This window comes from Neophocaena asiaeorientalis, unplaced genomic scaffold (genome assembly GCF_003031525.2).
Source record: "Neophocaena asiaeorientalis asiaeorientalis breed wild unplaced genomic scaffold, Neophocaena_asiaeorientalis_V1.1 scaffold251, whole genome shotgun sequence".
Classification (NCBI taxonomy): domain Eukaryota; kingdom Metazoa; phylum Chordata; class Mammalia; order Artiodactyla; family Phocoenidae; genus Neophocaena; species Neophocaena asiaeorientalis.
The window spans coordinates 1,675,003-1,746,561 of NW_020173377.1; the positions used below are offsets into that span (position 1 = coordinate 1,675,003).

Consider the following 71,559-nt stretch of genomic DNA (forward strand, 5'->3'; position numbering starts at 1 on the left):
GGGCACACACACATTCATGTCATGGGAGGGTGTCTCTGCATGTGTGATGGCAACGCTGCGTGGTAGCTCAAACACAGGCTCTGCCGTCCCTCTGCCTGGGCTGGAATCCCTGTACCACCATTGCTGGTGTACCTCGGGCAGACAAAAGCCCCTCTGAGCCTCAGTTTCCTTATCTGCCAAAGCAGCATGATCCCAACAACTCTGACCCCACGGAGTCTTTGTGAGTGCCTGGGTCACGGTCAGCCCTTGGTCTACTCCAAGCCAACGCATGGGGTGTGGCCAGCTGAGTTCCTACCTGCCTCAGTGTCCTCAGTGTCCCCAGAGGAGGCTGAAGAGCCAGTACTAATTGCTCCTCTGCCGCTGATATTCTAAGAAGGGAGGTGAGGTGCTGAGGCTCAGGAGGGGAAAGCCTAAAGGCTCAGCAAGGGTTTGTGGGGTGTAGGGCCCAGGTGGACTTCTGGTCAGTGCCCCAGCCTCTGCTGGACCTGACTAGCAGCCATTCAGCATTTGGCAACTGTGTCTAGGGCCTGCCTTGCCATTGTCTCCCATCACCCTGCTCGCCAGCCCTTTGGAAGAAACACACGGGAGGGTCCTGCCCTCTAGTGGCCGCCGGCGGTCAGGCCTCTCCTTTTGGATCCCAGGCCTCAGAGGAACCCACTGCCCACTCTGCCTTTTCCAGTGCGGCTTCACAGGAACAAGTCTGTTTTACAGTGGCTAAAACTGAGGCTGGTCCTAGGAGCCGGCTCAGCTATCTTAATCTCTGAGCACCTTTGAGCCCTGAGGGCCCTGCTTCCGGGCTCTTGGTGGTCCTAGGGTCCTAGGGTCACAGGGTCTGGGTCCACTAAGAGGGAGGCCTGACTGTGCCCAGGATGAGGGTACTCACGGACCACGGTCAACACAAGCAATACAGGAAGCAGGGAAAGCCTTAGCTCTGGAATGGGGCACATGCTTCTGCCCAGGTTCCCCACACGCCCGCACCCCTGCTTCCCCCATTGCAGCCTATCATCTGGCTATGACCAGTGCCTATGGATGTGGGGAGCACCACAGGAGTTGAGAACTTAGCCTAGGGCTTGACACAAAAGCTGCTTTGCTTCTGGACACCCCCATCTGTGCCCCAAGTGAAAGGAGGCGGGGACCTGGGGAAGGAGGGAAAACTAAGGGGAAGTCACACCTCTCTAGGGAGGGCCTCTGCATCCTCTGTCCCTCAAGGGAGGCACAAGTGTGAACCCATCAGATAAACAAGTCTTTCCTTGCCTTTACTGAACCATGAGCTGAGCCTGGGACTGGGTCGTTCCCCCAGGCCCTCCATGTCTCTCCTGCCAGCCCTGGAGGCCTCTTCCCTTCATTCCTGGAGTCTGAAATGCAAAGAGTTGTGGCTCTGTGCCAGGCGCTGAGGATTCACATGAACAAAGTGGGCCTGCCTGGCCCTGGGGCAGCTGGCACCTAGGGTAGGAGGTGGCCAGTGAGAGCACAGGCCTCAGCAGAGAAGCACTCAGCGCACACGATGCCCAGTCAGCCCCACCCAGGCCCCACAGAGACCCCGTGGCTCTGGGCAAGGGCCCGTCCCAAGAAGCCTCTATGTTCTGACAAGGACATACGAGCTCCAGGCACACACACCCCCATGAATCCCCACTCACGCACACACTTCCTGCTCCCAATTAGCACTAATTAGACAGCAGGAGAACCCACAGACCGTGTAGCAAAAGCAGTCAGGTCTGTGGGGTCCCAGGGAGGCAGTCCCCATCAGGCACCAGGTGAGAAGGGCCTTGGGGGAAGGGCCCTGGGGTCCCTGCTTCTCTGAAGGGGGATCAAGTGACAGGGCCACATCTGCCAGGGACCTCAGTGGTCCCTCTGGAAGATGGGAGCTGCCCCAGAGCTGGGGCAGACTGGAGGATGGGGAGCCTGACAAACACCTCCTTTGAGGCCTTCCCCCAAGCTCCTCATCCCAACCTGGCCTCTCCAGTTCCTCTGCTCCCAGTCCTCACTCCATACGTCATCCACTCATTCATTCATTTATTCACTCATTCATTCATGCATTAAGTGTCCATGGACCTCCTAGGACCAGGCCCTGGGACCACAGAGATAGACATGAAGCTGATCAGCAGGGCCGTGCAGGTGGGTATGAGGGCAGGCGAAGCTCCTAGTGCTTAACTCCCCCACTTGAGCAGCCCCTTCCTCTACCACTCACCCCCACCCAGGCCTGGGCCCAGCTTGGCATAGATTACAGGGGGAAACCATCAGATGGCTTCTTCCCATTCCTTATGGAGAGAAGGAGGCCAGGCTGGCAGTGTGGTGTGCTTGTGAGTGGAAGGATCAGCCCCACACCCTCCTTCGTGTGGCTCTGGTTGGCACTCTCTGGGTGAGGCTGTTGTTCCCTTGGTCATTCAGACTGGACTCAGAGGATAGGCCAGCAAGGCCAGCTGTGCACATGCCCGTGACCAAGCCTGCGGGCACAGCACCGCTAGGAAGTCATAGGATTTGGGGGGTAAGAGGAAAAGGGGGGTCCAAGTCCCAGTTGCTCTAAGGTGGGGCTGGAACACGCATGGCTGAACAACCTGGGCCCCAGACCCCAGGGTGAGGGCCCTGAGCCAGCCAGCCCCCTTTACACCACACCACACGGCTCAGGCCCTCAGCCGCAAGCTGGGGTGGTGGGAAGAAAGCAGGTGTGTCCAGCCTGGCCCCTGTTCCCCAGAACATCCCCATCAGGTAAACAGAGGCTGGGCTCTGCTCCCCTCCCTTTCCTACCTGGGAGACCAACAGTCCTGGGCAATTTGGTGTTGCCACAACAACCACACACTTTCTTCTTCCCTACTTAGCAGATTGAATTTGAGCTGCCAATTAAATCGTGGTGAGTTGTCTGTTTAGAAGGCATGTGGCTGCTTGGAGACATCTATGCATCTTCCGTTTCCCAAGTATCTCTGACGCTCACTCCTTGCTTCCTGATGGCTGAGGCCAGCAAGACATGTCCTGTACCAGCTCCTGTGTCCCAGGGGCAGTCCTGGCCCAGTGGCAGCATCCCCTGCCGGTCTGGCCTCCATCTGACAACACTCTGGTGTGCAGCTTCAGGGGCGGGTGGATGGTGGTCATCAGAGGCCCCAGACCATGCACAGTCCTCTTCCGTGTGAGGCACAGGGCTTTCCAGCAAGAGCTCTGGACTCAGAAGGCTCTTTGTCCCCTTCAGGGGTGTGCGCTGCCTTTAGGGGCTCAGCGGCCTTGGCTGGGAATTGCCTGTGTGTGAACAACTGGATGACCAGGCCCCCTGGGGCCCTCGGAACCACGCTTTCCCAGGAGCTCACCTTAGCTGACTGTGACCAGCAAAGGAAAGGAGCCGCCTCCAGTGCAGAGCATGGTGGCTGGGGTCAGAGCTCAGTCCGCCAGTGAAGGAGACCTGGGGTGGCCTGTAATAAGGGGGTTGCCAGTGGCCCTGGGAGGCACGTGTCAGCATGGCAGTTGCGTGAGGGCTGGTTCAGCCTGTTCAATGGGAGGTAGCCAATGGGCAGTCAGAGAAACGCGTGGACCTGGCTGTCAGGCAGACTTGTGGCTCAGCCTGTTCTCAAATCTGCCTGGGACAGGGATGGACGTGGATGCGGGGGAACTTACCAGGAAGGGTCACTCAAGATGAGCAGGGAGACCCGCCTCTGCCCTCTGCAGTCAGGGCTGAGGTCTCTGCCCCACGTTCAATCCTTTTTTTTCTTTTTTTTTGCTGCACTGCTCAGGTTGTGTGATCTTAGTTCCCCGACCAGGGATTGAACCAGGGCCAATGGAAGTGAAAGTGCCATGAGCGTCCTAACCACTGGACTGCCAGGGAGTTCCCACACGTGCAATCCTGCTGCAGGTTAAACCCACCACGTGGTCCTGTTTACATGGTCGCTACCCCACAGGGCTGCAGCATCCTCCGGTGAGGGGGTGGTGGCTCTTGACTGTAACTCTATCTCCTGGGCTAGGTCCACATCTCTGCCCCCATTTACTACTGCTGTGATGTTGGGCAAAGTTCCTTAACTTCTCTGAGCCTTTTCCCTCTGGGGAAGGGAGGGGCCCACAGATGGGACCGTGAAAGTGGAGGGGCGGGGGTGAGCGGCTCCCTGAGCAAAGTCTCCAGGGAAAACACAGACTCCGTGATACTTGCTGAGGTTAGTCATGTTGCCAAGAGCTTTATAGTGTTTGCTCAGAGTTTTATAATTTTGTAGGGGACAGCATAAAGTATTTTTTAAAAAGCAAATGAAATAACGAGACCATTAATAGCTTGAGGATTGTAGTAGAAAGGAAATAGGATACTACTTGGTTTAGCAGAGAACAATGTTTCTATAGTTTTAACCATGTGAACATGAATATCAATTTACCCCAAATCATAACACTGGGAGGATGGGAAGGTAAGTGTGCAGGGAGGTGGCCATCAGAGCTCATTTTTCCATACGAGGAGGTCAATATTCTAAAGCAGAAACAATCAAGAAATAGCATTATAGGCAAACTACTTAGAAATATGAAGGGAAACAGAAGAAGGAATGATGAAAAGAACTAAAACAATGGGCCAAGGAGAAGGAAGCTTGGAGGGGGGCAGAACCTGCCCTTTGGGGGTTATCTTTTAAAACTATGTACATGTGTTTTTTTGATCAAAAGAAAAACTGAAAATAAAAATAGGTAGAGTTTAGATAGAAAGCAGGCTGAGGCTGGAGAGGTAGAGTAACTCATCCAGGGTGGCAGAGTTGGGAGACAGCCTAGCAGGGATCCACATGCAGCTCTGAGAGCTTGGAGTGACCTTGTCAAGACCATGGACTCCACCTATGGGCCGGTGGCTCACCAAGCACCCAGGAAGGCTGCACAAATAAGGCCTGGAGCCTAACCGGCTGCACCCTATGCCTCTGGGCAGGGAAATAAGGCCCAAAGCCACTTCCCTGAGGAGATCACGTCACCCCGTGGGAGGAGCAGGAGCAGGGGGTGGTTTCACTTCCTTTCTGTTTACTGGTAACTTTAGTTCCCAAGTTCCCCATCCAGCCAGGCTGATTAGTTAGATTCTCCAGGGGGAGGCCTGGGGTATCAATGACTTGCCTGACACCTTGGGAAGCAGTTCCCTGTGCCAGACACACTCCACCTGCAGCCAAGGAGGCAGTGGAGCCTGGAAGGTCAGGTCCTCCTTGCTGGCTTGTGCTAACCAGAGGCACCAAAGTCCACTGCTCCTCCAGGAGTTTCCTGGCTTCTGCAGTGGGAAAGACAGTCGGCTGAATGACCCAGTGACAGGTTGCCATGATCTCACAGTTACCGCTGAGCATGGCTTGGGTGCCTGGCATTGTGCAAAGCCTCTTTCATGTGAAAGGAGGGGTATGGCCCACTGGCTAGCAGGTCCTGGGCCTGGGCTCCAGGCTGGCTGGTCATTAACACAGTGTGACCTGGAGAGTCTTCCTTCCATCCCGGGGCTTCCTCTGAGTGTCCTCACAGCCACCATGGCCCATTAACACAGTGTGACCTGGAGAGTCTTCCTTCCATCCCGGGGCTTCCTCTGAGTGTCCTCACAGCCACCATGGCCCATTAACACAGTGTGACCTGGAGAGTCTTCCTTCCATCCCGGGGCTTCCTCTGGGGTGAAGCTGGGGCCGAGAGGCAGGGCCCTGCTCTGATACAGCAAGAGTGGTCTCAGGCTCCATCAGCGGGCAAAATGCAGAACAGGTCTCTGTGTCAAGATATTCTCTACCACGTGGTTTACAATGTAGGGAAAACTGGGGACAACTTAACTGGTACACCGTGTAGTAAAAAAGAACAATGTAGAGGGCAGTGTGTACATGGCAAGATGTGTGCACCACATGCAAAGTAAAAAGAGGCCATGGACAGGATGGGGTGTTCCTAACTGTCTACAGGGCACTGGCTGCCCAGGATACTTTATAATTTACAACTTATAAGTTAATATAAGAAATACCTAAAATACATAATGCTGTCAGAGATAAGATAATTTGCTACCAGGAAGAACAATACCCGGAGATATTTTAGACTCTGTGATGATTTCTGCTCTGGTCTAGCTCCCCTGTCTGAACGCAGGCCCAGGCTCCAGCCTCGGAGCACATAGGCCCACCTGCTTTCCCACTCTCCACTCAGCCCCAAATAGTGCTGCATGGTGACTTTTTCTTGGCCCCCACCATGGTCCTAGAGCAACAGTTGAGTAGGGATTAGAACCTTTTGTAGATGGAGAAGAGGATCTTATGAACAGACAGCGGCAGGCCTGGAATTAGAGCGTGATTTTCAGGCTCCCTAGCTCTGTTGATTATCTGTATCAACAGCTGGTCCCTGGAGCCAAAACATCATCTCCCAAGCTGCGAATACAACCAGAAAGCTTGCAGAGTTGGGGGAGAGGCCCACAGAAGCTGATGGGAGTGGGGAGGCCTAGAGCACTGACTGGGCTCTGTGGCACACCCAGGTCACAGGCTTTTGAAGAGAGCAGGAGGAGGAGGAGGAGCAAGAGGCAGGCCTGACGGACCCCCACCATGCAGACCCCAAAGGCCAACAGCCTTACTCCTCCCCCAAGGAGCGGTGCCAGACCCAGACGTGCCTGGTGTCTCCCTGCTCTCCCTGAGTCCTAACTGTGGGCAGAACACGCTTCCCTTCTTAGGAAAATCCCACCTTAATAGTAGCACTCAATACAGAGCCCTCTCGGCACCCTAAGTTCTGGCCTTTCTCTTCTTCCCAGCTGCTTCTGGAAGGGGAAAGCTGGTTGGTCTGAACCTGGCATCCTTTATCCCAGTCCAGAGAAGGAAAAACAACAAACGAAATAGAAGTTTATAGAGGTTACGTCTGAGAGGCTGATGGCAGAGGCAATGGTTGTTTTTTGTTGTCTTTTTTAGGGTGAGGAGGAAGAACTCAACAAGTTTCAGATCAGCTTTGATGAGTGGGTTCAAGGTGAGGACACTGGCAAACTGGAGATCGAGGCTGGCGGCGGGTGGAGTTTCGGGAGTGTCCTCACAGCCACCATGGCCCAGGCCTAAAGCTGAGGTCAGGGGAGCCAGTGCCCATGGCTGCCCACCCACATGGTGGGACCAACGCAGACCCTTCCATTTTCTTCAGAAGCTGCCGACAGCAGCTGGCCCTCCTTGGACAAAGCCACATTCTCTTCTGTCACCTTTTTTCTTTCTGCTTTAATCTAAGGCTACAGGGAAATTTAAACTACCAGCTGAGGTAATTTCTGAAATGGCTGAAAATCATTTAACAAGCTTTGGAAGCATCCCCTCTTGCTCTGGGGGGGCCACTCAGGCTGAGCCTGAAAGAGGTCATTTGCTGGCTCTCCCTGGAAGCTGTGGCTTTGCTTCCCCAGGCTTGCCTACCTGAGTTGGCCAAGAGTCAGAAGGCCTCCGGCAGTCTCCGTTACCCATGTCCTCACTTTCTAAGCTCCTCCGGGCAAGCTGGGCTGAGAAGGATCTTTCGTTTCCTCTTCACCTCCAGCGCTGCCTCCAAGAAAAGGGGAAAGAAATGTTGCCACTGAAGGGAAAAAGACTCAACCACATGCATGTCTGTGGACTGGGTTTAGGTGGGAAGGAGGGAGCAGGTAGGCGTGAAACAAATGTTCCCAGGGTCCACAGTTCCTCTCTGTTCAGCAGATTTATAATTCCACTCACAGAGCAAACAGGCTGGTGCAGGGCACCCCCTGCTCAGTGCCCCTCCATCCTCTCATGGAATCCTTGCCACATCCTATGAGGCAATTGCTCTAATGCCCAGTTTTAGATGCATAAACTGAGGCTCAAAGAGATTAACTACCTTGCTCAAGGTTGAAATGGGGATGGGTCTGCCTCCAAGACCCTCTCTGGAACCCACACACAACCTGCCTTCCTAATTCTCAAGGGAGGAGGAAAATAGGGCTGTTGGAAGAAAGGGAAAGGAGTGTGATGGGGTCAAGAGCATGAGCAACTGAACCTGACAGGGGCGAGGGCCCAGGGGGTGGAGAGGTGAGAGGTTGGAGGCTGGATAGCAGGTGGTGCTGGGCTCCCGAGGGCACCCAAAGAACCAGACCAGGCATAAGCGGGGGAAAAGGGATGGGTCCTGTGTTTACTAATGCCACATGTTTGGGGTTTAGTGCCTTCTGGGGGTGACAGGGCTAAAGAAAAGTGGTTAAATCTCCAGTATTTGTAATGTCCTCACTTCTCGCTCCTTTGCTGGTCCAGCCGTAAACAGGCCTTGAGTGGGTTAATAGGAGCGAGGGTGGGGAGAACAGAGCTTGGACTGGGTAGGGGGTGGGGTGGACAGCATCAGGAGAGGACTGGCCGAGGGTGAGGAGCAGAAGAAAAAGCGGGCAGGGAGGTGCATACACAGGGTATGTAGGGAGTCTTGCTATGGGTTGTTTTCTCCAAGGCTTTCAGAGCTGCATTTGCCTGTCCTACCTCTGTTCTCCTTCCATCCTCCCTGGGCTGTGCAAGGTGGGCTACTGACAGATGAGGAAACCGAGGCACAGAGAGGCAAGACCTCCTGCCTATGATTACAAAGTGATGGAGTGGCCAAAGTTAGCTGCCTTCCCACTCCTTGGTGGTGTCACCTGGGGTCAAGGCCACCAACAGACAGGGGACCATGGGGTACAGACAACTTTTTCTTTGTAACGCAACATAATTTTTGGCCAGATTTGTTTCTCCCAAATACTTTTTTTTTTTTTTTTTTCGGTAAGCGAGCAGCTCAGTGGCCATGGTTCACGGGCCCAGCCGCTCCGCGGCACGTGGGATCCTCCCGGACCGGGGCACGAACCCGAGTCCCCTGCATCGGCAGGCAGACTCTCAACCACTGCGCCACCAGGGAAGCCCTCCCAAATACTTCTTATGCATGCTAATGCCTATGCAAAACAATTACCTTAAATTCTTTAAGATGAGATAAAGACTGAGGTGGGAGAGGAATTGTGGGAGAAAAAGTCATGGAAGGTTAGCGAGGAGGTTTAAAACATTCAAAATCATGGATTTCAAACTTGGTGGGTTTTTTTGTTTTTGTTTTTAACAAAAAGAAACTTTTTTTCAAGCAAATTCTTAGACTAACCCCTAATTTTCAAAACAGATAAAAAGGGTGCTGCTCCAGTTGGAGTTGCAGCTGGATGGCCCGTCCATCTCCTCAGGCTCAAAGTTATCCCTACAGCTCAGATCCAGCCCTTGTTAACCCGAGGGAGGAACGGAGCCCAAAGGTAGATGGAACCTGGCACGTGCTCAGTGCGCCACAGTTGGTAGAGTGAGGGAGGCTTGTTCAAGGTCACCCATTGAGTTAGAAAAGGGAAGCCAGGCTGGAGTATAACCATGTATGTGACACCATGGGCCACTTAGAAAGCAAAACTCTGTTCGTGTACTTCAGAAGGCAGACATGGACACAAGCGGACTTCCCTGGTGGTGGTGCACATGGAAGGAACGCCGTGGGCAGGACACCTCTGGGTTCTTCCCCCCAGAGTCTGGCTCTCAGCCATGTGTTTGTAGGGTTGCTGCAGGGACAGTTGAAAAGAGCCGAGGATGAGTGGCCAGTGTGCTTGGGCATCTTGCCATCAGCCCCGCATGATGTCGCTCCCACTTACTAAAGAAAAAAGAAAAAAAATGCAAGTAGCTCTATCACTTCTATTGCCCCCCAGAGCTGGACATCTGCACACCTGCAAGAACATCCTCTTGTCATTGGAGAGATGCCACTTAGGGATTTCACAAGCCACATGAGGAAGAAAGGAATCTTCAGCTCTAGCTCAAGAACATAAAAATGCGCTGTGCTAATCTGGTTTGTTCATAAAACTGTTGTGTTAATGCCCTGGGGGAAACAAAAAGGAAAGCTATTTTAGCAACATTCCCTAGTTTGGTTGGGATTACGTGTGGGGGAAAACATTCCCGTTTCCCTCACGGCTAAGGGTTTTGGTTCTCCTGGGTCCTCATGGTTCTCCCTGCCTGGCCGTGCCAGTCCCTGATGAGGGCTGGACGAGAGTGTGCCCTGAGCCCAGGGGAAGCTGGGGCTAGTCAACCCTGGGGTTCACAACACACACCTCCCGAAAGGACCGAGGTTCCTGTGTCACCCAGAGTTGTCTCATAACTCTCCTTCTGAAAGATGCCCTCTGGTCCCCCTGATGCCACGCTCCCTGGTGTCAATTTTTGTGATTTTCAAAAAGCAGTGCAGAGAAGTGAATGAAGAGCCACAGTGAGTCAGGCTTTCATTTCAGACTCCTCTTCTCTCCCCGCCTGACACGGCTGCATGGAAGCCGCACACTATTAGTTCCACACAATTGAAAAGTGTGTCAGGATCTCTCAGACACGAACCCAAAACATGCTGCTCATTGTCACCTCCAACGTGACTAATGCAGTCGTGTCTTAATTAGTCACTGTTTCCTGTGCTGACAGCATCAGAGCCCTGTTCCAAGGCCCCAGTTTGTGATGCGGATGAGATTAAAGGACTGAGAGTTGCCAGGTTTTCAGGTCCCCTTCCTACTGAGCACTCTGAACCCAGGTGGCCTCTGCCAAGTGCATTGGTCAGACCAGGGCAGCACTATGACAGCAGAGCCAACAGGGACACATTTTTGGATGGAGGGAGGTAATGAGACAAGTAAATTGTGGACTAGAACATTCCCTCACAAGTCGGTTGTTACATCACAGGCCCTTGGGCAGCTCCTCTGAGGCTGAAGGGGCAACTCTGGATGAACTATGCCACCTGGCCCAGCCCCTGCCCAGTGAGAGCTGACTGAACTGGGTACTCATCTGCCCCGAGGGTGGCCCATCCACTGGCTCCCTTATGACCCATGGCCCACAGTAGCTAGCATGGGCCAGTTCCATTTCTCCTCAGGGGCTTTGTGTACAGAACAGAGCTTAAACCCGAGAGGAGAGACTGCAGGCAGGAGATAAAAGGTGGTGAAAGAGACTGTCTCAGGACCTCCCTGGTGGCGCAGTGGTTAAGACTCCATGCTCCCAATGCAGGGGGCCCGGGTTCGATCCCTGGTCAGGGAACTAGATCCCACATGCATGTTCCAACTAAGAGTTCACATGCCACAACTAAGGAGCCAGTAAGCCGCAACTAAGGAGCCTGTGAGCTGCAACTAAGACCCAGTGCAACCAAATAAATAAATAAATATTAAAAAAAGAAAGAAAGAGACTGTCTCATCATTGGAAGAACATGGACCTCTACCCGAGAGCAGCACCTATTTCTGGGAACTCCTCCTCTCATTGCCCACCAGCCTGACTGCCCACCGTCTGGGCCTCAGGACAGGTGGGTATCACCCCAGTGTGAAGCCAGGAGGAGCACAGAAACCAGGAGCTGCCCCAGCACCCAGCAGCTGCTAGCCTCATGGTGAGGCAGCCGTCCAGGCACCCCCTCTCCTCCTTCTAAAGCCCCCTGGGGCCCTTTGTTCATTCAGTCCCATAGGCGCAGAATCCAGGGCCCTTCAACTCTTCAGGAACCTACAGAAATGACTGAGATGGAAAAAAATTTACTGGATCCAAACATAAAGCTTCAAAGCTGATGTTCAAATGTCTATAGCACATATCACCAGGAGAGTTAGCCAACCACAACTCCTGCATACTTACATACCTGTTATGCTCAATGTGGGACAGGGTGTATTGTAACAGCTTTGACAAGCCGTGGGGAGGGGTTTCCATGAGCGTGCTGCAGCCTCGACAGGGTTCTGGGTGCACCTACTCTGGTGAGGACCCCGTTCGTGAAGGGAAAGACCTAACTCCCTGCAGCTCACCTCTAGCACTTGCCCTCTAAGCCATACTACCCCAGAAGGATGGAGAAGCTGACAGGCCAAGAGTTGACTGCACTTTGGGACAGGGGCACCTAGCAACTTCGGCTAATTAATCTGGAGGATAGTTAAGAAGTATTTATAAGACTTCCTTCATTAGGCCCCTAAAGGAGGCTGAACTACATTAGGAGCCCATTTTCCCTATTTCACTCTGATACACCCAGATGGTTCTGGTTAAGAAGGAATAACACTAAGTAGGGGGACTAATTCTGCCACAGTAATTGGGGTCGGACTGATGATGCAAATCAATGAGTCTTCCTTTCCCCCCAAACTCTTCAAATAAAACACCTTTCTTGCTACCCTTGAAAGTTAATTAGGGACTTCCCCAGTGGCCCAGTGGTTAAGACTCTGTGCTTCCACTGCAGGGGGCGTGGGTTTCATCCCTGGTTGGGGAACTATGAGCCCACATGCCATACAGCATGGCCAAAAATAAATAAATAAAGTAAAATAAAATAGAATTAAAAAAAAAAAAGAAATTTGGGCTTCCCTGGTGGTACACTGGTTAAGAATCAGCCTGCCAATGCAGGGGACACGGGTTCGAGCCCTGGCCTGGGAAGATCCCACATGCCGCGGAGCAACTAAGCCCATGCGCCACAACTACTGAGCCCATGCTCTAGAGCCGTGAGCCACAACTACTGAGCCTGCGCACCACAAATACTGAAGCCCTCGCACCTAGAGCCCGTGCTGCACAACAAGAGAAGACACCGCAATGAGAATCCCATGCACCGCAATGAAGAGTAGCCCCCGCTCACCTCAACCAGAGAAATCCTGCATGCAACAACGAAGACCCAACGCAGCCAAAAATAAATAAAAATTAAAAACCCTGTTTAAAAAAAAAAGAAAATAACAAATATCAATAAAATATTTACAACATTAAGGACATTCACTCAGGTAAATAGCAGTAAAACAAATCACTTTCCACCTGCAGGTGATTGGCTCAGAAGTCTCATTTCCAAATAAATTACATGAGTCAAGCAAGCGAATGAGGAAGATATAAAGGTGAAGGGGTACCCTGGACTCCCTAAAAACCACAGGCCTAAAATCACACACTTGTCCACCCTGCCCTGATATTAGTTCTGACCTGCCAAAAATGGCTGCATATTTAAAAAACATGACCAAGACAAGGAGAGGCCAGACAGAGAAGATAGGAAAGAGAAAAGTGCTATCAACAATGGGGAGCACTACTTTAGGCGGAAGGGAAAGGCAGTGAATAAACTGCCAGGCCTGTCAGTCTGGGACACAGAAAGCTCCATCGCAGGGGCCAGGAATCCAGCCCCTCTTTCAAAGTCAGAATCATGGTCCAGTAACGTCAACGTAGGGAGAACCGTTCTGATGAGGAATGAAAACGATTCACATACTCAAGGTACTTGCCCACTTTCCTTTTGAAATTTAAGAGTTTTTGTTTCTTTTTTGCACGGAGAAGTAGTATGAAACATCTTCACAGAGATGTGAAGAAAATAATTTATTCATTTTAAAATGGGGAAATTGACACGAAACTAGCAATATGAATACATGGTTTTAAAAAAAGACAGGAGGGAGGAGATGCCCTGGTGAATTAGGTGGTAAGTGGCAGGGAGTGGGGCAGAGTATACAGCATCTCCTGAGCCAGAAGTCACAGCTGAGGAAGCGTTAAGTAGCACAGTAGCATCCCCTCACGGAGGGACCTGACAGGCCAAACCTAAAGACACCAACACACATGTGGCCAGAGCAGCACAGAAAGAAGAAATGCTGTTATCCTCACCAACAAAAGTTTCTTCGTTTCATAAATGGATGTGCTTTAGAGACTTGTTTCCATGGGAAAGTAGCCTCACTATATTTTGAGTGGCACTTAAAGCCTCAAGTGTGATTCCCCCCAAAAACCCTTCTTGGGTAATGCGGGGCAGCTCAGCACCCATGTATGCAAGCACCCTGAGGCACAGGTGTGGCTCTAGGGAGACGGGGGAAAGCCCCAGAGCGAGTGGTTGGGCCCAGCTGTGCTCCAGGCAGCAGCGGGGACAGAGCCAGAAGCCATGGGCTGCAAAGGGCCTGCTGCCCAAGTGCTGGAGCCCGGGAAGCAGGTGTTAGTAATGGGACAACACCCGCTTCCCAAAACCCTGGGCCATGGGGACTCCTCTTTCTATAAACGGGGAAGCAGGCCACAGGAAGCAGCCCCCGGTGGCCGTCCCAACTGGCCATCTCTCAAAAGGCGCTGGCCCTGACTGCGGCAGCCCTGTGCTGATAGCAGAGCCCGGCTGCATGGCGACGAGATGAGCATGAGCCCTTGCTGTCAGACACAGAGACTCTCCAAGCTGGAGAACAGAGTGGGAGCCGTGGTGTTCCTGCTCCCGAGGAGGTGGGGCGTCAGCATTGCTGCTCAGACAACGGCAGCTGTCTTCCTGGAGCTGGGAATGGACACTGTGAACACGAGCATGACTGGCCCTAGGCACTGCCACTGGTGAGGATAATGGGGTGTGCCAACCTCAGTTTGCCGAAAAAGCTGGTCCCAAAGTCCTGCCCCAGAGACGCAGAGGCCAAAGGTCTGGAATGGATCCTGGAAACGTACATTTCTAACTTGCAATCCAGGTGATTCTGAGGCAGGTAGTGCGAGGACCACACTTTAGAGTCTGGGGTCAAGTGGGCAGGGGTTGGGTGACAGGGTTCTAGGGGAGAGAGGGGTGGTCAATGGCAGCAGAGAAGGAACTTGTGAGGGCTGGAAGCCCATTTCTGTGCATTCAAAAGACAAAAAAAAGTACTTGGGGGGCCTTTCCTGGTGGCACAGTGGTTAAGAATCCGCCTGCCAATGCAGGGGACATGGGTTCGAGCCCTGGTCCGGGAAGATCACCCATGCCGCGGAGCAACTAAGCCCGTGCACCACAACTACTGAGCATGTACTCTAGAGTCTGTGTGCCACAACTACTAAGCCCACATGCCACAGCTACTGAAGCCCGTGCACCTAGAGCCCGTGCTCCGCAACGAGAAGCCACCACAATGAGAAGCCTGCACACCGCAACGAAGAGTAGCTCCCGTTCGCCACAACTAGAGAAAGCCTATGCACAGCAACAAAGACCCAACTCAGCCAAAAATAAATAAATTTATTAAAAAAAAAAAAAGTACTTGGAGGTGGGGGGCTGCCTTCTGTGTGTGCCACCCACCCTACCCCATGGGGCAATCAGTTCTTCTGAGGTAGGCTGACCCTGCCTTACAAAACATGACCAAGCCCATGATTCTGGAGGGCCTCTGATTGTTCAGTGACACCTTGCATTTAGCTACTTTCCCTGCAATTAATACGAAGCATTCTCTCCTTGAATAGATAAAAAGGCGTCCAGGTGACTGGGTCCTAGTCTTGGTGCACTGGGTGGGTCTTTATCCTTGGCCTCTTGGCTTTGGCTCTGGGCCAGTGGATTTAAATGTGTGCATTTCAGCCAAACTGCCATCTGATACAAGCTTCCCTGCTCTCTGGGTGTAAACATAGAAAGTTTGGGGACGTCGGGGCTAGATGATTACTAGCTATTACTACCCAAGATATAGTCTGTGCATGTAGCTCCAAAGGTCAATCACATCTAATTAATTAATACATTACATCAGTTAATATAGTAATACATTAATGAAAGAAGAAGAATGCTTTGCTGCCTGAGAACAGCACCTGCTGGGTGCAGGGCAGGGAGGCAAGCCTTAGCCTGGGCTCACACTGTAGCCTGAAGGACCAGATCCGCAGGCCTGCCAGTCTTGTCCTGGGGCTGGAATTCCGGTGTACTGACCAGTGTTGGAAGTAACAGGTCAGCGGGAGAAGGGTGTGATTCAGTGACACATGCCATATAGAATTTACCCTATTTCATTCTGATGGGAAAAGACACCTCTATTCAACTTTAGTTGTCATCTGTGTAATCTCCTCATGAGAAGTTACAGCCAACTGCAAAGTGGTGTTCCCTTCAGAGTAGCTCACGAAGGATCACAGTGTCCTTCAAAGCCCTCCTCTCTCAAGTGGCCAGGCCAGAGGTCGTGAGCCGGCTTGCCCCTGCTATGGGAAGACATGTGCTGGCCTGGGGGTGGGGGTGGGAGTGGGGGACAGCCATGAAGGGGAGAGACGTGACTCTGCCTGGCTAACTGTGGGAAATGTGATCTGAAAGACTGTGTCTTCATTTCTTAGATTTCTCATTGAGCAATATTTCTCCTTCACTAAACAACCAGGCCACAGTGTTGACGTGGGGAAAGCCACAACTCCAGGGCCAACTTGTTCTTGTTTGGTGCACAACATCACATAACATCAAGTCTCCTTCCGGCTTTTATGGAAGATGTTAAATATTCCTGTGGAAGGTAAAGTAGCTACATCTCTCCTTCTGGGCCAGAAGATTATTAACTATTATCATCCAAGATAGAGTTTGTTGGAACATGTAGTTCTGAAGGTCAATCACCACCAAAAAGAATTAACACATTATTCAAAAAGAAAAATGCTGATTATAACAAAATGGTGACAAAAATAATTGTATCTATTTTAAAAGCTTTTTGGTCTTCCCTTAAAAATGGAACTCCTCCTTGCTGTCTGAAATCTCAAACGGATACTAAGTGTTTGGTCTGGTGGTTTGCTCCGATGACTCACCTGTGTGTTGGTCTCACTCCACTACAGACCCCTAACTGGGCTCTTCTGCATAAAAAACATGTTCCACCCATAAAACTGCCCCACAGCTGGTCCAGGTGCCACAAGGCTTCCGCGAGGTCACGTCGTTTTGTCAGTGAGTCTGGACACACCTAACTGAGTCCTAAGAAAGTGGATCAGCTTGGTCTCTGTGAGGAATGCTGTCCCAAGAGTCACTCCCAAACAGAGGGCCCCCACAGCGACGTGCACCAGCATGGCTGGCCAGCCCCGCTCACAGCAGAGGAACACCTGCAGAAAGAAACCACTGTCACTGCCCCGGGCCCCCAGCTGTACCTCCTTTCTCTGGGGCAAGCCACGGGGAGTGGAGGCCCTACTTCTCCAGCTTCCAGTCAGGTAAAGGCATGACAGCTATGTACTAGCGTCTACTCTGTTCCCACGGGTACCACTGATCAGTCATTTCTATCATAAGACGCTGTCCCAGAAGCTTAGGGGAAGGGGTAAGAGGAAGCAAGTACTTGTCCAGCTGGGTCAGGCAGAGCAGGAACGGGATGCCTGGAACGAGGGACAGTGGACATGCTGCAAAATCATGTGGTGTGAAGGCTGCAGGGTGCCTCACCTCGGAAACAGCAGTAATGCCACCACTGAGGGCAAATGCCCCGAGGAGGACTGGTGACAGGAACAGGCCGGCCAGGGGCTTGTGGGGACTCTTCCGGTAGTAGCGGTGGATGAAGCAAAGGCTCTGTGTGATCCGAATGCCCATGTTGAAGCAATTGGCCAAGATGAAGCCCACGCTGCCACACCAATGGGTCAGGAGATAGGATAACAGCAGGAACGAAGATGAGAGGCCCAGCATTGTGAAATTGTACCTGGGAAGAGGGAGGCAAGCAATGCAGGGCAGTGGGTACCTGGTCCCAAGGCAGGGCTGCTGCAAAGAAAGTGGCTGTGAACATGAATTCACAGAAAGCACCTTCAAGTTCCCGCGATCCAGCTGATTTTCACAACATCGAATGCTAAGTGGACAACATGGAAATGTCACTGCCCCTTTCACCCCTGAATAGAAGAGTAAGAAAATGAACAACTCAACATATTTATGGTGTTTAAGGATAATAACTGGTTAGTTTAAGTGACACTGTGATCAAAACACATAAAAATCCTTTTCAGCCTGTCTTTAATGTGAGACACAACAATATGACACGGGTAACAATTACATGTGAACAGGCACTCTGACAGGTACTGTGAGGGGTGCTGGGGATGCACTGGTGGATGAACACACGGCCCTTTCCCTGTGGAGCTTGGATCCGTTTTATGGACGAGGAAACCAGGCAGAGGGAGGCTAAATAATTTGCCTAAGGAATGAGCCTACACCCCAACCTGACCCCTCGCCCCTAAACTTTAGCACCTCATACCACTTCCCTTGCAAAACGCAGAAGCCCCATAACCTTGGCCAGTGGATCTCACTCAAAGCAAGTGACCAGCTTCTATAATGAAATGGAAACAGGGAGCAAGGCCTGGACCACCTTCAGGGTTTCCCAGACTCTTACTCATCCCTGCTCTGCTCTCTACATCTCCAGAGTTCTGTGGGTTCTGCGACTTGAGGGATTATACTGCTCCTTTCACTTCTATGATTCCAGAGCAGCACGTCACTTAGTTATCTTCAGTTTTCAGTTCTCAACTGAGTCTCAGCAGAGATAAAATAGCTGCCACAGTCTTCCAAAAGGCTTGTGGTACATCCATGAACAAAATTCTCCAGCATCTCATTTCTGCCTACCACACAGCCGGCATTCTAAGTGTATAGTTGTTGAGGGAACCAAACTCCTTAGATCCCCAAGCTGTGTCAGCTGGGTTAGGAAACCTCAGAGGCCACCACTCGGGTTCTGTACAGAAGGGAGGGGTGGTAAAAGCCACTGTGGCCTCCAAATGCCCAGATTCTGGTCCTTGGGCTGATCAAGCCCAAGGTGCTATGGGAGATATAATTCATCAGAGAGGATAGCAAGAACACACATGCATGCGTGCGCGCGCACACACACACACACACACACACACACACACACTGTACTCCAACAGGGGAGGTATGCTTTCATCCAGAATTCCAGAGAGGGAATTCATTTGCTTCTCAGTTGAGAGAGTTTCTTTTAATGAGAAATGGAACTACAAGAGCCCACATCTTCAAAGGGGAAGTTTCTTCACTAACTGCTAATCAATGATCAGAATGGCCAACTTTATAACAGGCCACCGAGGCTGGGCCAGTACTCTGACCTCTTTTCCAAAAAGAAGCAGAGATGTCTAATCTGTTCAGTTTTTTTTCAGAAACGATCTCAGAAAGGTTTATTAAGACCAATGCTTGGAGTTTAGGCCACAGGTTCACGAACTTTCAAAGTCATCCTCACCCAGCTCCAAATAGAATGGAAACAATGAATGAAACTGGTAGGCAATTCATGCTAATTCAAGCAGGGACAAATTCCATGGTGTGGCTTCTTTAACGTAGCCATTTGGGAGGTGCTGATGATGACGGAGTCCACTGTTTTTAACTAGAAGAGGGCTCTGCAACTATTGAACTTTCCAGGACTCATACATCTATAGCCTTAAAGACATTATCCACTTCAGGAAAAAATGAGAATTTTAAAGATAAAATTAAAATGCCACCTTTTGAGTCAATGGAAAATTAGTCAGTGACAATGACTATTTTCTAAGGCTTGGTTAACACAGACAGGAAGTTATTTAATCAGGCTTATCAAAAGATAGATGACTGCAGCAGCAACTGAAGCATTCCCCAGTGGGTGCTGGTTGAAAACATCAAGGCACAGCTATACGTTGTAGCCTTGGCAACCATGCAAAGTATGGTGCCAGTCTTGTGTGCACTCGTCCTGCATTCAACAGTTATGGAGTCCCACTCCACATTGGGCACTCAAGGGCCAACAAGTCAGAAAAAGGAGCTGTCAGTCTTGGGCCTCTGCACCACTGTCCCCTCTGCCTGGAAGGTTCGGCCCCATCTTTGCATAGCAGACTCTTCTTGGTCATTCAGGCCTCAGCCTAAATGCCACCTCCTTGGAGGAGCCCCCCAATCTAAAAAGGCCCCAACTCTCACTACATAACTCTGTTTTAGTTCTCTGCAAAGCACAATATTTTCTTGCTTATTTACTTGTTTGCTACCTGCCTTCCCTACTGTCAGCTCCAGGAGAGCAGGGATCTCTTTCTTCTCTTTTGTTCATTGCTGAATTCTTGGAGCTTAAAGAAATGCCTGTTAGAGAGTAGATGCCCAAAAAGTATTTGTCAAATGGACAAAAGAAAATGAGATATCCTTAACAAAACACAACAAAATCCTTCAGTGGAGCATAATGTAAAAGCCATCAATCTTATGCTATACATATTATGAGGTTATTAACAAAAAAGCAACTTGCAGTTCAATGGACATTCTAATATTTCACATCCAACTAAATCCCCTATTTTTATTTAGAAAAACACTGATTAACCTGTAGGTAGTTAATTAAAAGTCATGATTTCATCAGTATATATTTTTCAATTCAGAATCTGAAATGTAGGAGGTAAATCAATCATAACACTTAACTAAGCTACTCACTTCTACTGTAAAAATTCTTACTATCGTTTTATGTCTGGCTAAATTCATAGAGAGGGAAAAATTGCTGGGGTCTGTGATGAGCCCAGGTGCTACCTGTGTTCAGACAGGACTGAGGGTTGGGGCCAGGGGCCCAGACAGAAAGGGGGCTGCTATGTTTAATACAAACCTGGAGACCATGCTTAAAGGCACACACATTTTACTCTTAGGGGAAGTGAGTTACTTCAGATGAGAACAAGGCCCTGTCTGTTCTCTATGTTGACTACTAATACCATGAAAATAATTTTCCAGATTTTAATATACTGTTCTGATCCCATTACTACAAATAACTTAAAAAGTTGCTTTCTTTGGGTCAATGCAACGTAAGAGAAACCAAAGCAACCGGCCACTGTCTATATTCCCTCATGATTTGTTGCAAGATATATATTTTTAATTTTAATTAATTTAAATTAATTAAATTAATTTTAATTTTATATTTTAATCAGGCTTAGTGTTGATTTTCCCCCTCAACACTAATGCTGAAATTGTTATAACAAAATTCCCTTCAAAGAGATAGATTCTTAGTCCAGAACTCTTTCCACTACACCTCAGTGCCTCATTTAGTATGCTTTAAATTATATTTTTAAATCATTTCATGTTAGAAGCACCTTTCAAGTAAAAACACAGTGCTTTCAAAATTAAACTTAGAGAACATTTTATCCACTAAAAAAAAAAAAAAAAAAAAAAGACTCAAAGCAGTTTATAGCTATAAATTTAACTGTCTGAAGTAAAAACCATGTCTAGACCACCATTTGAAAACTATGGGTTGTGACCTAAAAGTAGGCTAGGAAATCAATTTAGTGGGTCATGACATGGCAGTTTAAAAAATGAAATAGAACAGAATTAAAAACCATCAGTGTGTCCTGTGCGTAACTGGGGTACTTGTTGCTTCATGGAAGCTTCCTTTCAGTCACACCCAAATATGCACTGGGTCACAGTGTTCAATGCAGTTTTCACTCTGAAAGCTGGTCTGAGCCAGCGGTTCCTAAGGCCTTCACTATCTATCATCAGCAATCTCCTGGAGCTGAGCAATAAAAGACTCCTTGGCCTAAGTTCCTAAAATTCCAGTTCAGCTGGTATGGGAGGGGGCCAGAACTTCTGAGCAGTCTGGGCTGGGACCACTGCCCTAGACTCCAGTTCTCAACTATGGTGTAGCATACAAGGTCACCAAGCCTCTGTGAGACAGGCCCCAGTGGGAAGCAGACAGAGGCTGCTCTGAATGAGAGGAAGGGTTCACCAACTCTCTGAGTACCTTTTTCCCATCCCACCCCCACACTAGGACTCTAAGGGATTTCAGTGGCACTCAGGGCACTACAGAGGCAGCATGAAACCCCCGAGGGACCCAGACCTCAAGGGGCAAAGGGATAAAGAGGGCCGCTCGCCCCATTACCTACACCCACCCCTTCTCTCTTCTTCCTCTCTCTTCTTTGTCCATATCAGTTTTATCCTTCTCCTCAACTGCTCTCTGCAGTGATGTCTTCAGATACCACCTTGCTAATTTTGGCATCTGGGACACAAGAGATCAATTATCCTAGGTGTGGGTCAGAGGCTCTTACCAGGAGTTCACGTCAGAATCATTGAGGAGTTTTAAAAAAACCTTCACATGCTCAGGGCCTGCCGATTCTGTAAGCATGGTAGGAGAGAGAGTGGTGGGAGTAGGGTGGACAGGAATCTGCATTTCTAACAAGCTCCATGGGGCACTGTGACTCATAACCAGTGTTAAAAACTACTGCTTGAAATTCCAGGGCAGAGGTCCTGACCTGGGGGTCAATGGATGGGAAAAAATGTGGCAAAACTTGTATGTGCACTTGGGCCTTTCTCTGAGGAGAGGTGTCACAGATCCCCGAGATTCTGCAAGACCTACAAATCAGATTCTATAGATCTGCATCTTGAAGAAGCTCCTTGGTAACCCATCGCAGCACTGGGCAAGGAGGTGGGTGGAGGAGTGGATCTTGTCTGGTGCCTGCCTCTGCCAACCTGGACTAACAAAATCCTTCAGGGCCCTGACTTCTCCCTTCACAAAGGGAGGCAAGGAGAGGTGGCTGCCCCCAGCCCTACTGTGGGGAGGACTTACTGAACGGTGCCTGAGGAAGGCACCACACTCCTGGTTCTAGAAGAGCCTTCTGTAAATGCATGTTCAGAACGAAAAGAAAGAAGTTACTTCATTTTGGCTGAAGGCCATAATTAGAGGTTTATCTTTAAGGTTACCTACCTGTCAACCTCCTCTTTGCTCATGGCAGCAAATGTGAAACATTCGGTCACTCCATTGATGGCAAGCAGGAGGACGTAAAGACAATAGGCACGCAGCAGGACAGGACCTGTAAGGAAACAACCCACCGAGACTCCAGAGCCCAAACGGGAGGCCCACATGCACCCTCACTTTGGCAGGTTGGTCAGAGAACACCAGAGCTGGGTCATGAGCCCTGCTGATGTCATCAGTGGGCAGACGCATGCTTGAGCCTATGGTCTTAACTACCTGGAAGGACTCCCAGCATTCTACAGTACTAACTAAAATAAACAGCTAAAAACAAAAGGACAATTAGGAATAAATGTACAGATCTCTTGCCTAACAACTAAAAGCTTATCTGGCCAGCAAGCAAATCTCACTTTTTAAATCAGCATGAAGAAGCCTGCTAGTTTGAGCACTTGGGGACACTAGTGGCCCTGCATGCTAAGAGAAACTCAGTTGAGGAGGCCCTGAAGAAGCCCAGGGCTCAGGAGCAGCAGGAAACTACAGAGATAGAACACCCATAACTCTTCAGGGAGAATCAGAGCCTGCAAGGTTATTTTCTCCTAAAACAAAGTGATGTGATTCTAGAGCTAACTAACAAGCTTTGGGAAGATCTGCTAACAAAAAATCGGGAGCCTTAAAACGAAATTGATCCCCTCTTTTTTTTTCCCCCCTGGCTAAGCTGCACAGCTTGCAGGACATTAGTTCCCAACCAGGGACTGAACCTGGGCCCTCAGCAGTGAAAGTGCCAAGTCCTAACCACTGGACCACGAGGGAATTCCCTGATCCCCTCCTTTAAAAGGGCTATTACTGACAGGCAGTCAAGCAGTTTCTAATAAAATAAACATGTACTTAACCTATGATCCAGCAATTCTACTCCTAGGTGTACAACCAACAGAAACAAATGCATGTGTTCACAAAAACATCCATAGCAGTTTTATTCCTAACAGCCCAAAGTAACCATCAACAGGAGAAGGGATAAACAAACTATGGGCCGTCCGCACAAAGAAATACTCCTCAGCAATCAAGGAGGAAAAAAACTACTGATGCATGTAAAAACATGGATGAATCTCAAAAATATTATATTGAGGGAAAGAAGCCAAACATGAAAGTACCCATGCTATATGATTTCATTTATATGAAATTCTTTTTAAAAGCAATACTAATCTATGGTAACAGAAATCAGAGCAGTGCTTGTCTCTGAGTTGGAGGGGGGCAGTTGACTGGAAAGGGTCCTAAGAGAACTTTCTGGGGTAATAGAAATGTTCTGTATCTTAATCTGGATGTTGGTTACATGGGTGTAGATATTTGTCAAAACTCATCAAACTGTGCTCTTTTTTTTTTTAAAAGCATTTTAAAATTATTTATTTATTTATTTATTTTTGCCTGCGTTGGGTCTTCTTTGCTGCACATAGGCTTTCTCTAGTTGCGGCGAGCGGGGGCTACTCTTCGTTGCAGTGCACGTGCTTCTCATTGCAGTGGCTTCTCTTATTAAAGAGCACAGGCTCTAGGCACGCGGGTTTCAGTAGCTGTGGCACGTGGGCTCAGTAGTTGTGGTGCGCAGGTTCTAGAGCGCAGGCTCAGTAGTTGTGGCACATGGGCTTAGTTGCTCCACGGTATATGGGATCTTCCCGGACCAGGGCTCGAACCTATGTCTCCTGCATTGGCAAAACGGGAGAAGCCCCCAGAACCCAAAAAAAAAAAAAAAAATAGGACAGCATTTTAATTTATGTAAACTAGACCTCAAAAAAGAAAAAACTTAACTGCTAAAAGAAAAGGGAAAGGTGGAGGGAGTTCCAGAGTCTCAGAATCTGAAACTTATTCATGGTTTATGAAAGCTGCTTAATATGAAACATCCCTGCATCATGGGGACCCTAAATAGTTTTATGGCCATCAAAAAAGGACAAAAGGACTACTAACAAGGCAGCCCTGATGGCCCTCTCTTGGGTACACATTGTACCGTATCCTGTTGCATTTCATTCCCCAAGTCGCTGCACAAAGTAGCCTGGCCCCCACCCCAGCTGTGGGATGACTCCAGCAAAGAACACAGGGACCAGGTTCTGCCCTGCGGTGGCTCGAGGCTATGCTCAGTGTGCTTTCTGCTTCTCTCCATCCTCCTCTCTCTGGCAGAGAGGAGTGGGGCTCCTCTCATAACCTGCACCTCACACTTGGTAACTGAAAGCTGACGGTGTGAGTATATCTGAAGGTGGATAGTGAGCTGCTTTGCAATGTGGAGGACACAAAACTCCTGCATGAAACGGTGATTCAAGTAGAAGCGCTTTGAGTCAATTTGGGGGAAAGAGGTTGGAATTGGGGAATTTGTGGATGGAACCTTAAACTATGGATTGAAGTGAGTGGCAGTATGGCTTGAATTATATATCCCCTTCAAAAGTAATCTGATGTAATTTGAAGTCTAATAGATCTGGATCTATTAGAGTGTGATCTATTTGGAAATAGGTCTTTATAAAGATAACCAAGTTAAAATGAGGTCATTAGGGTGGGCCCTAATCCATTATGACTGGTGTCCTTATAAAAAAGGGAAATTTGGATGCAGAAACACTGACAGAGGGAAGACAATGTGAAGACACACACGGAGAAGACAGCCACGTGATAGGAGGAGTTAATGCATTTCCAAGCCAAGGACTGCCGGCCTACACCCTTAGCTAGAAGAGGCAAGGAAGGATGCCTACTCTGGAGATGTCAGAGAGAGCACGGCCCTGCTGACACCTGGATTTCAGACTTCTGCCCTCCAGAACTGTGAGACAATCAATTTCTGTTGAAATTAAGCCACCCAGTTTGTGATACATTGTTATTGCAGCCCTAGGAAACTAATATTAGGGGATTGAGAAGAAAAAAAGATTTTAAAAAATAAAAGAGAAGACGCTGCTTTGGGAAAGCAAGTGTTCTCCTTACTTGCTGCAAATAATAAATCCTTCCTTCTCCAGACAAAAAAAAGTAAAAGAAAGGGCAAGAGAGAAGCACCTAAGAGATAAATGTGAGAAATCTCAGGGAAGTTCACTGAATGTATTTTTCTTTAGGATGGAAAAGCTAGGTATGAGAAAGACTTCTGAGAAAAGTCTCAGAGCACTTCCAAAGCTCCTAACTATATACAGGGCTAAGCCCAAGTAATGCAAAGCAAAACCACAGTGCCCCACGAAAGCCTGCCTGTGGTGCATCCAAGTCCTACATTTGGAGACAACAGCACAGAGGCCTCTTGAGAGGCCACTTCACAGGTGAGGACAAAGAGCAACAGGCAACTGGGGCAACGGAGGACAGCAGCATTGCAAGGTCCACTTTCAAAACTAAGTGGTTGGGCTGAGCCATGGAAAGTTCCCATTCTTTTCTGATTCAGTAAGACTTTCTGGAGAAAGTCAAGTTTTGTGAGGTAGTTTTAAGGGAACAAAAAAGACTATGGTGGGGGGCGGAGGGGGGCAGAGAGCAGTAGTGTTAATGTTTTCCGGCACAGGAAAGGCATTCGGATATGCAGCACTAGTCCGAAGAGTCAGGAGTAGGGCAAGGAGAAGATGGGTGGAGTGCAGACGAGGGAAGGAAAGCCGACAGGCACCCTGGGGAAACAAAATGACCCTCCCAGAAGGCACAGAGAACTGGAAGTTTGGTCAAAATAAGAAGCAGTTGCAATGAGGAGACAAATGCTGGAAGACCTTGCCAGGACAGGGATGCTGATGGAGGCCTGGGCCAGGCAAGAGACGACAAGGGTCCTAAAGATCCTGCAGCAGCTACACCAAACCACACATCCTTTTCAGAGACTGAGAAACCAGACCACTCTCAAGACTCTTCTCTCTCTGAAGATGAGACAGAGGGGATATCTTTTTGAGTCTAAAATTATTAACGACTCTGGGGCTTCCCTGGTGGCGCAGTGGTTGAGAATCCGCCTGCCAATGCAGGGGACACGGGTTCAAGCCCTGGTCCGGGAAGATCCCATGTGCTGCAGAGCAACAAAGTCCATGTGCCACAACTACTGAGTCTGCGCTCCAGAGACCGTGAGCCACAACTACTGAGCCCTCAAGCCACAACTACTGAAGCCCGCGTGCCTAGAGCCCGTGCTCCGCAACAAGAGAAGCCACTGCAATGAGAAGCCCGTGCACTGCAATGAAGAGTAGCCCCCACATGCCACAACTAGAGAAAGCCTGCGTGCAGCAACAAAGACCCAACACAGCCAAAAATAAAAAATAATAAATAAATTAAAAATAAAAAATAGAATTATTAATGACTCTGACATAAACCATCAGAGATAGAATTTATTACCTTAGAAATCAACTAACACTGACCCTTTTAAATTCTCAAGACTGGTACCAGCATCTCACTTGAGTAAAAGGACCACACAATGACAATGGTTTGTTGATATATCTTCTATGATAAACGAATCCAGCAAGTGAACATTACATGGATGGGACGGCCCTTTCCTCGTGGCACTGTCCTGTGGTTGCATTACAAAGGCTGCTCCTTGGTGATTACCTTTCCAAAGGTGCAGAGCTGCTGTGAAATAGCCTGTCTCGATCTCTGCACACTTACTTGCTAATGGCTTCTTAATGCGGGCCTCCCTGCAGTTGCCTGACCCAGGGAGCCGCAAACCACGTCATTGGTTTCATGGCAGGTGTTTCTCCAAACTTAACAACCTTTGCTGTCAAGCGGAAACTCGGCCCTTCTTCCCCTAATACTAAAAGTTTGGGCCTATTATAGTGGAGACTAGAACATGCCAGTGACGTTGTAAAATGGCACTGGAGAAGGCCCTTTACATATGAGATAGGGCAGCAGAAAGAAGTCTTCAGGGTTCTTGTCTAGTGACCTGAGGAATTAAAAACATCTTTGCTAAACCCAAGATGAAACACTCCAAATGGATTGCCACCCCACGACCCAGCGCATTTTGAAACTGGTGAAGTTCCCAAGGCCCAGCGATGCTGTGAGACGCCCAGTGGCCTGGGCACCAAGTGTTTCAAAGTTAGACACATTCAATACTTTTCTCCTTCAAAACCCAAGAGTCACTGGACTAAATATACCACTTTATTTGCCGAGATCAATTTCATTCTCTGCAAATGGCTCTGGGTCATCCTTCGGAGGCTTTTGTCCATCAGGCCGTGAGATTTATGTGGCATTTACTATCTGCAGATGTGTTTAGTACCAAGCAGAGACTCATCAGAGCCTGCTCTCTTCCTTCCTCGCTTACCCCAGAGGGAAGCAATCGGCAAAACACATTTTAGGGCTGAGAGGAAAGCCAAGGATTCATAACAACTGCTCCAAGTGAGGTTGCGGGACTGATCGACCTGGTGCCAAAGCTCTAATTGCACGCTGAGCTGGTTTGACCTCAGGTGCCCCAGCTACCGGCAATTTTCCCTACACTGACACACATGTCAGTCGTGTGTTTGAATTTTGTAAGACTCTTCTAAATATTTCGGTTTGGAAATTAGAACAGATCTGGAAAAACCTCTTGTGCATACCTGATCCTGAGCTAAGCATGGTCCCTCCATAGATGTCCAAAGCCAGTTGAGAATAGGCAAAGCCGAAAACAGAGATGGTCAGGCCGGTGAGCAGGGCCAGCTTTAGCAGGGACTCCAAAACCGCGGCGGCCACAGCAACATCCTCCTTGGGCCGGGGGAGAGGGAAGGAAGTGGGATGAATCATGAGCTAAAGAAAAACTTCACATCTGACTTTCTCCCTTTGCTGTTTTACAGATCACTCTTTCAACTGCTGAGGGCCATCACTGTTTTTCTGTAGCCTGGGTTTGTTTCTATGTCAATTAGCAAATGGAGGGAAAAAGACAAAGTGTACCTCCTTAGGCAGTGCAGGGGAGGGTTAGTTTTTAACTCTTTTAGGATAAACTATCTCAAATGTTGCCTAGGAAACACTCACTTCCCCCTCTGACATTTATTCTTAAATGGACGAGTTTTTACATTGCTAGCTAGCTTTGTCACCGTGCTTCTCCTGACAAACAACTCCAAACCCTGATGTTCCTGGAATCTACACTTAGGAAAACATTCCTAAATCAGTCTGAGAACCAGATTAGCTCGTTTTGAAATACTGTGCATAAACTGTATTTTGCAAAATGTCTTCTAAGAGATGTAAGAGGCCAACTTAGCTTGCTTCTAATTCTAAGACAGACATTTTCAATGGTTCTAGGAAAAGGGAAGTTTCTACAACCAAATACTCCTGGATTAAAATCTCTTCTGTTTTTACTGGCTGGAGTATATCAATTCTCAGAGTCAGAATGGAGCTCTGGGCATGTCACAGTCCTTAAGAAGCTAAACAACTGGTGTGGTGAGCGAGACCAAATGTCCGCATGCTTTCCTCCCCGCACCCTCAGTTAGCCTTGACCCCATCTCTGCATCCTTCAGCTCATCTTTTGTTCCTGAGAATCTGAGGATGGGGGAGGCAACCTCATTCTTACACCTAACACTAGACCATGGAAGGAGGTCTGCGCTGCACTGGGGACAGCCGCAGAGAGTTCTGAGAGGGCTGGGACAAGAATAAGGTTACAAAGAAGGACAAAGGGTGAAAAAGAAGGGCTGCTCAGGGGAAAAAGGAGAAGCTGTGAAAGAAGAAGTGAGCTCAGTGTCCTGCCATCATTCAGAATGTGATAGAAGAATGAAAACTAGAAGAAAATGTCAGAGCTAACAGAGGGGAACAGATAGCTCCACATTTCTGTCTGTTTATCCTGCACATAGACAGAGAATTCACTTGGGAGATGGTGACATAAGAACCAAGACTACCTGCTTCTGAAGTGTAGCATCCTTTTCTCTCTCCAGCACCTTAGCAAAGAATATATAAAAACTCTCTTCTATTGGCTGGAAAATTAATCTGGCCACAAGGGAGCCAAGATTATTCACTATATCATACACGCCTACAAAACAAAAAGGAAGAAATAACAATCATATTGGTTTTTCTATTTGAATTTTTATAGCACCATTAAAATTTTTTCTAATTTAATTTTTTAAATTAAACGTTTTGAGATAATTATAGATTCACTTCGAGTTGTAAGAAATAAAAGAGATCCATGTACCCTTTACCCAGTTCCCCAAACAGTAAATTCTTGCAAAACTATAGCACAATATCACAACTGACATGGATACGGTCAAGATACAGAACATTTCCATCACCAGCATTTTTTTATAAAAGTCATTAATGCCAAGTTGATTTTTTTTTCTATTTTTATTTGCACTACTTTGGGATTATATTCAAAAATAAATGTGAAAAAAATATTAAGACCTATCTAGCCACACAAACATGGAGCAAATCTTTGTGACTGCAATGAGCTCCCTTCTCCCTTAGCACACTCTGGCCCCCAAAATAAGCACCAGAGCTCTGCAGAAAGCAGGGTAAGGGCAGAGAATCTCAAAAGGGAACTTGCCACCCATGTCAATGAGAGGGGATAGTCAAATATATAAAGACCTACAATTTTTAATCTTCAGGATTCATTTCTTATAATCTTTTTAAAAAAATAGTCTGCAGGTTCATTTTTTCATTAAACGTATCAAACTGCAGAGAAAAATATGAGAAAGTATCTACTAATAGTTCATCTTTAATTAAAACAATACAGAATTTCATCTTACCCTGATCCCCAAAATTTAACACGTTCAAAAATGTCATCACATATCGCTCGCCTGTAAATGGAAAAGCAAAATAATTAGCATTTCAAATTAGCATTTCCTTGTCCTAATGTTGATTTCAAATAATCTCAAAATAATAACAATTTGGAAAGTGCAGGGGGCTTTACTGACAACAAATTTCCAAACCAGTTAAATTAAAAACAAAACAAAAATCAATAAAACCAGTCTGATAAGTTTTTCAAAAAGTATGAGGAGTTACTAAAATGTTAATGATGAAAATGATTATCTCAAGTTTTCAGGGAGGTCAGATAATCTGGGTGTAAATTCTGTGAAATGAAAGGTCCATGATTAAGTGCACAGACTCATCAAAAGTTTCTTCTTTGGGTGGATAAAGCTCCGTGGAGGCTGGCAGTTCCCTGGAGCCCAAGTTCACAATTCAAGACAGTCTAATGCTTTCAAGGTGAAGACACCAGCCCAGAGCCCTATTCCCCACCCTCAACTTCCATGAATGTTCTTATTATCTGTGAGTGGAAAGCACTGACCACTATGGAGGTGGAGCACTGACGAGTGTCCATAGCTCTGAAGGGCCAACTCTCACCTCCTAGAAACTTGCTCAAAGAGGAAAGCAATATTAAGAGATGAGAAGCAATGTGATCTCAAGTCTCTCTTCAGCCCTTCCCTGCCTACAATCTCCCAGCCACTGCATTTGTGGCAGGGACCTCTGCAAGTTTTCCCAGGCACGGGTCCTCAGGCACTGCACTAGTTCCCATCTGTATCTCTGCTCTGTTCTGATCCATCCTCACCACTAACAGTTCCAGCTTTTGCAAATACAGATCTTAAGTCAATCCCTGTCTTCACAATTTTAAATGGCTCTGTAGTGTTTGCAAAAAGTCCAAGCGCCTTGATTCTGCATTTGAGGTCTTTTATTATTTAATTATTATTATTTTTTAGAAATTTATTTTTGGCTGCGTTCAGTCTTCGTTTCTGCACGTGGGCTTTCCCTAGTTGCGGCGAGCAGGGGCTACTCTGTTGCAGTGCGCGGGCTTCTCATTGCAATGGCTTCTCTTATTGCGGAGCATGGGCTCTAGGCGCGCGGGCTTCAGTAGTTGTGGCTCACAGGCTCAGCAGTTGTGGCTCGTGGGTTCTAGAGCACAGGCTCAGTAGTTGTGGTACACGGGCTTAGTTGCTCCGTGGTATGTGGGATCTTCCCGGACCAGGGCTTGAATCCGTGTCCCCTGCATTGGCAGGCGGATTCTTAACCACTGCGCCACCAGGGAAGCCCTTGAGGCCTTTTATAAACTTACCCCAAGCTATCTTTTTGGCCTCCCTTCACCAACCTCACCCCCACCTCCCACCATCACACCATCATCCTCTGCTACACCCTACACAGAGGATTTAGCCCCTCCAGCTGCCCTGAGTCAGGCTGGGCTGGTGTTCCCAGCCTCAGCTGTTGGTATTCTCACCACCTGCAATGGCTTTTCTTCAGGGGCTTCCCTGGGTTCTGGCACAAAAGGCCTCTCCCTCCCACGTTCTGTGAGCTCCCTGAGGGCAGGAACCATGTCTCAGTCATCTCCGTGCCCCTGGCTGCCTAGCAGAGCTCCAGGAAATGAAACAGCACTCAAGAGATGTCTGGCGAATGAGCTGGCATTTCCAAGTACAGCCCCTCACAGCCCTGTATCAGAGTTAACTACACAAATGCCTGCGTCTCTGGGGAGAGAATGAGCTCCTTGAGGCCACGGCCTGTTCCTCATTCATCTGTGTATTCTCAGCACCTGACACACAGTGTTTAGGAAATGTGGGGGCAGAAAGTAACAGCATTTATATACACACACATACACATACACACACACATACACATATACTATACACACACATATACTATATACACACACATACACACACATATATACTATATACACTCACACACACACATACACATGTACTATATACACTCACACACACACACATATACTATATACACTCACACATACATACACACACATACACATATACTATATACACTCACATACACACACATACACATATACTATATACACTCACACATACACACATACACATATACTATATACACTCACATACACACACATACACATATACTATATACACTCACACATACACATACACTATATACACTCACACATACACACACACATACACATATACTATACTCACACATACATATACTGTATACACTCACACACACATACACATAAACTATACACTCACACATACACACACACACATACACATATACTATATATACTCATACATACACACACACATTTTTGCTATAACAATAAATGATTTCAAATTTTTTAGAGCTGTAGTTTTTAGAGAAGAATCTGGGTGTCCTTGTCAAGTCCCTTCCTTACTTCACAGCCACAGAGAGGGAGGCCCTGGAAAGTCTCTAAGGGCCCTCTGCCAGCCAGGTCAGGACGGCCCAACCATGGAACAGGCCCAGCTTGGGAGGCTTGAGTGTGTAGCTGACACCTGCCACTGCAAACACATCTAGCCACTGCAGTCCACACAACCAACTTAGGGCCACTGCTTGCAACCAACTCAGGACCATTCCTCAACTCATTCAAACTGTCCTTTAAACTTCAGGAGGAAAAAAAAGTGCATTTAAGTAACACCCCTTCCCAAAACTCCCTCCATTGTTTTGCCTGTTCTAACAATAATGGGAGCTATCACAATATACAATTTCACTACAGTACCTTTCTTTATCAAAAAATACTTGCTGAATACCTATTATGTTCCAGGCCCGGCAGGGTGCCACGGAGACACTGGTGAACAGCACACTCGCTGCTCTCAAGAAACTTAGCGTTAAGGCACCTTCACTCAGCTCTCCGAAGGCTTCTGACCCTTACTTCCTCCAGAAGCCCTATGAACAGTTTCACTTCTGTAATGGCAGCATTATGGGCTCAGGCTAGAAACATCCATTTGCAAAGTTCAGGGAGCCCTCAGGCACCTCCTGGTCCTATCCTTTAACTCACAGATGCGGAAAGTGAGGCTTAAGGGGGAGTTACTTCCCTTTGGAAGCATAATGAATAAAGAAGGTGGAAAAGGAAAAACAACAAGATAATAATAATGATGTTTGTATTAGAATGCTAGAATTATAGGAAACTTTTCTATTTTCCAAAATTCTTGTAATGGGGTTATATTATTTTCATAATTAAAAGATAATTTTTGAAAATATTTAGAAACACGTTCAGTAATAGATATATAGATGTACAGACACATGAAATTTATAGAGAGAAACTACTACCTTCAGCAGCTTATAGCCGCCTCCAATCTCATTCTTTGAACTAAAGCTGGGTATAAATAAACCATACGTATATATAGAAAAATTACATATACTTTCAGCTCCTGGTTTGCCCTCTGCTTCAGAGCTCTGTCACTGTTAAACTGGAAAGTCCCGAGAAGTTGGAAGGCTGACCAAACTATCCCACAGGTGAATTTTATTGTTAAAGAAAATAAAATGAGAAAAACATGGTCTTAAAAAGTGCAGAAAAAGAAGTGTATAAAAAGTTAGGAAAATGAGATTACAGATAGTTTTCTGTATTTTCCAAACTTTCTGTAATTGATATAATATTTTTATAATACATTTGTTTAAACGCTGTTAACATGGGTTCTGGAGTTAGACTTGGATTCAAATTAAATTGCTCCTCATTCTTGCAGAAGTTATGTAACCTCACTGACCCTCAGTTTCCTCATCCATAATAAATGGGGACAATATCTTTCTTACAAGGCTGTGGGGAGATTTAAATTAGACAACCGAAGTATCAGATTAAATAAATGTTAGTTTCCCTCTCCTTGTTTAAAAAACTCCCATTTCTGAGGGTCCTCTGCCCTGGGGGCTCTAGGCAGCAGGTGGTCTGCATCTAGGCAATCATCAGTTCTATGGAATCCCCTGGCTGATACTTCAGTTTCCTGACTGCTCAGAGAGACCTTTTACTTACCTTCTGTCAAAATCTGTTTCAAGAAAGACTGTTTGAAGAAACTCCAAGTCAATTTAGCCTCTTCCCAATTTACAAAAGCCTAGAAGAAAAAACAAAATAAAACAAAAACTCCAGGTATTCCAAGTCTAAGAATACAGTAATACTACTGAAACTCAGTTTGGTCTCTAAATCCCAATTTGGATAGTCCCCACTAATTTTTCATTTACTGCTAAGCACACAGAAAACATCCAACGAATCCTGGCAAAGAACTTACATTCCTAAATGTGAAGACAAAGTCTCTGGGTGGAAGAGCCTCCCTGTGGGCCCTGCCCAAGATTCATTCACTGAGACCCCTAAAGAAATGTGCTGTCCCCTTGCTGCTGCCCAGAGAGTAAGCTGACCACATGGAACACACACAGCTCACAGTCAGTTCTTCCCTTAAAAGACGTCTGAAGCATGCCAAGCTGCAGGACAAGTTCTGCTCAATGTATGTCTTAGTGCTTTATTTAGCCAGCCAGGGTCCCTTTACAGAAAGCATATGAGCTTGGCTTGTATATTTCAAAAGAAAGTAAGGCCTTCCAGGTCAGTTAAACCACACAGAATTGGAACGACAGAGAAAAGGAAAAGAAAAAACAAACTTCTGATATGGCTCTTCTCAAACTCTCAGGGGGAGCAACAAACTGCCCATTTCCTAGGGACAAGGAGGGTAAGAAGGAAGCAAATGCTTAGGAAGGGCAGAGGTCAACCTGTAAGAGACAGGTAGCCTCAAATCCAGACAGCTGACCACAAAATGCAGGAGAGGGGCAAGCTAGCTGGACATGATTTCTTTTTTTCTACTTCCTCCCAGTTCCTTCTAGGGGCCTCTCCTCAAACATGAAGGCATCCTGGGACTCCAGAATATTAGGTGTTAGGTTCTTATTCTCAGGGTACCTGCATTTTGGAAAGTTCTTATTAACTCAGTTGATGACTTTTGAAAGGTGGGATTTCAGGGGGCTATATAGGAGGAAAGGGGTGAATCTCAAGGCCAAGCCCACCCCACCTCTCTAAAAGGTCGATTTTAGCTATGGAAGCTGGCCCAAAGGCAGGTGTAGAACCTGTCCCAGTCACATGGGCCCCTGCTCTTGGCACAAAGCCCATCTGTGTAGAAATATAATGCATGCCATATATATGATTTTTAATTTTCTAGCAGCCTACAGTGAATAGTAAAAAGAAACAGGTAAAATTCATTTTAATATATTTGATTTGACCCCAAATATTATCATTGCAACATGAAAATACTAGAAGCATTTCATATTTTTTATATTAATTCTTTGAAATCCAGTGTGTATTGAGTGCACTTACAGCTCATCTCAATTCCAAATGCTCTGTAGCCACACTGCCCTGTCCACATTACAATTTAGGACAGGGCAAGTCTAGAGTACCCTTTGAAAGCAAGAGTCATTTCCAGTCCTCAAATCTCCTCACCCTTTGGTTTCAGAACCTTTCTTCCATATTTGGAGGACAGTTCTGAATCCTGCCAAACCACACTGACTTCAGTGCATCATTGGACCTGGAGCCAAATGCCAGGGGTAGCTCTAGTCCAGGAGGAAATTTTCCTCGGTGAGAAAGAAACCAGGCATTTCCTTTCCCCAGAACAAAGAGCGCCAGATCTCCTTACACCACTAGGGGACACTGTGGACCATGTCATCCTCGTACACTGATCCCGCCCATAGTTGGCTTCAGGGGAGCCTGGGTACAGCACCTTCTCTCTCTCACACTCTGCCCCCTCCATGCCAGGTGGTCCTCTGGAGGGGGCGAGGGGTGTGATCTGCAAAGCAGTAACTGTGCTCTTTTCAAAGGAAATGAACAGTTACAGTGGGCCCACAAGGCTTTTGTGAAGCCTACTTGTTGTTAGGCTGTGAATTGATTTGGAAAGGTGGCTGAGCTCTTTAAAAAATAAAAATAAAAAGTTCTTTAGGAGAGTGAAATCATGACAGTGCATCTGATCTTCAAGCTTATACTTGAGCATTCCTTCCTCCTAATGCCTTCAATTTAAATGGACCCATGGTTTGGAAGGAACGGCCACTCTGCTTACTAACTCCAAAATGCTCATTAAGGACACAGAGGCAGGAAGTCTGATCAGAGATTGGGTTTCTTCTCAGAGGCACCTGCTAAGTGGTGGAAAAAAGAAGCACTCTTCGGGCTTTTACCATTCTGTTCTGAATGGATTTGCCACTTCGGAAGGTCAAAAGAGGCCTCTTCCCCAAGAGCTAGGTTGGTATTGCTGAGCTGGTCTACAGGCTGTGAATTTCTCCAGAATCCCGTGACCAACAAGCCATTCCACTGCCTCCCGGTACTGATGGAGAAACTGAGGTACAGGTGGGGAAAGGTGATGTGCAGTACCTCTGGAGAAGGTCTGGAATCAGAACTCAGGGGCTCATTGTGCTTTAACCTGAGTCACTCTTCCACTGCCCAAACTCTTCTGACTCAGAATGGTCCAACCAGCTGCATCTTTACCACACTGACAAGAGTCACCAGGGCCACGGTCCTGTCCCCTGCCCTCCATCACCTCCACACCCCACACAGCACTCTTTCCTCTCCCTCTCGCTCCAGGGCTATCGACTGCCCTGGTTTCGTCCATGCTCCCACTTCCACCCACCCTCCACTGTCCTCATCACTTGAAAAGTGATAGATGATTGCCACTGCCTCTTCCAACCTTTTCTCTCCTCATGGTAGGGTTCAGGCTTTGGATTCAAGCTCAGAGACTGGGGCTCAAACTACAGCTCCTGACTTTTTGTTGTTGTTGTTTATTTTGGCTGCGCTGGGTCTTAGCTGCAGCACAAGGGATCTTCGTCGTGGCATGAGGGCTTCTTCTGAGTTACGGCATGCATGCGAGATCTAGTTCCCCAACCAGGGATTGAACCCAGGTCCCCTGCATTGGGAGCATGGAGTCTCACCCACTGGACCCAGGGGTGAGACTGGGGAAGTCCCATTCCTTACCCCTTTTTTTCTTTTTTCTTTTTGGCTGGGCCACGGCAGCATGTGGGATCTTAGTTCCCCAACCAGGGATCAAACCCGTGCCCCCTGCAGTGGAAGCGCAGAGTCCTAACCACTGGACCTCCAGGGAATTCCCTACAGCTCCTGACTTACGGACTACAAAGGCCATGGGCAAAATACTTAACTTTGCTAAGCCTCAGTTTTCTCACCTACAAAGTGGGATAAGAAGTCCTATCTCCTGGAGCTGGTATGAGCATTGAATGAGAGAAAACTAGACATGATAAATTTGTAACAGATGGTAAGTTTCCCAACACAAGCCATTAGACCATGATACTGTTCAAAAACCTTTCATTAGGCTCCACTGTCCTTGAATTGCACTTGGCAGCACTGAGGCCATTACTACCCGGCTCTAGACCAGCACGCCGTCACCTCCTTCCCCCTTTTGCTTCCTCACCTCTCCCCTCCCCAGCTGTCCAACCAACCTAAGGACCCAGTCATCTCTGCAATCCCAATTCCAACACGGTGATGGGCACATAACAGGCCCTGAGCAAATGTTCTTCCTTCCTACAGCCACGAATGCTCATTTCTACCACAGGTGCACCTTCACCTCTGCCCGCTCAGGCATCAAGGCCTGGCTCAAAAGCAGCTTCCTCCATGAAGCCTTCCTTGACGCTTGCAGATGGAATTCATCAGTTCTTTCTCTGTGCTTCTATCTTGTTAACACTAGACACACAGTGTAGTTAGCAGAGTACACATGTTATCTCCCCACCACAGTGCAAGTTATGAACACAGGGACCTCACTCAGGGCACCTGGTACAGTGCTTAAAACAGGATACTGCTTAGTACATGCTTGCTATGTTAAATTCCTCAGCTTTACTTGAATGCTAGCTGATCTCTCATATTAAATCCCTCAGAAGTGTCAAAGAATAGAAAAGATGTAAAAGGCAGCCGTTATTTGAGATGTCATTATTTTAAGGCTAAATAGGTAACATTAAAGAAGAGAGAATTCTGGACTTCCCTGGTAGCGCAGTGGTTAAGAATCCACCTGCCAATGCAGGGGACGCGGTTTTGAGCCCTTGTCCGGGAAGATCCCACATGTCGCAGATTAACTAAGCCCACACGCCACAGCTACTGAGCCTGTGCTCTAGAGCCTGTGAGCCACAACTACTGAAGCAAGCGCGCCTAGAGCCCGTGCTCCGCAACAAGAGAAGCCACCGCAATGAGAAGCCCACGCACCACAACGAAGAGTAGACCCCGCTAACCGCAACTAGAGAAAGCCTACACACAACAACAAAGACCCAATGCAACCAAAAATTAATTAATTAAAAAAAAAAGAAGATGGAATTCTATAAGAGGAGGCAAGAAATCTCCCAATTTGGTCAAGTTGATTGTGAATGCAATTTTTTGACCAGTTTCGTAGAAGGGAGCCCCCAGGGCAGAAAGCTGCTCTGGACAGCCGAGTTAGGCATGTTGCTGGTGTAGTCATCCACTGCATTCAGATTTGTCTCGTTTCTTTTCTCTTTAAAAAAGTAAACTTGAATAAATGAATTGTTCTACCTGGAATCTCCCAATCTTTAAGTAAATAAATAATTACTTTGGGCAATAAGCCAATTTCTTTTGGAAGACTTCATAGCATAGAGATTTAAACACACAGACTAAAGTTTTTCCATAGACAGAAGTTAGAGAGAAGTGGGTCCAAAGCCAGCTGTGTGATTTGGGGTTCATCACCTAATGTCTCTGAACCTCAGTTTTCTCACCTGTAAAATGGGAGACAATAGTATTTACCTCATAGGATTACTAAGAGGATTAAGGACAGAAGTCCAAGTACAGTACTTAGCCTAAGGCCGGGCACAGAGTAAGTGTGCAGTCAATGGCAGTTATAATGGCTCTTTGTCAAAGTTCAAATACTTTCACAGAATTCTGTAAGTCTTTAAGAGGGGCCTCAGAGGTTGTGTAGACCAACAATCTCACCTTAAAAGTGAGGACCCTGAGGTCTGGAGAGAGTCCTGCAGGCTTCAGATCTGTATCTACTACCTCCCAAATGCACAGGAAACGCCCTGAGGCTAAGCAGTCACCTTCCTACGTGTCTGTATCCCAGAGAACACCCAGCAGGGGCTGTGTTCTGTCAGCAGGAACGCTGCCACCATCATGTGTGACAGGTACACCCAACCTTCTTAAGGTCAAGACTTCTGTCCTGACAACATGAGCATGGGTACTTTCGGGACAGATTGCCAGATGAAACCGCTGAGCTCTCAGCAATGTCATCAGCGTCTGCCTGGCTAGGATGCTTGAGTGGAGCTACTCCTGCTCTCAGAGCAGCAGTGGGATGCTGATGATGGTGTGGGCTGTCACTTATGGATGTGCACTCATGCCAGGCCACAGTGTTAAGCACCTTATATGCCCCATCTCATCTGGCTCTCACAACCACCTTAGGAGGGAGGTATTCTTATTATGCCCATTTGACAGATAAGGAAACTGAAGGTTGGAGTTCTGAGCCCGTCACAGGGTTAAGTACACACTTGTCAAACTCTTTTCCTTACCCTCTCTCTCTTTGCCTGTATTAACAGTAAAAATGCTCCTTTCCAAAATACTGCTGGGTGCAGGTGCTGGTCCAGTATGAAAAGCTGGCCAGGCTTGGTACAGGTGGGCCCTGGGGAGCGCTCAGGGAGGGGGACTTTTCTGCACTCTCAGACCCGCTCTGTGGGTAGGGAGCAGAAGCTCCAGGCAAGAGAAGTGATCTGGAGTCCTGATCTGTTAAGCCTGCAGATAAGGCACCATGGTATCCAAAAATTGTCATGTTGATTTAGGTTAAAGGAAAGATCTAGTTGATCAGAATGGAGAACTCTCATATAACAAATAAGAACATATCTGGCTTTGCTACATAATTTCTCGTTTTTCTTGAAAAGTTGCATAACAAGATTCCTTAAGTTCTGAGACTTAAGTCCCAAATACTTTATTACATTTTCAAGTAATCACAAAAGAGCTATAAGGAGAAGTCCAGCTGAAGCCTTCCCTCAACTAAGTGCACCACATCCAGCAAGCAAATAAGTACGAGAAAAAGGGAAAGTGCATCAGCCCAGATGGAGCAGGTCACAGAGCATCTGTGCAGAGGCGACAAGGTAAGACATCACATGCACGGCTCCTGGGCTAGAGACACTAGCACTGACCCCACGAGAGTCAGGAGATAAAAGTCAAATGGACTGAAAGTTGCTCTCACACATCAGCCTCTGGAATCCTCAATGGTCTATGTGGGGAAGTGGATCACCTGAGAGAGCAGCCTGACACTAGGCGAAGGAACTCTGCAGGGCCCCTCCCTGCTTTGTCAGCACCCTCCAGACTATCTGTGCTGGAGGTCAGTCCCGGGAAAAACCAAGAGACGCAGCAGAACAGAGAGAGTGAGCACAGTGGTGAGAGCCCTGTGCTCTGCTGGGATTCACGCCACTCCAGCTCCTGTCCTCACTCTGACCCTCACCTTGGGCAGGTAATTTAGTTGCTAAGCCTCAGTTCCTCAACGCTAAAATAGAAGTAATAATGTCATCCCCAAAGAGTTGTTATAAGCATTAAATAAGGTATGTAAATCATCCAGCACAGGGGCTGGCAGAGTGATTTTCAACTGGGGGCAATTCTGTCCCCCAGGGGACACTCCACAGTGTCTGGAGATATTTTTGGTTGTTACAACTTGGGGGTGGTACCTCCTGGTATCTAGTGGGTAAAGATCAAGAACGCTGCTAAACATCCTACAATGCAAAGGACAGCTCCCACAACAAAAATTATCTGGCCCAAACTGTCAATAGTGACAAGATTTAGAAACCCTGGCTGAGCACATAACAAGCACTCCATAGACATGAGTTATCAAATTATCTTTATTATTATAACAATAAGCAATAAAGTTGTTACTTCTTTCCCTCAAGGATAACTAGCATCTGTGATTAAAATGATAACAGACAAAATACATTACTTACTCTACTTCTCGTAATAGTGGGTAACAGATCTGTCATTCTGGAGACAGGAAGAACTTGTTGCTTGGCTGATTCTGGGGAGCCCAGTAACTTTGTGAAATAAATAACATAGCAGAGCACCAGAACTGCAGTATAGAAAAGCTGAAAAAAGAAAACAATGGGTTTAAATTACACTGTTTTAATGTAAGCATAATTAAGATACACCTATAGAGCTGACCTCAAAGGCCAGTCAAGAAATAGAACTGTCTTAATTAACTGTACTTTCTATGGAGCAATGTCTCACCCTCTGGAAAACAGCACTACTGAGTATGACCCAGCTCCACTGCAGCATCTCTAGGGAAAGTGTCACACTTCACCTGACTGGGAGAACAGAAGTTCTTCCAGGCAGGCAGAACATAAGTTCCGTGACAGACATCCACTAGGACAACCACCACAGCAATGTCAGATACGTTCTCCGAAGATTCGTATTTGGACAAAGGGAGGGCTCTCCCAAGTAGACAGTACACCTTGAGAATCCATGTGTTCCGGCTGTGCTAGTATCCAGGGACTTGTCCATCATCTAGGGCTGGGGGTTTTCCATGAACCCCAGAAACCTGTGACACTATGATTAAAAAGCAGAACTGAGCTGCTGGCTCTCCTTTCTGCCTAGTGCATGGGTAGGGCAAGAGCTACTACAGGATGGGGAGGGACAGGGTGCTAAGAGGCTCCACCCCTTCCTCTTCCCATCTAGGACAAAAAGATGTCTTCTAGCCATGAGCAGCAGCCTGGGGTTTTGTCTGCAGGTTGGGGAGGAGTATCCAAAGAGACCCTTTTCAGGAATTCCCTAGTAGTCCAGTGGTCAGGACTCTGCACTTCCAATGCCGGGCACCCAGGTTCGACCCCTGGTCAGGGAACTACAATAAGGTACCACAAGCTGCGTGGCATCGCAGGGAAAAAAAAAACAAAAAACGAAAGAGCCCCTTTTCGTAAGCTCCCTTATCCCCTCTGCCCCTGAGAACAGTGCACACTAGCTTAAGAAGTACTGGGACCTCCAGGCCCCACTTTCAATCGGGAAACACCAAGGCTGCTCCTTTAGTAAACACACTAAGAGGAGTCTGGATTTAGCAGGTGTAGGCTCCTCTGCTCTCCACGCCCATCCATGCCTGAGGACAGACTCGTCATCTACTCTCCTTCTTTCACGCCTCAAACCCTTTAAGACACAAGCAGCGCTGTGGGGAGCCACACCACCTGATGCCAACATCCTCTGTAACAAGCACCCTTTTCTAGCCCCCTTCCCTGCCTCTCTCCATCTTCCTGCTGACCAGAGCCTGGGGAAGAGCAACAACCTCTTTACAGAGTATCCTAACTACATGATCCCTTCCCCTTTTCCTAATTGAGGAAATATTCACATAAACTGACTATTTTAACCATTTTAAAGCATATAATGGCAGTGGCTTTTAGTACATTCACAATGTTGTACAATAACCACCATTATCTAATTCCAGAACATTTTTCATTACTCCAAAAGGCAATTCTGGACCCATTAAGCAGTCCCTCTCCATTCCCCCAGCCCCTGGCAACCACTAATCTGCTTTCTGTCTCTACAGACTCCCCTATTCTGGACATTACATATTAATGGAAACATATAATAGGCGGCCTTTTGTGTCTGGCTTCTTTCACTTGGTATCATGTTTTCAAGGTTCATCCATGTTGTAGCACGTATGTGTTTCATTTTTATGCTGAATAATATTCTATTGTATAGATATACCACATTTTGTTTATCCATTCATCAACTGATGAACATTTGGGTTGTTTCCACCTTTTGGCTATTGTGAATAGTATTACTATGAACATCCATGTACAAAATTTTGTTTGAACACCCATCTTCAGTTCTTTTGGGTATATACCTAGGAGTGGAATTGCTGGATCATATGGCACTTCTACATTTAACTTTTTGAGGAACTGCCAAATTGTTTTCCACAGCAGCTGCACCATGTTACATTCCCACTAGCAATGTATGAGTGTTCCAATTTCTCCATATCTTCACCAGTGTTTGTCATTTTCTATCTTTTTGATACTTGCCATCCTAACTGCTGTAAAGTGGTATCTCATTGCGGTTTTGATTTACATTTGCCTAATGACTAATGATGTTGAGCATCTTTTCATGTGCTTATTGGCTATTTATTTGTGTATCTTCTTTGGAAAAATGTCTATTCAAGTCCTTGACCCACTTTTGGGATGGTTTGTCTTTTTGTTGTTGAGTTGTAAGATTTCTTTATATATTCTACAGTGACTCTTTTATTTGAGCTATGATGCCATGGGGAGAGGGGCCAGTTCAAGGAGGAACCTGGAGGCAGGTTGGAGAAAGGGGAATCCCAGAACCATAGGTGGGGCTCGCCTGCTGATATGAGGTGCTGTTGGCTCTTACACCTCTCCCACAGAGACTGACAGAGAATATACCAGAGAAGTGCTCTCAGAAATCTTATAATAAGGATGTCAATAAACTCAGAATTGGCCTAGCTGACCTATGATCTATGACGTATCCTGGGTGGGAACTATGACAATGAGAAAGTCATAATGCAAGTAACTTTCCCAAGAAGAGTCAACCAATAACTGGGCATCTCTACTGCCCTCCTATCCTATTAGGGAGAGTCCATCACAAAGAATGATGAATGTTGAGAACTGTAGTTCTAGATCTAATAAAACATGGCAAAAATAATCAGAGATAACTTCTCTAAAATATGCAATTGTAGCAAGCTACTTTTAGGAAGCAATTCTCATTTTTTTTTTTTTTTTGCGGTACGCGGGCCTCTCACTGTTGTGGCCTCTCCCGTTGCAGAGCACAGGCTCCAGACGTGCAGGCTGAGCGGCCATGGCTCAGGGCCCGGGTGCTCCGCGGCATGTGGGATCTTCCCGGACCGGGGCATGAACCCGCGTCCCCTGCATTGGCAGGCGGACTCTCAACCACTGCGCCACCAGGGAAGCCCCTCATTCTAAGCCATGGCTATGGCTCACGGGCCTAGCCGCTCCTCGGCACGCGGGATCCTCCTGGACCGGGGCACGAACCCGTGTCTCCTGCATCGGCAGGCGGACTCTCAACCACTGCGCCACCAGGGAAGCCCCTCATTCTTAATCTATAATTTTAAATCTAGCTCTTCTATGTTTCGCAGAAATATTTGTACTTTTTGCCTAGGACATGGGAAACATTTTCACATAAATCATTACTAAGAATTTTAACTTGTCTTCCAATACATTAAGAAAAATTACAAAGTAGTTTGTACTATGAGATGGTCTGATAACTATATGATCTTTTTCAGTTTTTAAATTAGCATTAGTACTGTAGTTACATTTTTAATAGAACTAGAAATATGAACTAGAACTAGAAAATGAGATGGAATTGAAGCCAAAACTGCTAAAAATGAAAACGTACCTCCTATGACTAGATTCACACCCTCTGAATTATGAGAGATTTCAATCTAAGTTTAAAACAGGCTTGGCAGAGTTTCCTGCTATTCTGAAAACTATTGATTGAAATCCAGGGAAAATAACACACATGTAATTTGATTCCCACCCCACCCCCTTACTGCTTTTTCTCTCCTCCACAGGATTGCCAGACAATCAAAGATCAGTTGGATACGGGCTGGGCTTGCCCACAGAATGTCTAAAGGAGTTTTTATGTCTGACAACAAGGCCGGATGTGGCCCTCACCAGGTCCCCACAAACAGCAGTGGTGTCAGTGTATGCAGCAGGATGGACATGGCAGCCAGAGGAGAAGCAGTGCCAAGACCACCTTTCTAGAGCTCCCAGCCTTCTCCACATGCATGAATACTGCAAATGTAAATCACGGAGTAACAGAAACAAGGAGTAAAAAACAGATGGAGAAACAGATTATACAAAAGTTAAAAGTCATAACTCTTACCTGGGCCAAAGAGAAAATATACAGTCCCCAGTGAGGCAAACACACCACGAGAAAAGCTGTCAGGATGCTCTTGAGGATTACTGACAGGCTCTCAGCAATCACCTGCAAACTCATGGTAAAGGGTACACTTTACAAACATTATTAAAATCTAAAGATGCAAAGGAATCCCAGAAAATCTGGAATAGTGGTTACCCTGGTGGTAGGGGTGGGGCATATGGTTGGACACAGTATTAATAATGTTCTACTTCTTAGGTTGGGTGGTAGGTTCATGGACCTTCAGTATATTATCATGTTTTAAGATTTACATATATGTTACACACTATATTCTTTTGTATGTATCAAATAATATATTTTAAAAGATGAAAAGTTAATATCCATATACAACTGAATAGAATCACTAGAAAAATCTGAAAAACGTCCTTTTAAATTCTTATTTACACTAATAACTTTGCTATTAACAAAACCTGTTCTTCGTTAATAGTGTAGCAGAGGTAAACTTCAACCAAACTCATCTGACAAATCTCAAGTGAATGAACTGAACTGATCATGTTACCTTTTTCCAAATATTTTTTTAGATGCAAATCTGAAAAGACCATTCTCTCCTATAAAAGCATTTTTTAAACACCACTCTTTCTCCTATTCTTCTCATTTCTCAATCACAGCAGAAGGCACACTGACCTTAAGCTTGACAAACATATGTGCTTGTGCCAAGACCCAGAAGGGCTCTCCCAGAAGCTCCACCACTGCCGAGAACCCAAACAACACTACTCCAGTTCCATAGTGGGGGATGACGTCAGGATCGGGCACTGCGAGCAACTGTAGCCAGGCCCACCCCAGGAACACGGACCAAAACACACCCAAAGGGACTCTAGAAAACGGAAAAAATGTCTCTTAATATGCTAAATATAAAAATAAAAATATGTTAAAATAGTAACATTGAACAGAAAAGAAATATAGTCATAATAAAAATAGCTACCACTTATTCAGGCACTTACTACATGCCAGGCATATGATTCACCACCTTTACCTCACTGACTCCTCACAATGATACTCTGTCATTACCCCCATTTAAAAGATGAGGAAACTAAGGCTGACAAGCATTGGGTAATTTGGCCAAGGTCATAGACAGCTATTCAGGGCAGAAGTAGGACCCAATCCTGATCTAACTCCAAAGCCTGCACTCCTATCCACTGTGTTACAATGACTCGTAAGTAAAACTCCCAGAAGTGCCTGCTGTTTGCACTAGAATAACTGAAGGACGGTATACAGCTGGTCCTTGTACCTCAAATAACTGGTAGTCCAGTGCACAGCATCCCTTTAGGTGTGACCAGAGAGCACTTCAATATGACTGGGTCGCTAACAGTCATTCCTCTAATAAAATAAACACCTACCGGCCCTTATGACAGCCATCTTCATGAGGTAATAAGGAGTTATGCAAGGGCAAGACTGGGAAAGCATTTTAATCACTAGCCCTCCTGGCAGGGATCGAACTGCAGAAAAGCCATTACAATTTTTAGCTGATGTACTTGGTCCTCAAGAATATTCTAAAAGGCTCAGAACTGAAATCAACATAACAAAATTGAGGAGAGATACAAAGAAACCCTTAAAAGGCTTTCAAAAAATAATAATTGGCTGTTAAAAGCGCAGAAAACACTCTAAGGAAAAAGGTTAGGAATAAAAAAGATGGCACAGGCCCAGTGGCAATCAAAATAGCAGAAACAGCCTCCAAAGAGGGTAGGAGTGGGGCTAGAAACGTGGCACAGAAACCCCTACCCGGAGCTTCCTCCTGGCTCCTGGCCATCCGGAGAGAAAACAGCCAGGGATGCTACTTCACACAGATGTTCTCCCCTTCCTGTCCCACGCCAAGGGCCCAGAAGCTCACTGCAAAACCCAAGCTGGAAACTATTCAGCTTTAGGCAAGTGTTGCTGTTTAATTTCTCACACTTATCACTCTTGCCTCCGTGAAACCGTCTCCAGCCAAAGCACAACTCACGTTAGCCACAGGAGGTTGAGGGTCTGGCTCCAGTCCCGCTGGGTGCTGCCACTCAGACATGCTCTGCGGAAGGCCTCTCTGGCCAGGAAGATGGTGGTAGAGTAAAGCAGTGTTAGCCTGTAAAGGAAAAGCAGCAATCAACAGGATGTCTAGTTTTTTGACAGAGACAACTTCTGGGATTTTGCTAGCAATCGGGAGGAGGAAAAGTCTTGGTCATACATCACTGGTGGTGATTGGTAGGGGGCAATGGTTTCTTACAGAAGCCCCCTCCCCAGCTAATCTGATCCATACAATAGGAGAGTTAGGAACCAAACAAGGGACATATGAGTGTGTGCCTGTAAGAGTTATGCCTAGGACAGAAACTGCCACAGAGGCCCCCAAAGACTGCAGCCTTTGTGCCTATACAGAGGTGTGGCTCTGACCATAAGGAGGAAAAAAGGACAAGATATGACCGCACACAGCAAGAAGGCCTCTTGGCCACCCTGAGACTGGTGACCTAATGACCCCTATGAAAGAAGCTGAGGCTCTATTGAGTAGAGAATCTCAACACAGGCAATGAGGCTGGCAACCACTACTGGGGCCGCTGCAACCCAGATGGGCAAGGCTTGCCCACATTCCTCCTTACGGGCTTACCTAGGTGGACCCTCCTGCACCTTAGCAAAGAGTAGCTACAGTTCCCCTTACCCAACAGGCAGTTGATTGGATGAAGCTAGAATGAGGATGGCCCAGGACTAAGGTACCTGAGGTTGTCCAGGGACCATTCTGTGACCCAGTGCTTCTGTCCCAATGAGACTGAACTATATGTTAAGCAGGTGGACAGGCCAGACAAGGGCTGTCAATGCAGGGATCTGCAAATCTGGGAGAGGCCAGTGGGGAGGGGCCCAAACTGCTTTAAAGTCTGAGTACCTAAGAGGCCTTGGCCCTCTTCCTTCCTGCTTTTACAAGAACATTTCTTTTTTTTTTTTAATTAATTAATTTATTTATTTATTTTTGGCTGTGTTGGGTCTCCGTTGCTGCGTGCAGGCTTTCTCTAATTGCGGCAGCTGGGGCTACTCTTCGTTGTGGTGGACGGGCTTCTCATTGCAGGGGCTTCTCTTGCTGTGGAGCACAGGCTCCAGGGCGAGTGGGCTTCAGTAGTTGTGGCACGTGGGCTCAGTACTTGTGGCTTGCAGGCTCTAGAGTGCAGGCTCAGTAGTTGTGGCACATGGGCTTCGTTGCTCCGTGGCACGTGGGATCTTCCCAGACCAGGGATCGAACCCGTGTCCCCTGCATTGGCAGGCGAATTCTTAACCACTGCGCCACCAGGGAAGTTCCAAAAAGAGCATTTCTTAAAGTATGGTCCCTATTTCAAAATCACCTGAAAAACTTGTCAAAGTGCAGATTCCCGGGCACCTCCTCAGTCCTACCAATTGCAAAGCTCTCCAGATGATTCCTTTGCCCATCAAAGTTTGAGACCCTTCTCTAAGCTCTAAGAACAGAGCCAAGAGCATATGTTCGGTAAATATTAGATGTGAAATGCTGTCTGGAACATAATGTCTTGTTTACTAAGACATGGAGACACACCTGGGAAGCTGAGCTATACTGAGCACTCACATCACTTCATATACTTTTGTGTCATTTGTGAAGACAGAATATGTGTGGGTGTCCTTAAACAGACAGGAGGAGAGTAGAAGAAACAGAATCTAAAAGACAAAGCAAGTTGGCTTTCTAAGAGCTTCCAAGGAACTAATGACAAGGACACAGCTCTCATCCCACTGCCACTTTCCAATTATAAAATTCACCGAGGAGGGAAGGAAGGTGGCTGTTCCAGCCCTGCAATTACAAAGCACATCCTCACGATGTGCAGAATTCCTGCTTCCTTTGCTGTCAGCAGGATGAGAACACAGGATTATACCTGAGTTGGAGTTTGCAGTGAATTACTCCCACTCCTCTCCTGGGTTCTAAGGCACAGCGGAAGAGCGGGCAGAGAAATGTGTATTTGGAGGCTGCTAATGGAAAACACACCATGGGTCCATTAAAAGCAACATCGCCTAATGCTTCTCTTCAGCCCACTGCTGAAACACTCTGCTTCTGGTAAAGGTCCATGCTTCTAAAATCCAAGGGTGACACACAGGTACAGAGTTTGAAGAAAACCCAACTAGGGATGTGAGTTGTGGACAATGCCAGGGTACACCCCTTCTTACCTGACATTCACTATGCCAACGATTTCCTTTGACAGGAAGCGAAGAATAAATGCATTTAAGACAAAGGTGATCAATCGAAACAACACCTACAGAAAAAGAAAAAAATAGATAAGAATAAATTATATTGGGAAGGTTTACTTTGCTGAAAAGAACACAAGATGGCTGCTCTTCTTAATGTAACGACATACAGCAGCTTCGCCAGAGAGATTCTCTTTAAAATGGTCAACTTGTCTGCACTGCTTCTGAAATCTCATTCCTTGGGGTCTCTCGGCACTCTCATGCAATGGTCAAAGAACCCAAGAAGGCATGTGGAAGTCTCCCTAATTTACTGATTAGAAGAGGGAGGCCCTGACAGATTCACTGAATTTCTTCAAGTTCAGTCAGGCAGAAAGCAGAAATGGAATTCTAGGGAGCAGAAAGGGAATTCTAGTTAGTGCTTCACACTGGCCCTCCCTCCAGCCTGTTTAGAAAGAGCACACACTTAGCAAGTGGGAGTCTGCAGAATATAGCAGATTTACCAGGAATCACGGAATCTAACTTCTCCTTCTTTGCCTAGTTATATCTAAGGATCCGACAATGACATTTAATCTCTTTGAACTTCGGTTTCTCAATTAGAAAACAGAAAAGGCTATGTTTATTTACTGAATATTTGCCACTTTCCAGAGAGGAAGTGAAATACCTTTCAAACAACTGCAATAAGATACTATAAAATAGAGGGGAAAGGAAAACAGAGTCCAGCTATCACCTTTTGAAAAGGATATATCCTGAGACTTTCAAGCCTGTGAATTCAAGAAAACCACCTGAACAAAGAATTCTTCCCATGAGACAGAGAAAAACAGGTTGCAATTAAGTGAGGCTGCCAAATGGGGATGATGGCTGGGGTGCAAGCCTCACTAAGTGACACCCCCTCTGCATCCTGGCAGCAACACAGAGTAACTCAAGGGCACTCCAGAGCAAATGACAGATCACTTCTGTGTCAAGCACTCTCAGAGTTACACGTGAACAGCTGCAATCTGGAAAATTCAATCAAACTATGCCAATGGACCATAGTGGTCTGAAAATCTCCGGGGCAAGGTATGACCAAAAAGGGAGATTGCAGTCTAACACTGTCCCTGAAGTGTCACAGAGCAGCAAGGTCTCCAAAGCCAAGGTATCACAGTGTTAACCTTTATGGAGTCAAAGGTGATCTTTTCAAAGTCTGATGAAAGCTTGGTAGCCTCTCCTTAGAAACATGCGGGTACGTAGACACCAAATTCTGTATTCAATTTTAGAGATTTGAAGCCAATTCATGCAGCTCTTAACAGAAAAAGTACTCAGCTGAGAGTCTCAACTCACCATTTAGCTAAACCCATCATCTTCTAAATTCTGTAAGCCTCAGTTTTCATCCCTGTCAAGTGAGGCTACCTATCACAGAGAGTTGATGACAAGGATCAAAAAACATCGTGGAAGTGAAAGCATTTTTGAAAAATGCATACAAATGAAAGGCATTAATACACTATGGCTGGCTCAGAGTTAGAGAATAAGCTCTTAAGTTCTTTCAGAACACAATGTAATTGCAAAGCTACCTCAAGCGTCTGCATTGTAATTTGAGAAAGCACACAAGACTGAATTAAAACACTCCAAGAAACCTAAAGATTATAACTATTTTAAAAAAAACCACATGCACACATTTATGTTAACTTCAAAGTTATCACTAAGAAACTTAATGTCTTAGGCTATATCCATATCTCCTAATTGGTTTGAATAAATGTTTGCGCTAATGAAGCTATGAGGTTGCTCACACTCCCCAGTATTTGTTCCGTGCCTTATTAGCAACAGTCTTCATTTAACTTTGTAAAGGACTTAACAGTTTAAAAAAAAAAAAAAAGCCCTTTCACATCTGTTAATTACCTGACCCCTAAAAGCAACCTGGTGAATGCATGGGAAGCAAATAAACTCAGAGCAAAGGGATTTGCCCACATGTCAAGCAAATGACCCAGCATGACCTTATGGGTAAGGCCACCCGACTCCTAGTCTAGTGTGTTTTCTGCTATGACTTGTTTTCTTTTAATGAAGCTAATCTCAGTAGTAAGGTATCATCAAAGGTTGAACAATCAACACTGTGGCTAAAGCACTGAATTCAAACAGTTATTAATGTTGTGAAATAGAAAAAAAAAACACAATTAAGTAACTTAGGGTTCACCTAATTTAGCGTTAGATGACTAGCTAACGTTTATTAAGTGCATATCTTGTGCAAGGAATTCTTCTACATGCCTTACATAGATTGGCTCATTTCACCCCTACAGTGACCATTTTCAAAATTCATATTACCATAATAAAACTAGCTAACATTTATTAAGTACTTATGCCAGGCACTTAGGCATTTCACCTAATCTCCCTAATGACATTATGAGGTTGCATTATTGTTCTCATTTAAGATGGGGAAACTGATGATTGTAGAAGTCAAGAGATTTTCCCCAAGTGCAGGCATCTAGCAAGTGGCAAGGCCCAAACTTGAGCCCTAGTCTGCCTAGTGCTTTCTCCTAACCTCTATGTGAAATGCTGCCTCTCTAAAACAAGGGGAAAGGTAGATTCAGGACTTTTGTGAGGAAAGGTTGAACGGGTCAAGAGCAGGACACAGAGAAACTGAGCCACATGACTTAGGATGACCAGGTTCTAGGGTTAAAAGAATCTTTACAATACCATTTGGATCAACTGGCATGCACCATATCTGACGTGAAAATTTGGGCCAAGAAGGGAAAGTGACTTGTCCCAGGTCACACTGCCTTAAGGAAGAGTGCATACTAAGAGCCAGAGCATACTACTGTTAAGTGCAATTATCCAAATAACCCCAACCTAGCCTCACAGCAACCTTATGAGCTAGGTACTCTTATTACCTCCATTTTCTGAGGAGGAGCTGAGGCTTAGCAGGTGAAGTCACTTGTCCTGGGTCATGCAACAAGGACATGGTAGAACCAAGATTCCAGTCCAGGCCTGTCTGAGCCCAGGTCCCTGTTCTTCGCCATGCCATACTGTCTCTCTGAACTCAGTGGGAGTCAGAGTTTGAAAAAAGTGTTTGAGGGTAAGGAGTGGGACATGGAAAAAATAAACCCTTGCCTTAAAAATATGTGAGATTCTAAAGCACCAGAGGCACCCCTGCCGCCTGATCTAACCTTCCCCTACTGCCATATGGGATAAATAATGCTCAAAAGGAAAGTGGTTTGTTTGCAGTCTCCCAGCGAGGATTCTGGACGCAGGCTCCCAGCTCCGGGCCCAGGTGTCCCCTCTCGGCCGCCGCCGCCACCGCCTCTTGCGGAACCCCTCAGTAGTAGCGGGGTCCACGCCAGGGCTGGGTCTGCCCCGGGATGGGCTCTCAAGGGCCCCAGGGCCACCTCCCCGTGAGTCCCGGCTGGGGAACGGCCCGGCAGAGTACCTGCAAGAGGAGACCAGAGGAGGCCAGCCGGGCCGCCTGGCCCAGCACCTCCCGGGGGCTCATAGCCTCAGCGCCCGGGGTCCGTCACCAGTAAACGCCTCAGACGGCCGGCTTTGTCGCAAGAAGATAGCGTCACGGAGCGGCTCGTTCGCTGATTGGCGATTTTGTAGGGCGGAGGCGGGACACGGGAAGATCTGGCCCTTTAAGTGGACCGGGTTCGGACGAGTCAGCGTGGTTGCGCCGCATCGCCTTTCCCGTTTGAGAGAACGTGTGGTTTGTGTGCCTATGCCTCCGTGTTCCAAGTGAGTTAAATACTGTGACCGTACTAAGAGGCTCTATTAAAGTAGCCAAAGCCCCTTCTCTGAGGCACCCAGCCCACCAACCAAGAAACACTCCCTTCCCTGGCCTCATCTGTCTAAAGGAACAAACTATTCACTGGCCTCCGTAATAAGATTTTTGCCATTTGGCCTTCGCTTACAAAATCACGGACACCGTCCCCAGAATTAGACTAGACAGGATTGTCCCAATTTTACAACGAAAGAACTGAGGACCAGAAGTTAAATACAGCATCTTCATATGTGTGGTTTTGTGTAATCCTTTCTCAAGCGTTGAAAATTGGGACCTGTTGTCAGAGATGAGTAAAGTGAGACGTGGAGACGTGAAGTGACTTGTTCATGTATACATAACTTGTACCTGGGTGGAGTGGACCCCAGGCTCCTGATCCTAAACTTGCCTCCCTTGTCTGCATGCCACCAATTGTGAGGACAGGGCAGAAGAATGGTAGGAAAGAGCTTCATAAAATGTAAAGTGCCCGATACAGTCGGCTGTTGTTCTGTCCATGCTCCTATCATCTGCTATGTGGGCCATAGGAAGCCCCATCTATCTCTTTTAGGCACTCGGTGATTTGACCCCAACCTACCTTTCAACCACCTTTCACACTCTCACTGCCCTTTCACAGCACATTCTAGGCTCTCGCCATTTGGATCCCTTACATTTCCTCAAACAGGCCCAAATTGGCCTTTGCTCTGCTGCCATCTCTGCCCAAAGTGCCTTCCTTTCCAAATGGCACTGCCTACCCTCCCAGGCCCCAGTGTTCTGACTTGTGAGTATAACAGCACCTGCTATGGACTGAACGTTTATGTCCTCCCCAAATTCATATGTTGAAGCCCTAATTTCCAATGTGGTGGTAATTGGAGGTGGGACCTTTGGGAGGTAATTAGGTCATGAGAGTGGAGCCCTCAAGAATGGGGTTAGTGACCTTACAAGAAGAGACGAGAGAGATGAACTCTCTCCCTGCCATGTGAGGATACAGTAAGAAGGCAGCTGGCTGCAAACCAGGAAGAAGGCTCTCACCAAGAACTGAATCGGCCAGTTTATCTTGGACTTCCCAGCCTTCAGGACTGCAAGAAATAAATTCCTGTTGTTTAAGCCACCCAGCGTATGGTATTCTATTACAGCAGCCTAAGCAGATTAAGGCAGCACCTGTAGGGCTTCCCTGGTGGTGCAGTGGTTAGGAATCCACCTGCCAATGCAGGGGACACGGGTTAGCTCCCTGGCCTGGGAGGATCTCACATGCCGTGGAGCAACTAAGCCACAACTACTGAGCCCGCCTGCCACAACTACTGAAGCCCGTGTGCCTAGAACCTGTGCTCTGCAACAAGAGAAGCCATGACAGTGAGAGACCTGCGCACCGCAGTGAAGAGTAGCCCCTGCTAGCCGCAACTGGAGAAAGCCTGCACACAGCAACGAAGACCCAACAGAGCCAAAAATAAAAACAAATAAATAAATTTATTTAAAAAAAAAAAGACAGCACCTGTAAAGCACTTTGTAACCCTTTATAGCTCTTAGCACGGTCTGCTTTGCAGTGAAGAGACTAGGCTATGTCTAAACATCCCATGAGTTCTGATAAGGCAGGAATGAAGTCCATTGGCTTTGCCTCCTGCGGCAGTGGCAGAGAAAGTCCCCAGGACACCCATGAATGCTTCCTGACTTGTTATTGCTGCTATTACTGCTGAAAACAGACTATGGGGTTCAAGGCCTATGCACGTCCCCCACTCCCATCTTGCCAGATTAATCAAGCTCTGTCTTATGGCAGGGGCTCAGAATGTAAGCTTTTGACTGTCAGACAGACCTGGCCCTGAATCCTCATTCTGCTACTCACTAACCAGGTGACCTCTATACGCTCAGCTATTAAATAGGGGATATTATCTGCCCTGTGATGGCAATCGTAAGGAATATAGTAGACAAAAGTCTGGCCCTTCAGGAGCTTAAATTCTAGTGGGAGGAAGATTGAAAAAAAAAAAAACCCTAGTAAATAAATGATAAAATTTTACATAGGGATAAGTGCTGTGAAAGAATGAAATAAGATAAGGTAATAGAGGCTTTTAGATGGGGATGGAGGGGTGCTGTTCCGGAAGGCAGAGCAAATTAGGCAACCACTTGGAGAGGAGAGCAAAATGCTGGAGGGTTGAGGTATTCAGCCTGTGGGCTGAGATGCCCAAGGCCTTGACCTGGGCTGCCTGCCTGCCCCCATGGACCTTGGGCTGGCAGGTGAGGTGGGCTCTGGCTCCCTTTATCCCAGCCAAGCAGCTGCCTCCTCCACAGCTACTCCTTGGAGCACAACCAACCAAGAGCTTTTTTTTTTTTTTTGTCCGCTCTGTGTGACATGTGGGGTCTTAGTTTCCTGACCAGGGATCGAACCCCTGCTCCTGCATTGGAATCACAGGGTCTTAACCACTGGACCACCAGGGAAGTCCCCAAGAGCTATTCACATCAAAATACTCTAACCCTAGGCATCCAGGTGGGCTTGTCTGGGAGTGACAAGGGAATCGTTTCACTGGGGGCAAAGAAGCCAAAGGGAAATGCTCCAAGCTAAGTCCAAAGTGCAAAGCCTCCCAGGAGTCCAGGGTACAGACCCTAAGGGGCTTCTGTGCAGGGAGTCAGGGGCCCTTTTCTCTCATTCTGGAGGGTAGGATTTAGCAAGGAGAGATTGAGCAGACACTTTGTGCCCAGAGCCGTGCTGGGTGCAGGGGTGTATGGGAGAGAAGGAACTGTAATGAGAATCAGTGAGCACCGACCACTGACTCCATGTTAGGTGCTCGTGTGAGCACTGCACATGCATGTACTAACCTCTTCATCCTCTCAACAACTCATGAGGTGGGTATTACAGATGAGGACTCCAGGAGAGCTGCAGAGGTTGAGCTGCAGCGGGCTTGAAGTTGTCCCCCGCCTCTGTGCTGAGCCTCTCCAAAGGCCTTGCCTCTGTTAGAGGTATTGACACCAACAGGGCCTGGCACACTCCTGTGTGCCACACTCCTGTGTGGAGGGCTAAGCACAGGGCTGGTGAGCTGTGACCCACTGGCTATTGCCTGTTTTAAACCACCTGCAAGCTAAGGATATTTTTTTTTTTTTTTTTTTTTTTTTTTTTTTGCTGTACACAGACCTCTCACTGCTGTGGCCTCTCCCGCTGTGGAGCACAGGCTCCGGACGTGCAGGTCCAGCGGCCATGGCCCACGGGCCCAGCTGCTCCGCGGCATGCGGGATCCCCCCAGACCGGGGCACTAACCCGCGCCCCCCGCATCGGCAGGCGGACCCTCAACCACTGCGCCACCAGGGAAGCCCTAAGGATAATTTTTATAATTTTAAAAGGTTGGGAAAAAAATCAAAAGAAGTCTATTTCATGACACATGAAAATTACATGAAATTCAGATTTCAGGGTCCACAGTAAAGGTTTTTTTTAATTAGAAAATTGGAATCGCGGCTTCCCTGGTGATGCAGTGATTAAGAATCCACCTGCCAATACAGGGGACATGGGTTTGAGCCCTGGTCCGGGAAGATCCCACATGTCGTGGAGCAACTGAGCCCATGTGCCACAACTACTGAGCCTGTGCTCTAGAGCCCGCGAGCCACAACTACTGAGCCCGCATGCCACAACTACGGAGGACCACGTGCCTAGAGCCCACGGTCCACAACAAGAGAAGCCACTGCACTGAGAAGCCCACGCACTGCAGTGGAGAGTAGCCCCCGCTCACCGTAACTAGAGAAAGCCTGCACGCAGCAAAGACCCAACACAGCCAAAAATAAATAAATTAAATAAATAGATTTTATAAAAGAAAAAAGATAATTGGAATCATATTGTACATTTCCACTGTATTTTCAAATTATTATTTTTTTAAATTGAAGTACAGTTGATGTACAATATTATGTAAGTTTCAGGTGTACAACATAGTGATTCACAATTTTTTTTTTTTATTATTTTTTTTTGCGGTACGCGGGCCTCTAACTGCCGTGGCCACTCCAGCCGCGGAGCACAGGCTCCGGACGCGCAGCCTCAGTGGCCATGGCTCACGGGCCCAGCCGCTCCGCGGCATGTGGGATCCTCCCGGACCAGGTCACAAACCCGCATCCCCTGCACCAGCAGGCGGACCCACAACCACTGCGCCACCAGGGAAGCCCAGATTCACAATTTTAAAAAGTTATATTCCACTTACAATTATTATAAAATATTGGCTATATTCCCTGTTTTCTAATATATCCTTGTAGCTTATTTATTTTATACATAGTAGTTTATACCTCTTAATCTCTACCCCTATCTTGCCCCTCCCCACAAATAAAGTTTTATTGGAACACAACCACATCCATCCATTTGTTTACTTGTTGTCTATAGCTACTGTCTTATGAGAACAGCAGAGTAGTTTAGCCTGGAAAACTGAAAATATTTACTGTCTGGCCTTTTAAAGAAAAAGTTTGCCAATCCTGGTGATCACCATTGAGCCCCGGTACCTGACAAGCAGTGGACATTTCAATATTGAATGAATGAATGCATACATAAATGAAATTTTAAGTTCAGTTTAAAAAAATTTTTAAGGGTGGAAGAGTTTTATTAGCCCATGGCAAGATACAAAATGATTAATGATGATAATGATGATAAGAGAGTTCTTTCCTGGTGGTTGCCTGGTTTGGAGAGCAAGTGACCCCTGGGAGAACACTAGACTATCACTGGTGGTCACTGAAGGAGCTGTTTCTCTGGGCTTCACCCCCCTCTGCCCCCTGCTCTCCATGGCAGGTAGCCTCCCTGCCAGGGAAAGCTGACCTGAGCTGGCTATTTTATTACAAAGCTGGAGGGAGTGCCAGGGCTGTTGCCAAGACAGTTAGACTCCTGGGGCATCAGGGCAGGGAGGGAGGTGGCTGGTGGGTGGGGAGGCAGGATGGAAGATATGGGAAGCGGGACGTTGGACCTCAGCTGGGTGGAGGCAGAAGAACTGGGCATGGTCCTATATACCAGCCACTAGCTTTGCCCTGCCAAGGCTTCCTGGTGCCCAGAGGACCTCCACCAATGCCCTCCCTGCAAGAGAAATTCAAGACTTTGTCCCTTACTCAGAAGTCCCCGGGCATGAGAATTTGGCTGTGCTATTAGTAGTCCACATTTGCTGAGCCCGTGTAGGCACTATGCTGCACACTTCACTTTCATGAGCTCATTTTACTCCCACAGCAGCCCCACAACGTAGGCACCATTATTATCCCCATTTTACAGACCAGGAGACTGAGGCTTAGTGGGGTTAAGGGACTTGCCTAAGGGCTAGCAAATGACAGTGCCAGAATTTGCACCGGGCGGTGTGACTCTCAGACCCTTAACTAGGACTAAACCAGGTTGTTTATTGTTAGTGCTGATTTTTTGGCTCCACTTCAGCAGTTCTGATTCAGGAAGGCTGGGGTGGGCCTAGGAATATGCATTAACCTGCACTCTGGGTGGTTCTGATACAGTGGACCAAGCTCTGAGAAGCACAGACTGAGGGCAGATCTTCAGGCACCTTGGAAAATCTGCCTCCTTCGGTGGGCTGGAAAATTCTGTCTGCTTAAAGCAAGCAAACTGAGTCCTGAGATCTGCCCCCAGGCCCATCCAGCCATCAAGGGGTCTTGCTCTCAGGATTGGGCTACAGTTCAGTGGTCGGGGCAGCAGGGACTGGAGGCGGTGCCCGCGGGAGGGCCTTGGGGAAATTTCGTATCAGGAAGGGTGCACAGTGCAGCCCCTGGGTCCCAGGGTCTGCCCAGGGGTTGGGGGTGAGCAGCCACAGGGCCCTGGCCTTGCTGGCTCCTGTGGGCTTTGATTTGTGCAGAGATAAGAGAGTAAACTGCAATGTCCACTCATCAGCCTGGTTCATATCAACACAATGTCTATTCCAGAGCCACCACCCTGTGCTGGGCATTAGGAGGGAACGTAAGGGTGAACGAGTCACAATCGCTGCCCTCTCAGAGCTCAGGGTCCCTCTCCAAGAGAACACGACTGTGATACCAGGCAGGCTGAGGTGGAAAAAAACAGGCAAGGGAAGCTCAGGGTTGGGGTCAGAGCTCTCTGGCAGGAGCATCAGGGAAGCTTTCCCTCAGGGGCTGTTTTTGAGCTGCACCTTGAAGGGAAAGAGGGCTTGGTCAGACAGAGGAACATGCGGGCAGAGAGAACACAGAGGAGGAAACTTGCCGAGCCCATTGGAGGACCCAGGAAGTGCCTTTGACTGCCCTGGAGTGCAGGAGGTCCTCCCTCACTGGTCTGTGGCCAGTGCCGGGCTGGCAGCCCTGAGAAGAACAGCAAGTTCATGGATGTGGACATGCATGTGTGAATGAATACAAATTCAGGCACATGTGTTCACATGCATGGGGGGAGGTGAGTGTGCATCTGTATGTGTGTGCAGGTCTATTTGCGAGGATCTGCCTTCAGACAGACAAAGTCTGTGTGTGGGAGTGTGTGAGCATGCACGTGAATGCATACATGCTTGTGAGTTTATGTATGAGCACGGATGTGAAAATGTGAATGTAAGGTCACGTGCAGTGCACGCAGCCAGTGAACGTGTGGGGACATGAAGGTGTGTATGCACGCAGGTATACACATATGTAGGCTACTTCAGGGAGTCAGCCTTTGGACTTTCTGATTCTGGGTCCATGGCCCCCATAAGTGTAAAAATGGTTAACATTGTGAGTCAGGCCTCCACTTTTCATGTATCACCTCAATTAACCCTCTCATCAATCTTACATGGTGAGGGGACTTCCCTGGTGGTGCAGTGGTTAAGAATCTGCCTGCCAATGCAGGGGACATGGGTTCCAGCCCTGGTCTGGGGAGATCCCACATGCCGCGGAGCAGCTAAGCCTGTGCGCCACAACTACTGAGCCTGTGCTCTAGAGCCCGCGTGCCACAACTACTGAAGCCTGCACGCCTAGAGCCCATGCTCCCCAACAAGACAAGCTACTGCAATGAGAAGACCATGCACTGCAGTGGAGAGTAGCCCCCACTTGCCGCAGCTAGAGAAAGCCCGCATGCAGCAATGAAGACCTAACACAGCCAAAAGTAAATAAATAAGTAAATAAATCTATTTAAAACAAAATTTTACATGGTGGGCTTATAATAGTTATATAATAATCATCTGAGTTGTTATCCCTATTTTACATATGAAGAAACTGAAGCTTAGAAAAGTAAAGTGACTTGCTCAGGGTTACCCAGCCAATAGGTAGCAGAGCTGGGACTGAGCTCAGACTGTCAGACCTCAAAGGCCCCCCTTTTCCATTTTCTGCAAGCTTCTTCTCAGCAATTCACAACGCTCCCAGGGAGGAAACGCCCCTGGCACATTCCCACCCCTGGCCTGGACCTGGCATAAACACCCAGGGCTTCTTCTCACATGCTAGGTAGGAAGGGGCTGTCCCTGGGGCCTGGCTCTTGGGACCCAGGGCTACACACATAGAAAGGTCACATAGAGGTGAAATGGGGCAGACTTTGTTTATCCAAAACCCCAAAGAATTTGGGCCAGAGCCAGTGGAAGCCGCAAGCCTGAGCACATGGTGTGTTTGCTGCCCTATGGAAAAACAGTCCAGCATAGAGAGTTGCCCCCAGGCTCTCCCGGGCCTGTTTTCTCGAAGGCTACTTGCCAGCACCTGCTCCTGAAGAAGGTGGGGATCGAGCCTGGGGACCAGAGTAGAGTTGGGTACCAGGGCAGGCCCTTCCTGGACCTGACAGCCTGTCAGTGGCAGCAGCACCACCAACTTGCATTTGTGTGTTTTTTCTTGCATTGAGGACGCAAGTGTCATGTAAAAACCAAAACAGGCAATAACAATTTTTTTAAAAATAGGTCTCACAGAATCATTTTCCTCAACCATTTGGAGATGGACTGATCTAAGTTCAAATGTCTTTTAGGTAACACACTTCGTTTCTCCAAGCCTCTGTTTCCTCATCTGTAAAATGGGGATAATAATAATACCTGCCACATGGGTTATGGTGAGAGTTAAATGAGATAAGGCATGCAGAGGCTTCCATACTGCCAGGCACATAGACTGAGCATGCTCAACAAATAGGAGCTATTAGTGTTATTTTCATTGTATTTGCATCAATAGAGCTGACATCGTTTCTCCCTGTGACCTTGGAAAATCATTTAATATTTGGACCTCCATCCTCCACCCCCATAGAAATTATTCTGACTCTTTTTTTCTTACACTCATTTTTAAAATTAATTTTTGGGGGGGCCCATGTCACACAGCATGTGAGATCTCAGTTCCCCAACCAGGGATTGAACCCATGCCCCCTTCAGTGGAAGCATGGAGTCTTGACCACTGAACTGCCAGGGAAGTCCCAGGCTCATTTAAATGTTTTAAAATATATAACTTATTTTCATAATTCTGTACCATAAAATTCACCCCTTTTAAAGTATACAATTTAATTGTAAATGAACTCTATTTCAATACAAATTTTAAAAATAATAACAAAATAAAATAAAACATCATAATATTAAAAAATAAGGTGTACAGTTCAGTGGGTGTTAGCATATTCACGCTTGGATGGCGTTCTACAACCATCACCACTATCTAATTCCAGAACATTTTCATCACTCCCAAAAGAAACTCCATACTCATTAGCAGACAATCCCCTTTTCCCCTTCTCCTCAGCTCCTGGCAATGACTAATCTACTTTGTGTCTCTTTGTATTTGCCTATTCTGGACGTTTCCTATAAATGGAATCATACAGAATGGGGTATTTTGCACCCAGAATCTTTCACTTAGCATTAATGTTTTGTAGAGTCATCCATGTTGTTGCAGGTATCATTGCTTCATTCCTTTTTATGGCTGAATAATATTCCATTTTATGGGTATATCACATTTTGTTCATCCATTCATTAGCTGATGAACATTTGAGTTGTTTCCATTTTTTGGTTATTATGAGTAATGCTGCTATGAACATTTGTGTACAGATATTTGTGTGGACATGTTTTCAGTTCTCTTGGTTATGTACCTAGGAGCGGGATTGCTGGGGTCTTGTGGCAACCCTGTTTTCCATGGTGGCTGTAGTATTTTACATTCCCACTGGCAGTGTATGAGGGTTCCAATTTCTTCACATCCTCACCAATACATATTATTGTCTATGTTTTTGATCACAGCCATCCTCATGGGTGTGAAGTGATATCTCATGTGGTTTTGATTTGCATTTCCGTAATGACCAATGATGTTGAGCATCTTTTCATGTGCTTATTGGCTATCTGTATATCTTTTTTGGAGACATGTCTCTTCAAATCCTTTGCCATTTAAAAATTCTTTTTATTTTAGCTAACATTTACTGAGCACCTCCTGTGTGCTGACTTACTGGGATGGGAAGGGGCACACAGAGCCATGGACTCTGTTTGGGGCATGAAGGCTTGCCTTGCTCTGCCTCCCAGGGCTGTCACACTGGAGCATGTGTGTGATAGAAGGGACTCTGATCCAAGAGGGGAGGAGGCACAGACTGGACAAGAGCCTCGGGTTTCAGAGGCTGTGCCATGCACCCTCCCAGGGGCCTGCCTTGCCCAGAGGCTGCCCTGCCACACCTGACACCGGTGTTACTGATACGTGGCAGCCACCCAGGTCACCAACAGAGGAGGTACCCTCTGGGTAAGCACCCTCAGGGAATCCCAATTTAAACCCATGGCCACCCAGCCAGGGCCCCCACACAATCCCTGGTCATCTCCAGGCAGCTCTGCAGGGTGAGTGGTAGGGATAGTGAGGCTGCTGGAGCCTGAGCAATAGGAAGACAGAAGGAGCCTACTCTGCCCCACACGGCTGTGTGCTTTAGGCATGTCCCTTGATGTCTCTGAGCCTCAGTTTTCTCATCTGTGAAATGGGAGACTAACAACACAATCTCTTGAGGTGCTTCTGAAGCTGAAATGAAATGATGCATGCAAAGGGGTTTACACAGGTTGGGACAGAGGAAATGTTCACGCGATATAACTCATGTTACTTTTTTGTCATCTGAAAACTGAGAGGGACGAGATGATCTACAAATGCTCGACTCCCTCCTAGAAAAGAGAGGTGATAAGGAGCCAGTGGAATCCCCACATCATATGAAAGGATCAAAGAGGCGGGCCAGACTCTCCCAGTCACAGCTACCTCTATGGGAAGGAGCTGTCCTGATTTCAGGGGTACCCAAAAAAGAATTTCAGAGGCAGCAGCCCCAGGAGGGGCAGCCAGACCATCCTAGGAAGCTGTCTGGCCTCTGGGACTTTCTGGTCTCCATCCCGGCTTCGCCTCACCCCTCCCAGCCCATGCCACGGCAGCCAGGCGCCTTCTCACTGGTCTGCCAAGCTCATGGCTGAAAGGAAGTACGTTTCCAGATAGGGTGAAAATAGATCCTTCTCCAAATATGCTCATTGTGGCTAAGAAAAATAAATCGAACCAAGAGGGAAAAGAGAGCAAAGAGCAGCCATCAGATGGGGCCAGGCCTGGGCGGTTCTGGAGGGGCAAGCTGCAGATGGGTGGGGGTTGGGCTTGTACAACAGAATGGTATGTGTGCATGTGTGTGAGTGTGTGCGTGTGTGTGTGTGCATGTGTGCGTGACTGACTTTAAGCATGACTGAGCATGTGTGATAGTAAACGTGGGTATGGGAGTGGGTATGTGTGAATGTGTGTAAATATGTGGATGCAGGTTGAGTGTCTGAGTGCATTTGTGTGTCAGGCGAAGTCTGTGAGCACGTGCAAGCACATACGTGAGTATGTTAGCATTGCGAGTCTACGTGCAAGTGTGAGCAAGTGCAAGTGAGTGCATATGACAGTGTACAAATGAGTGTGAGCGTGTAGGAGTGCAAGTGTGTGTGACTGCCTGTATGTGTTCATACCAGAGTGTATGTATGATTGTGTAAGCATCTGAGTGTGTCTGAGAAAATGTGAGTACACGTGCATGAATGTTCACCTGTGTCGTGTGGTGTGAACATGTGAGCAAGTATATGTGAGTGTGTACAAGCAGGTGTGATAGGGTGTCTGTGTGTATGGGGTTTTTTATTTATTTTTTATACAGCAGGTTTTTATTAGTTATCCGTTTTATACATATTAGCATATACATGTCAATCCCAATCTCCCAATTCATCCCACCCCCACCACCACCCCCGCCACTTTTCCCCCTTGGTGTCCATACGTTTGTTCTCTACATCTGTGTCTCTATTTCTGCCTTGCAGACCGGTTTGTGCATATGCACATGCTTGTGGTCGGTGCCCCAGGTCACTTACTAATGGTGGTGGTCCCGAGGGAAGGTAGAATTCTCTGGGCTTAGTCACTCAAAGCCCAGACACAGACAATTCAAGAACATATTTCAGAATAGACCCGGCTGCATTTGTCATGGGGACTCCCTGTTACCTGGGGGCCAATAAGACGTCCTAGAGTTGCTGCTCTGTGGACCTCTCAGAGGCACAGAATGTCAGAAACCAGGGAGACTGGAGCCCAGGGTCACACAGCTGGTGGGGGCAGAGCTGGACTTGTGACTCAGGCCTTCGCCTCTCTGTCCAGTGGTCTTCTTGTGCCTCCACCAAGACACACCTTCTGCCTCTGTGGTCCATTCACCCAGCAAATGTTTACTGTGTACCTGTTGAGAGCTACACATCAAACTGGTCTCTAAGATACAGCCCAGGACCCTGCTGCAAGAAGCTTTCCTCCAGGGGTGGAAAGGTAGACTGTAAACCAATAGCCAAGTTGATAAGATAATTCCACATCCTGAAAAGTGCTTTGAAGTCAGAAAAGTAGGGTGATGCGATCCCGAGGCCTACTTCAACAGAGTGGTCAGGGAGGGCCTCTGCAGAGTGACATCGGAGCTGAGACCAGGGTAGGGGAGCCAGCTCCTCACAGCTGGGTCTCCAGACCTATTTTCTAAGTGACCTTCTAGGGGCAGGTGGAGCTGTCACAATTGCCACAGTCCAGGAAGCCTCGAACACTCCCCTAGTCCAATTCTTTTTTTTTTTTTTTGAGAGTAATATTTTTTAATCTTCCTCTTTGGAATTCTGCAGTGGAAACACAGGGCAGCCCCTTCTTTCTCCTAAACCCAGCAGAAACATTAATAATCTATCATATCCTTTTTTAAAAAATTGAGGTAATTGTAGATTCACATGCAGTTGTAAGAAATAATACAGAGAGATCCCTTGTACATTTTGCCCACTTTTACCCAGTAGTAACATTTTGTGAAACGATAGTATGACATCACAACCAGAATATTGACATTAGTTCAATCCACCAGTCTTGGTCATATTTCCCCAGTTTTACCCGTGTATGTGTGTATATTAAGTTCTATGCAATTTTGTTACCTGTGTAAATTCTTACATCTGCCACTACAGTCAAGATACTGAACAGTTCCAACACCACAAGGATTCTTCATGTTGCTCTTTTATAATCACGCCTACATCACCTCCTTCTTAACCCTTGGCAACCACTAATCTATCCTCTACTTCTAAAATTTTTTCATTTGAAAAATGGAGTCATATACACTATGGAACTTTGTAGGATTGGATTTTTTCACTCAGCATAATTCTCTGGAAATCCATCCAAGTTTTTGAATGTATCAGTAGTTTGTTTCTTTTATTTATTTCATGATATGGATGTACCACAGTTTAACCATTCACCTGTTAAAGAACACTTTGTACACAACATTGTGAATCAACTATACGCCAATAAAATTAAAATATTTTTTTTAAAAAAGGAACACTTTGTGCTCCCACTTTGTACTCACTAGCAATTAATGAAATAGCCTATTTCACTTGGTGTCCTGAGTGTTGTTTTATAATCACAATTTCTTAACCCTTCAGTCATGGCAGCTATTATTATTTCCATTTCAAAGACAGGGAAAATTGAGGCTTATCGTAAATGATTTTCCCACAATCACATGCTGTTAAATGGCAAAGAAGAGCTTGGAACTCAAGACAATAGGGCTCTTTCTACTATACCAGGCTTTCTCAGACCTTGACTAAGGTTGCTGGGAAGAGGGTGTAGGCAGAACCAGAAGAGAGATGTCGGAGGCAGGAAGAGCACTGGAGCAGCCTGGGTCAATTCAGGTCCTCACAGATAACTTCAGTTCATAGGTTAGAAGATCAGTGTCATGAAGCAGGGGCCAATATGGCTTATGCCCTTGAAATTGTTTCCCCTTTGGCACTTCAAGTCTGAAGTGGATGGAGCCCATGAGCAATCTGCCCACAGGCCTGGGACCTGGAATGGGAAAAGGAGGACTCAGGCTTTGGGTGTCTATCAGAGGATAAATGGTCAAGAATCTCCTTGGAAATGTAAAGTTGAGTATGTCTCTGATGAGGTCTGAGGAAGTTGAGTCCCACGACAAGTGAGCTCTCTATTCTGGGGCAGGGGGCAGTAAGGGAGAAATAGCATTTTAATTTTTTTCTAGTGTGGTGGGGAACTTTAGGTCGTTTACACACACACAAACACACACACACACACACACACACATCCCTTGGGCAGGCTCGGTGTCTGGGACATGGTTCGGGGAAAGCAAAGTGGAATCAAAAATGGCAGGTCACTCTTTTGCTGCTGCGGCGGCAGGCATGAGTACGCTCAGGCTTCAGAAACGGCTTGGCTTCAGTGTCCTCCGCTGCGGCAGAAAGAAGGTCTGGTTGGACCCCAATGAGACTAATGAAATTACCAATGCCAAATCCCGTCAGCAGATCCGGAAGCTGATCAAAGATGGGCTAATCATCTGGAAGCCTGTGACAGTCCTTTCCCAGGCTTGACGTTGGAAAAACACCCTGGCCTGCCGGAACGGCAGGCACATGAGCACAGGTAAGAGAAAGGGTACTGCCGATGTTCGAATGCCAGAGAAGGTAACCTGCTTGAAGAGGATGAGAATTCTGCAGCAGCTGCTCAGAAAATACCGTGAATCTAAGAAGATTGACCGCCACGTGTATCACAGCCTGTACCTCAGCCAGTCTGGTCTGCCTTGCGCCCTAGACCGTGAACTCCTCTTGGCAGGACCTCGCTCAGTTTTTAATCACTGTCCATTTCCCTCCCCAGTCTAGCCCTTGCTTGGGCGCGTAGGCTCAATTTACAGTTGATAAACAAGCGAGTCAGGGTATGAGTCAGACCCCAAATCCCGAGAGGCACAGAGTCTAACTCCCCCTAATCCAATTCTGATGGGAAGTGATGGAGAAAAACCTCCTCCCTGGGGACTAGAGGAATCCTCCCTCAGAGAAGGCCAGAGATGAGAAGCAAGTCGTTCCCAAGGCTGCTGGGGCCCGGGAATCACTGCTGGGGCCACGGAGGAGCCATCACCTCCACTCATGTCCTGAAGTGCTGGTCCAACCCTCATGAAAATAATAGTAACCACTGATGTTAACTAACAGTAACTACTGACGTTTGTTAAGCTCTTTGCATGTGCCAGGCGTATACCAGGGGCTTCAGGTGTATTATTTCATTTAACCTCCTCAACACACCTTAGGAAATGGGCAGTGATGTCACCCCAGTTTACAGATGAGGAAAGTGAGGCCCCACTGAAGTAACATGCACAAGGTCACACTACCAGGAAGGGGCAGAGCTGCCATTTGCACTCAGGCCTCTGTGACCCCAAAGACCAGAGGCCCTGAGCACACACCCTGGTGCCTCCTGCCTGCTTGCCCTTCGCATCTCACTGACCTGGACCTTCCTGGCCACCCTGCCCCCCAGGATCACACTGCCTGCCCTTGGAGCTCCTACCAATTCAGGCCTCACAACCTACCACAGAGTCCTAAATTATGTCACCGTTTGAAAAGGCCAAGATCAACGTCATTGTCCTAACAGCCCCTATATGTGCCAGAAACTTTGGAACCTTTACATACGTGATTGCCATCTTCACAAGAACACTTTAAGGTCAGGATTATGTATCTCATCTAACAGCTGAGGAGGTAAAGGGATAGAGGTGGGGCTAACCTGACCCCAGAGCCTAATAGCCCGCATGCCTTCACACGGGGTGCTGGTGAAGTGCTTAGCCTGCTTTACTCTGTTTAAGCCTCAAAGTCAGTGACTCTCTCCCACCACCAGCCTTACCTATGCAGGGTTCAAATTCATGCCTCGGCAATGCTACCAATGACAGAAAATCCCCAGCCTTTGTGGTCACTCTCAAGCACTTGAAACCCCTATGTTGAAAAGGTGAATGCCAAGGGTTCTCCATGTCTATACCTCAGGGCTCTGCGGTATAGAGCATCTTAGTGTAGGGAGCCTGAACAAATGACCTAGCCCCTTAGAACCTTGATTTCCCCATCTATAAAGTGGGGTTATATGATAATACCCACCTCACAGGTTTGGAGTCAGGTAAAACCAAGGTGATGTAATGGTCCCTGGCACACAGTAGGTGCACAGTAAAGATTTGTGGGTCCCTTGGTTAGCACTGGCCTTGAGACCCTTGGGGGTGGTGCTGTTTGGAGTCTAGATGGTGGGGTAGAGATTTCAACTTCCTGGGTTTCTGGAGCCTTGCTTAGAGGGCCTCAGTCCTCAGCTCTCTCCCCCAGTCCCTGGTTTGGGCAGCAGCCCCTGGCTCTCCCTCTGGGAACTGTGGGGGTGATGCACAGGCCCAGCCGCTCCAGTTCCCAGATGAGCCGGGCAGAGGAGGCCACAGGTTTTCCAGACGGCTGTGTCCCAGAGCTGCAGCCAAGGGAAGGAAGTATGTGCTCAATGGGGAAGTTGCTGCCCAAAACACCCGGTTGAGAAACAAGGTGGGGAAAATCCACCAGGCTGCTGGGCTCTGGGGAGGGGATCTCCAGGGGTGGCACATGCACACCACTCTCTCCTCCTCTGTCCCTTTAGCCTGGAGGCAGTGGTGGCTTCCTGCTGGTGCTACTCTCTGGGCTGCCTTGCCTTTCCCCATAGCTTCTCTACTTTTCCATCACCTGTGTAATGGATTCCCTACATTCAGTTCCCTCTATTTGAAACACCTCAAGTGGCTTCTCTTTTCCTGTTGGACCCTGAAGTCCACAGAGGTAAGGCCACTTGTCCAGGATCAAAGGGCTTGCCTGTGGCACCCATCCTCTGCTTCCTCAGCCCCCTCTCCCTTTGGAGATCTGCCTTCCTCATCCTCACTCTGTGCCAGCTTCCTTCTGCTTTGTGGAGAGCTGTCTGGGAATGTAGTGAACTTAAGGAACTTCATCAGTTGATTCTTACTAAAGTATTACTGACTGATACTTGGGTATCCAGAAGAAGCTAGAACCTCATTGGGCCTGTCCAGGGGATCTGAGGCCACAGAAGAGAGGCAGGCACTGCTAGAAACATTGCCTAAGGCATTTCTCTTCCTGTCTCCTTCCACTTTTCCCCCAGTGCCCCCAACAGGCTAAACCAAGCCACAGAAGTATGAGGAATGCACCCTGAAGAGGTTGACCCCTCTGCTATAGATGAGGATCAGAGCAGGGGAAGGGTGAGGAATGATTTGCGGTAAGTAGGCCCAGGATAGGCACATTCTCCTCTGTCTACTGTGGCAGGGGTCAGATTTGATGGTGCCTGAGGATACTTGGTCTCTGAAAGTCTATGGATCTGTGACTCATAGAGCAAGGGCTGGACTTCCCTGGGTTCTGGTCGCAATTCCTGTCGTGCGTGGCCTGCTGATCCCTACTCCCTCTGCCCTTAGTGTGGCCATCTGCTCAATGGAGAGGTCGGTCAAGCTGGTCCAGGTGGGCCCTGGAAGAAGACCCTGGGTATGTGGGCCGATTTCTCATCCACATCCAGGCCATGATTCTCCAGAAGCTCCTTTCAGGAATCTGCTGACCTCACCATACCCGCCCATCCTGCTGTCTCAGGCTGGGGGCATCCAGCCCTGTGTCCGCTTTTCCCTGTAGTCCAGTCTTCATGAGCCTGCCAGCCCATCAGTCATGGGTCTGGACCTCCCACCCCAGCTCCACCTTCGCTGGCTGAGGGCTCTTCCCCCTCAGAGCAGCAGGAGGCACCACCTGGCCCAGGCAGAGGTCCACTCGAGCCCTCCGCCCTACCTCCCTCCCTCCCTCTATCTGGGGTTTCTCCTTTTTTCCTTTCCAGAAATGGACAGGAAACTGGGCCCGTTTTAGAGAGATTATAAGAAAGATTTCTAAAAAGACTCTGAGAGAGGTGCCGAGCAGAGGGGACAGCAGGTCTCCTTCTGTGGGAGGCTGAGGTCAAGCCCTTCTAAGGTTTCCGCAGGCTCTTGGCTCTCAACCCAAGCAAATTAAAAGGCACCCACTTCCCACATAAAACACTTATAAGAGTTGTGCTCTTCCATGAGGTGTGCTCCAGTTGACAGGTTGTCCTAATATTACACTTAGCAGACATTTAATGTAACATGTATAGAGTTTCAAACTTCCTGTCACTGAGATGACACCCTGTGCTATGTGATCTCAATCTACTCCTCAGAACACTGTACCACCATGAACCCCATTTTACAGGGGAGAAGACAAGATGAGAGAGGTCTGGCACCTCGTCTAAGACCACGCAGCCAGGGAGCACTGGGTCACTGTCTGGGTCTGCCTCTCCCCATAGCCTGGACCTTTGTCACCCTGGATTCCTGACTCTGCCTTGGGGACTCTGGGGTGGGGACTTCAGGTCTGCGGGGCTCACACCTCATTAGAAGAGCTTAGAGCTGCTGAATGGCCTGGCCTGATGGACCAGTGCCCTCCTCCTGGCCCAGTTAGGTGCTTGGCATCGGTGCCCCGGGACTCCTCCCAAGGGTGAGCTGCAGGGCACATGGTTTACCTGCCAGGAGCCCCGAGGTAGGAAAACAAACACCATAAATCATCAGGAAGCCTGTGTAAATATTTTATAGATGGGACAGTAAATAATGCAGCTCCCCGGACGTACCTGACCCAGTTCATCTGCCCCACATCCAGCACCCAGGCCAGTCTGTCTGGGCCACTCTCCTGCCTTGTATTTTTTAAACAAATGCTGAGGCCCAGTGCTGGGCCCTTTCATATGCACCATCTTCACTGCCTAGCCTTTGCTCATGCTGCTCCCTCTGCCTGGAACACCTTTCTCCCTAAGCCTGGCTAATTCATCCTCCTTCTTCAGGAGTCACCTCCTCCAGGAAGCCTTCTTTGATTTCATGGGTGGAGTCAGGAGTTCTTCTGGCTCTCACAGTGCCTAGGCTTCCCCCATGTGGGCTCTGCTCATAGGATGTGGTCATTTCCTAGTGACTTATCTGCTTTCTCTGTCAGCTCCAAGAGAGCGATCATATCCCTGGAACTGAGGGCAAATCTTGGCATATAGTAGGTGCTCAACAAATAATGTTAAATCATGGCATAAGTTATCTTGTTTAACCTTTAAATAAGTCTGTGAAGCAGGTGTTATTGTGTTTCTTATTACAATTATCCTTATTTTACAGGCAAGAAAACTGAGGCTCAGTGGCAGTGCTGGGATTGACTTCCCACCTGTCTGATCCTGAGTTTAGTGCTTTCTCAATCACCCATCCAGGAACACGTCTCTTTCTCCTACAGACCTCAAGCTCCTTGAATCAGGGACCCGCTGTTTCTGCTGGGGGGTCCTTGACCCTTGCCATAGGCTCTGGCACCCAGTGGATGCTAATCCACGTGTGTGAATGCCTACCAAAGGCAAGGCAGCAGTCAGGATCTTGTTGCTGACATGGGAAGGAATGCACAGTGAGCACCTCGGGCACAGGAGACTAGGTGAGGGGACTTATGACCCCCAGGCCCCAGAGCATCTCTGAGAAGATATGTGTCTGGGGAGGGTCTTGGGTCCCAGACGGAGGCAGCTTTGAAAGATGCTTGGATGCAGTGGCCCAGATGCCTTCCATCCAAAGGCACTGCATTACTTTGGGGCCAAGTCCCTAACCAGGCCATCAGAGCCTCAGAGGAACCTGAGACACAAAGACAGATGATCCTGTCTACCCTCTCCCCATCCTGTGTCAGGCGCTGAGAACGAGGACAGAGAAATCAGGGCACAGGCAGTGTGAGGTGGGACAGGACAAGGACAGCTTTGCACAAGAAGCCCTGGCCTGACCCTGGCCTCGATCCTTGGCAGGAGGTGGGCTGCAGAAGAGATGGAGGGTAAATGGGTTTCAACTGATGTGTCACTTGCGGCTGATTGCCAATGGCTCCCTGCAGCTGTGTTGAGAAGGATTCTGAGTAGTATCCCTCCGGGCTCAGTTAGAAGTGCTGTGATCGATTAGCAATATTGGCCACCAGCACAGAGGGGGGCACAGTAGCCTACTTCAGAATTTGTCAGCCCCTCCTTTCACCTTTCCTCAACTCTCAGCACAGAGTAGGGACCCAATAAAAGTCTGTG

General features: G+C 47.5%; 1 protein-coding gene across 2 annotated transcripts; it reads right to left on the reverse strand.

The window, feature by feature from the left end:
• Nucleotides 1-8,843: 8,843 nt before the first annotated feature.
• On the reverse strand, nucleotides 8,844-52,177 carry RFT1 (RFT1 glycolipid translocator homolog). 2 transcript variants are annotated; one of them, XM_024746478.1, is made up of 13 exons: nucleotides 52,066-52,177; nucleotides 48,654-48,739; nucleotides 46,471-46,587; nucleotides 45,156-45,345; nucleotides 44,478-44,579; nucleotides 40,583-40,720; nucleotides 33,666-33,744; nucleotides 29,689-29,739; nucleotides 28,849-28,979; nucleotides 27,580-27,724; nucleotides 22,106-22,211; nucleotides 16,897-17,146; nucleotides 8,844-9,510 (listed from the first exon to the last, which is right to left on the reverse strand). In XM_024746478.1, the coding sequence occupies exons 1-13, from the start codon at nucleotides 52,126-52,128 to the stop codon at nucleotides 9,508-9,510; spliced, it is 1,461 nt and encodes a 486-aa protein (XP_024602246.1). In that variant the 5' UTR covers nucleotides 52,129-52,177; the 3' UTR covers nucleotides 8,844-9,507. The 2 variants fall into 2 exon arrangements, with proteins under 2 accessions (XP_024602246.1, XP_024602245.1); XM_024746477.1 differs by lacking the exon at nucleotides 8,844-9,510 and adding an exon at nucleotides 16,153-16,568.
• Between the last annotated feature and the right edge of the window lie 19,382 nt (nucleotides 52,178-71,559).

Coding starts and splice junctions, on each gene's coding strand:
- RFT1 (XM_024746477.1), bottom strand. CDS start 52,128: ATGAGCCCCCGGGAGGTGCTGGGCCAGGCGGCCCGGCTGGCCTCCTCT. Junction 40,721..44,477: donor ATATTTTCTCTTTGGCCCAG/GTAAGAGTTATG, acceptor TTCTTTTTTCAG/CTTTTCTATACTGCAGTTCT. Junction 27,725..28,848: donor ATGCTACACTTCAGAAGCAG/GTAGTCTTGGTT, acceptor CCCCGGCCCAAG/GAGGATGTTGCTGTGGCCGC.